Below are 72089 nucleotides of genomic sequence, written 5' to 3' on the forward strand. Positions count from 1 at the left end.
TGACAATATTGGTTCAAGAGTGGACCATGAGATTCCATTCCATTGTGTGTATAAACTTTGATTCCATCATATTTTTTCAAACATACAATGGATTACAATTCCTTTAAATTCCAATTCCTTAATTTATTAATAATACAATGGCTCATAACTTTTATTTGCAGGCTTCTCCTTTTATACGATTTAACAAGGAAGGAATTCTATTGGTTGTTTCAACCAGTGAGAATGGAATCAAAATTCTAGCAAATCAAGATGGGGTTAGGTTACTATGAACAGTGGATAATCGTGCTTTTGATGACTCCAGAGTCGCATCTGCATCTGCCATGAAGGTAAAAAGATTATACTCTTTTCCTTTTTTGCCCTTGGTTTTATAAATAATAACATATATGCTAAACACTCTTATAGGGACTGACTGCAATGATGCCAACATTTGGTTCTGTTGCCAGTCCTTGAAAAATGTAAGCATCTTTCACCATTTCAGTTTTCCATATCTCAAATGATTAAATCATTAAATGCACTTTTATGAAAAATTCTCCCATTTCATGAAACAAACAGGTTTTTAGATGAAGTATGCAACCACACTTTATTCTAGAATTAAAATATCCAACATGATAAACAAGACCATTACTATAATTTTTTTCTTAGTATTTAGGTTTTTGTTTAGTTATTTCCAACAAAAATGTTTCCATGATGAATCTTTTGTAGAGACAATGTATAAGAATTACTTAATTGAGCTAATTATGATGTGATCCTTTGTTTATTTGTTTTCAAAGGTCAAGTATTTCTATCACCCAATTAAAATTTCGTTCACCAATGGTGTAATTAAGGTATCAATATCATCACTCTTACTTATTTGTCTATATCATTTTCATGAAAATGTTTATGTTGCGTATTATATATTCATATGTCCAGTTGTGCTTTCTATATAGCAAATGTTAACCTTGGTCTTTGCATTTTTTGTTCATAGATTACAAACACCAATTTCTTTCAAACAACAGAAGATCTAGAGTTTAATTGGGTGATTGAAGGTGATGGATGTAAACTTGATTCTGGAACTCTCAGTCTACCAACATTAGAGTTTAATTGGGTGATTGAAGGTGATTTTGGTTCTTGAAACGAGACTCAAGATATAATATTTTGGCATGGCTAGAAGCTTTGGCGGAAACGAGACTCAAGCAAAAGTAAACAAACAGAGAGTTGTTGGCACATAGTAAGCTAGATGATGCAATTGTATATAAATGAGTTCATTTCTTTATAACATTTACTCACTTTTGGAATAATTATTTGTATTTGACATATTAGTGAAATGAATTATCTTTGTTATTTATGGTATTTTATTTTGTATTATGAGATTTTTAATGTATTATTTAATTTGAAAATTAGTAAATCTTTAAATAATATATTTTTGAAACATTTAAAATTATGATACACAAAAATGTGTGTCATCTTCATTTATGACATGGCCTTTCTTGACAAGGGCTTTCTTGATACGCATTGCGTGTCATTAACACGCGCGTCGTAAGGTTATGACACGCGAATGCGTGTCGTCTTCCTTTATGACAGGGCCTTCCTTGATACGCATTGTGTGTCGTAAATGAGCGTCGTAAATGCGCGTCGTCTATAGACGATGCGCAAAAGCACGTCGTCTCTCTTTATGACAGGGCCTTCCTTGACGCGTATTTGCGCGTCGTCTGAGCCTTTTACGACGCGCAATGAGCATCGTAAAAGGCTGTTTTTCTAGTAGTGATTGGTGTGTGGATTGTCTAAAAGAGTATTAGACATAAGCAAATGATTGCTGCAACGTTCATGAGTGCTTATGAATATGAATTTGAGCATTGGATTAAACCCACGCTCACTTGGATCACTCCATGAATTGTATCACGAGTGATTGGTGAGACGATAACATCTTATATTTTTGAAACCGAGATGTGTGAGTTGTATCTTGCAAATCGGTTGCACATTGATAATATGTAAACGCACCAATAACTTGGTGTCATAAAACATATTGTTGTGTGTGATTCGGTAAGTGAGTACAAGCGAGCATTGAATCAAAGTTTATCCGTTCCTTTTATTCAAAGTAGGATAAAAGCGATATCTTTGGGCCCCTTGATAATTTAGTGATGACAAACGTAAATGCTCGGCCGGGCTAGGGCTAATTGGATTTGTTCAATTAGTCAGTCGTCATAAATCGGAAGTCGAGATATAGTACAAATAGAATGATTTGAAATCATATCTCATACGATATCTAGAATGGAGGAATATATGATCCCTTATCTAAAGGACACACGTATCTGATAGGATCAGAGTTGACAGCGGCTTTGGAAAACTATGATTGCAGATCAGGATCTGAAGTCATACGCATAATAGTTATTAGACTTATCCAAGTGGGAGACTGTTGGATTAGTGTCTAAGTCCATAACTATTTTGGTATGTACTTGACCCGATGGTGCATGGTCCTTTTGGGTTGCCTTCACCAAAGCAACTTGATAGGATGAATTATGGAGAGAAAGGATTAAATATGATTTATTAATATATTATGAGAATAATATATTAAAGGAGAAATCATATTGTTTAATTAATATTAGTGAAAAATTAATTGGTAATTAGTTTTGTGACTAAAAGAGATTAATTAAACTTAAGGGACTGGAATTGTAATTATAAGATAATTGCAATTTGGGCTATGGATTGCCTTATATTAAGGGGTGGACAAATTCTATGGGGAAACCCATGAGAAATCGTCCAAGGCCTTAAGGAAAGGGGGTCCATGGGTTTCTTAGGGCTTAAGCATCCAAATTAGGGTTTCCTTGTTAGATAACCCTAATAGCCTAACTATATATACATCCCTTATGACCCAAAAACGTGGCTAAGCATCCTTCTAGGGTTTCACACGTTTTTGGGTAGCCTCCATCCTCTCTCCTCTTCATCCTCTTGCTCTTGGTGTTTGTGAACCATTAGAGGAGTGACATTTGTGACTCTAAGCTTTCTAAAGTCAATACAAGGAGGAGTTGAGATTGTTATTGCTACATAACAATCAAGGTATGATCTTAAACCTATTCTCATGTTACTATGATTACTTGAATGCTAGTATTAGGGTTTATAGTCTTGGATAACTTGCATGTACAATAGAGAAACCTAGATCCAAGCATTAGGGTTTGTATGAGCACATAGGATGTTTTATGACCGAAACCCATCAGTAAAGTCTCAGACTTTTCTTCCATACATGGCCCGTTTGGGCTTAAATGGTCCATATAACACCTTAAAGCTTGTGTGAGGGCTCCAATGGCATAAAGTTTGCACCTTTATGCCTTAACAACCCTTAATGATTCCAGTTCTAAAGGGATCCTTGCTTGGGACGTCCAAAACCCAAGGGTCAAGCTTCTTGGACCAAAACACCCCTTAAAGTGAAAAGAAAGAGATCTATCAAACCACTAGGCAAGGTTGAGACTTGCTTGCCAAAAATGGAGGGTATAAGGTGTTGCTTTTGGATCTACTACTCCTTTCTGAATCTCCAAGCTTCTCCTCTTCTTCACAAGCTTCAAATACCAAAAGTTCACTCACAAATGGCTCATAAACTCAACAAAGCTCTAGGGTTTCATGGAATTGGGTTTGGGACTTGGAGGCTGGAAATGAGGACATAAAGTGGGGATTAAGATGCTTAAATAGGGTACAAAACCCTAAATCTAGGGTTTCCCAAACCCAGACCAACTCGTCAAGTTGGTTCTCCCCAACTCGTAGAGTTGGTTTTTCAACCCGCACCCCAAAAACTTATTTCAATTCATCGAGTTGTCCCCCTAGGACTCGACGAGTAGACCTTCAAATTGCATAATATATTTCCTTAATTAGCCTTCTGGTTTATGGGTATTACAATTCTCCCGTACTTAAACTAGACTTCGTCCTTGAAGTCCGCTACAATCACCTATCCCTCAAACATCTCATGCGCGATGCCCGCAACTTTCCTCCTACCTGTCCTGGACCACTTGTGTTTCCCACCGCTACCGGCACTCACCATCCTAGAAGTACTACTATCATCTTGCACAATCAATGGCCTTCCCAAGGCAAATGAACCCAACCATCGAAACCCTCCAAACCTGATGAAAGGTCACCCTTACTGTCATACAGAGAACTACTTCTGTCTTTCCGAGATCTAAAATCTATAATGGTCTGTCTCCTTGACGGACCGCCTATGCTCCAAAAACTCCCATGCCAAAACCTCATCGAATAACCATTCAACCATACAACTTCTCACCCTGATTATCTCGATGCTACCATTAGAAACCAAATCCTTGTCCATAACCAGCTATCGAATACGTATACTTAACAGAAGGCTCAGATAATCCTTCGAGTAGAAGATTCATCCTCGAAATGGTTAGACTTAGATGAGAGCTGCACAACATAGTCAAATTAATTACTCGGAGACTATTCAATCCAACTGTAAGTGTCTTCTTTCTTCCAATCCACAAGCCACCTTACGCACAAAAACCTCATAATCACTACTGTTGCCCAAACATCACGCTGCCTCTTCTCTAACTTCCAAAGGAACCGGGACCTCCTAGTTCCAAACTTATCCGTCTACTCTCTAGAATAATGGATTCCACCCAGTTACTAAATCAATGAGCACCCTCTTATTCACTCCTAGAAAATTCCAAAGAACTTTGACTATCGAAACTGTACTATCCATCTTGCCACTTTAGGCTCTATAAACCCTAGAATCCCTGATTATGTATCTCGACCCCATGATCTCTGCCACGTCCCAACTTCCTTGCTATGAGTTCATGGACCTCGCCATGGGTCTCACCCAAACCGTACTACGGAGTGACCTTGCTCCCAGGTCTCACCTATCTAAGGCTACATAGATACAACTTCACCTCGAACCCTTTCTACCTATCTATTCCTGATTCTGATCACACTAACTAGGAGATACGAGACTCGCCCACACTCTGTTGACTAGGAGATATGGGCCCTGTCCACACTCCGCTAGCTAGGAGATACGGGCCTCGCACACACTATTCTGACTAAGAGATATGGAACCCTGCCAACACTCTGCTATCTGAATGCTAATGAATGTTGCGGCTAACCCACAATATTACAACATTTTCCACACTATCTGGCTGTTAGTGAATGCTACAGCTATCATGTGGTCTTACAATACTTTCCATGCTGATCATGCATAAGACCTAACATCTTGGCTGAATTTGCATTCTGACGGAAATTTCCTCAACCTGATTTCCAAATCCAACTATCGAACACCAAAATATGTGAACCCTACGTTGGCTAGTTTCCCAAACTCCCAACTCATATACCCCTCAAACCAATCAGCCACTTGGGTTGCCATCCGTCCTAATGAGAATGCGAACTCACCCTGAATCCACACTTCCTTCTATTCCCACACCCTTGGAGAACTCTCCTCCACTTTGGTTCAACTAACATCTTACCGCACACCCAAATGGAAAGATCCCCAATTCTTCACATCATCCAGTGATCAATCTTGTTGGCACCCAACGCTTACCACTGTTAGTGTTCCTAAAACTAACCGACACTAAAGCAATAAGACCCCTGAAGACTATCAGAACACTTCCGAGGTTCCAATCACACTTACTACAGTTACCATATCCTGAGAATCCACTTTATATGGAGACGTCCCCACACTACTACCCTAAGACCCATGGTATGCAGATAACATATAATCTGAACATAAACAGGAAGTATAATCCCAAGATACAACTATTCATATAGATGCGAGAAAATAGCAATAAAATCATAAATAAAAAACTGATAGAAAGGCAAAAGTTACGCACCTGCAACATCGGAAGTTGCTCGTGTCTCCTCTATAATCAACTAGAAAGCCCTCCTCCTCGCCACAGGCGCCTCTTCCTGACCCTGATGGCCATCTATGACCCTTAATTTCACAGGGGCAGGTGCTATCACCTGTCTTATTGCAGCCAAACTCAAACATTGGGACTTCTTGTGGCCCCACTGACTGTAATGGAAGTAGATCAGGTTTGATCCCTAGGTGGTAGTAGTAGTAGTAGTACAGTCCCTGCTATAATGAACAATCTGGCCGCACTTGAAGCAACCAGGATCACCACCACTACCACTCCTACACACACCCTCGTGTGTCCTGCCGCACTTACCACATCAGCTACCGTCTTGATGACCTCTCAATCTAGAATATGATGTCTTGGGCCTCTTTCCCGATCCCGTAGATGTATGCACCTTGTCTGGTTTCCTCTTCCTATCTGCCTCTAAGTCGATCTCCCTCTCCTTGGCTCAAGCGATTATATCCTCTAGCATCTTGCAGATGGACCGGCTCATAACTGGAGAGCCCTGCTCCTCGCCGACGGCGCCTCTGCCTGGCCCTGATGGCTATCTGTGATCCTCAATTTCCCAGGGGCAAGTGCTATCACCTGTCCTGTTGCAGCCAAACTTGAACATTGGGCTTTCTTGTGGCCCTGCTGACTACAATGGAAGCAGATCAGGTATGATCCCTGGGTGGTAGTAGTAGTACAATCCCTTCTATAATGAACGATCTATCCGCACTTAAAGCAACCAGAATCACCACCACAACCGCTCCTACATGCACCCTTGTGTGTCCTGCCACACTTACCATAGCGGCTACCGTCCTGATGACCTCTCGATCTAGAATCTGATGTCTTGGGCCTCTTGCCCGATCCCGCAGATGTCTGCACCTCATCTGGTTTCCTCTTCCTATCTGCCTCTAATTCAATCTCCCTCTCTTTGGCTCAAGCGATTATATCCTCCACCATCTTGCAGATGGACCGACTCACGAACTGTCTAATGTCGCTCCTCAGCATCTCGTGGTACCGATCCTTCTTCATCTCCTCGTCTACCACATACTATGGAACTAGAAGGGCTCTTTCTCTCTGAACTTGGTGGTGATCTCCGCCACTATCTATGTAGTCTACTGGAGGTCCTGGAACTCCCGTGCTAACTGTTTCACCTCAATAAGTGGTGCAAACTCGGCCCTAAATCTGGATGAGAAGTCACTCCATGTCATTGCATCAAAAACGAAATCATCTCTAATAGCATGTCCAACCTCCTCCCACCAATCATGCGCTCTGTCCTTCAGAAGATAGGAGGCGATTCAGAGCTTGTCCCCCTCGGGTCACTGGCTAGAACGAAAGGCATTGGCGATATCTGCTAGCAATGGGTTCCTTAGCCCTATAATAGTCTGGAGCTCCACAAGCTCTGAACTCCCTGAACGCCAATGTGTGCGCCCCCATCATGGCTGTCATCTCGGTGCGGAATGCACCCAATCTCTCGTCCAAAATTTCCATAATGCCCTCCTTGACCGTACCAAAGATCACAGGATTCTGGTCTAAAATATTTCATGTAATCTAAGCTGAAATAAACTCTTTCATCTGCTCATCAAGCTGCCCGGCTCCAGAGCCTGATCCTGATCCCTCACTGGCACCTGAACTGCCTACTGGTCTGCCACATAGCATCAGCATGCTATAACATATAATAACAACCATCATAATACTTATCATTATTGAGGGATCACACACACACTACAAGTTTCCCGGTTTTATCTCAGCCCTCCTCGACTCGAGTACAGATCTTCTGCTTTTAGTAGTACTGGCCCATACTACCTTCCACATCTATCCCTACTTTCCTTAAGGATTTCCTCGACTCCACCAAGTCCCTTCTCACTACTACTGCTCCCAACACTAATCTCATCCTAGGCTTGCCCTAGGGTAAACACCATCTCACTCTCTGCCATCTGCTACATAAGAAATCCCTGGTATCTCCCCTAACTAGCTCGTGAATACCATTACATATCACTAAGACTAGATAATTCTTTGAATGAGAGATACTACCCGACAACGATAAGACTCAAACGAGAGCTGCGAAATAGAGCTAGACCGAACCTTCTGAAATTATTTAGTCCTTGCAATATGTAACTTAACATATTTGCTTACTAGTTAGTAAAATGTAACTAGAGCTCCTAATAGCACAAAGCAAGCAGCATTCAAGCATTGAATACACATAATCAAGCATATCCTAATCAGGACATCAAATCACTGACTAAACTGTACTAGCATGCAAATCATAAAGCGGATACACATATAGCAGGCACATAAGGCATCCTTCCTAGATCCTTAGCTTTAATTTAGCATGTAGTTCTCATAAGCATATCAAAACATAAACTTTTATGGGTAATTTAGGAGTACTTACTAGAGCTCGGTTGATTACATGCACCACACCCTTTTCTCTTTTTTTCAAAGTTCATTTCCATTTTCAAAATTCTTTTCTCTATTCAAGATTCTTTTCTTTTTCTCAAAGATCTTTTTATAAAAATGATTTTCTTTTAAAAATTTTCATACCAAGTCCTTAGTTTGAGTTTAGACACACCCGAAAGTGTGCCTGAATCCCTCAAACCAAGGCTCTGATACCAACTTGTAACATCCCAAAAATATGATCCAAAAATTTCATTTTAAAATCATTAAGTAAACCATATTTTATCAATCATCACAATAAAGATCACAATTCATGTATCTCAAATCATCATAACAAAATACTGTATCAAAATCATATGTCAGAATATCATAGTAAAAACATCTCAGGCTAAGTCAATGGTGTGTGCACTACAGTCATCCCGAGCTCTTTCCCTTGCTACTAGAAATACCTGAAACCAAAACTGAAAACTCTAAGCATGAATATTAGCGAGTCTCCCCAAGCTACCATACACCATACACATAATCACATACATTGGGCCTAGCCTACTACAATGCGCTCTACCCGTATCGGACGAATCCGGCATCAGGCCCCACTCGGTATACATATCGGTTTCTATTAAGCTCTGTCAGTCTATTGGCCCCGCCCGCTATACACATACAAACAATAACATATAATCATGATAATATATAACAGACAAACACAACACTATAACTACAAGTCTCAAGTCTCTGCCTATCTTGGGCCCTACCTCTACTCTGCTAATAATGAGATATGGAACCCCATCCACACTTATCTAGTGATGAGATACGGGCCCCTGCCCACAGTCACCTCCCTACCAGGCACATACAAGTATCACAAAGACAACAAATATAACTAAACATGCATTCCTTCCTCGGGTACCACCCGACATCGAACCGTAGTTCGGAAACAAACGTAATAACCTTCCTCGGGCCTCTCCTGGCATCGGACCGAAATCCAGAAGCATATCAAATACATCGGGCTAACCCTGACATCAGATCTAAATTAGGTATACACTAACATCATAAATGGGTCGGCATTGGTGCCTTTGACTCGCTCCTAATGGAGAAAACTCACCTCACAAGCTTACTGCAGAATCCCGTGAATAAACCTCTCGTTGCTAGCTAGAAGATCCCCAAACTGCTAATCACTCGACTCCCTGAGCTATCATTACAAACATAATAATTAGTCAAGAACAGATAATCCTTCTTAGGGTAAAATGACCATTTTACCCCTGGTCAAAGTCAAAGTCAATGCCTGGTCGAATTTAAAGCCAACACCCCGAGTTGACTTAACTCGCCGAGTTCCTTCACTACTCATAGTCGTGTCTGAATGAGTCAACTCGTTGAGTCCCTCTTCAGACTCGTCGAGTTCTGCCCGGTATAAAAATCGGGACATCACGACTCAACTCGTTGAGTCCCTCTCTGGACTCGTCGAGTCCCTCTGTCTGTTTAGGCCATCTTATCAGATTAAGCCCCTATTCTCCAGATCAAGACTCCATACTTCTTCTATTCTCCAGATCAAGGGTAAAGTTTCCAACTTATCAGATTAAGCCGCTATTCTCCAGATCAAGGGTAAAGTTTCCAACTTTACCCGCTACTAATGGGTTTATCTAATACCCTGGCTCTTTAGGACATAGATCATTGTCAAATGGCATTATTACTAAAAAACAAAGCATGAAAACCGAGATCTAGGCCTTAAACATCATTTGAACACGTAAAGTCTCATACTTTTCTTCCATACATGGCCCTTTTGGGCTTAAAAGGCCAATATAACACCTTAAAGCTTGTGTGAGGGATCCAATGGCATAAATTTTGCACCTTTATGCCTTAACAACCCTTAATGATTCCAGATCTGAAGGGATCCTTGCTTGGGACATCCAAAACCCAAGGGTCAAGCTTCTTGGACCAAAACCCCCCTGAAAGTGAAAAGAAAGAGATATATCAAACCACTAGGCAAGGTTGAGACTTGCTTACCAAATAATGGAGGGGATAAGGTGTTGCTTCTGGATCTACTACTCTCTTCTGAATCTCCAAGCTTCTCCTCTTCTTCACAAGCTTCAAATACCCAAAGCTCACTAACAAATGGCTCAGAAACTCACACAAAGATCTAGGGTTTTGTGGATTAGGGTTTGGGACTTAGAGGCTGGAAATGGGGCCATAAAGTGGGGATTAAGATGCTTAAATAGGGTACAAGACCCCGAATCTAGGGTTTTCCCAAACCCAGACCAACTCGTCAAGTTGGTCCTCCCCAACTCGTCGAGTTGGTTTCTCAACCTGCGTCCCAAAAACTTATTTCAACTCATCGAGTTGTCCCCCTAGGACTCGCTGAGTAGACCTTCAATTTTCATTATATCTTTCCTTAATTAGCCTTTTGGTTTGCAGGTGTTACATTTCTCCAGCCTCAAGCCAACAAGACAGTGGACGATACTTCTATCCAGACAAAGCTTGGTAAGGTGCCATCTTGATGCTCGAATGGTAACTATTGTTGTAGGAAAACTCTACCAGGGGTAAGTGCTCATCATAGGTACCTTGGAACTCTAGGGTACATGCTTTTAGGATATCTTCCAGTGTTTGAATCATTATTTCGCTCTGATCATCAGACTGTGGATGGTAAGTTGTACTTAAACACAACTTCGTACCCATTTCCTCTTGTAGACTCCTTCAAAACCTTGATGTGAAATGAATATCACGATCTGATACAATCATTAGGGAACACCGTGAAGACTTACAACTTCCTTCACTTAAGCATTTGCAAGCTTATCTATCAACCATCTCTCATTGGCTGCTATAAAGTGTGAACTCTTAGTGAAACGATCAACAACTACCCAAATCATATCGTGACTGTTCTTCGTCCTGAGCGGTTTAGTTATAAAATCCATGGTATGTCTTCCTATTTACCCATGGTTATAGGTAAAGGTTCCAAACACCCATACGGTTTCTGGTGTTGTATATTAACTCTCGCACATGTTACACACTCAGCCACATACTTTGCAACATCGAGCTTCATCGTCGGCCACCAATAGTAGGGTTGCAGATCCTTATACATTTTAGTGCTTCCAGTGAGCTTCTTGTTGGGTTTTGAGCATTCTAACACTTCCTAAGTGTACATGCAACCCTAATAACCTTGGATCTATGTTTGTCTAATTATCATGCAAAGTTGAATGCCAAGGTTATATTCCTATCTAGCATACATGGGGAACAATTTTTAACTTGAATGAAAGATAGGATAACTTACCTTGTTGTTGCTTATGTTCCTTGAAACCTTGTGAGCCTAGCACCCCAAGTGTGATGCCTTAAATGCTTCACACAACACCAAATGCTCTTGGAAAGACTTTTGAGAGAATGCACACTTCTTGAAATCGACCTAGCCCTCTTGTTTCATATGTGTAGCCGATTTTGGTGGAGAATAGGATTCTTATATAGTGTTGACACATCTAGGGTTACACCATGTAAACCCTAATGTGTCATGACTCTTCATTTCCATGACCCATGGGTTTGTAACTCTCATGGAGCATCCATGGAGCATCCTATGGGTGGAACCCAACTTGATAATCCATGGAGCCTCTTAGCCCACTATACAAGATATGGATGATTTACATAATCAACCCATATATTTAATTAGTTATCTTTTGATCACTTAATTAATTCTTGATCAAACTAATCAAATAATATTATTAATATATTAGAACTTATAATATATTAATAATCTCCAAGTATTATTTCTCTCATTTAGTCTATCCAATTGCATGGTGCCATGCAACCCAAATGGACCATGCCGGGTCGGGTCAAGTATATACTAGAAATAGTTATGGACTTAGACACCTTATCCAACAGTCTCCCACTTGGATAAGTCTAATAACTATTACTGCAAGTATGACTTCAAGAACCGATCGGCAATCGTAGCTCTTTTCAAGGTTTCTCGGAACTGAGAAGATGATGGTACGCCATTTAAGATAAGTGATCATATAATCCTCTGTTCTAGATATCAGCCGGACAAATACATGGAACAATGTCTTACTTATTGTCCAGCAGTTTGTTTCCCGATTTCCGATTTGTTTGACAAAGAACTTAAGTGAACACATCAACTTAGTTCTGACCGGGCCCGGTACATAGGTCAAAACAAAATCATCGAGGGGCCCAGATATCAACTTCTAATCCAAGAAGGAACATATAAACTTCGACTCATATGTTTGTTCTACCACTCATTGAATTATACACAAAAGCACGTTTTATGACATCGAGTTACTAATGCGTTTTCGTACAATCAATGCATAACCAACTTGTAAGTAACAGATCATATCTCTAGGTTTGATGACTTATATGATATTACCGTCTCACGATCACTCGAGATAGAATTCCATGAAGTGATTCCACTGAGCGTGGGTTGTTTCCAATGCTCAGAACTTATGAGCACTCATGATTGTTGTAGCCTTGTCCAACACCGTAGACCTCTGCAACCAATCATGAGTGACAGTCTTGATTCATACCTACTTCCGACATATGACCGACTGTGGAGGTTTGAATAATATGTTATACCAAACAAGATTATTCTAGAAGTCAAAACATGCAAAAGAAATATAGTAAACGATCGACAAGAGATAGCAACACTTTACTCATAAATAAAACGCATTTTATTCATCATCTAATGTCAATTACACTTTGCAAATTTCGAGGTTATCTAACTACTAAATCTAATATCATCCTTCAGCCCTATGCTCCGAGCATGCTGGAGATGCTTAACCCGAGTCAGTCCCTTCGTGAGGGGATCTGCTGGGTTCTCATCCGATGATATCCTCTTTGCCACGAGGAGTCCTTCTTCTATTCGATGTCTGATAAAATGGTATTTTCTGTCGATGTGTCTGTATCTCCCGTGATCCCTTGGTTCCTTGGCTAAGGCAACAACGATTTCACTATCACAGAAAATTTCCATTAGCTCTTTAGTAGCTGGAACAACTCCAAGGTCTCCGATGAAGTTCTTTAGCCATATAGCCTCCTTTGCCGCCTCGCTTTCTGCAATATACTCTGATTCACAAGTTGAATCAACCACTGTCTCTTACTTGGAACTCTTCCAAGAAATTGCTCCTCCGTTTAAGGTAAAGACCCAACCCGAATGAGAGCGGAAATTATCCCTATCGGTCTGGAAGCTAGCATCACTATACCCTATAACTCTCAAGTCATCACTCCCACCGAGGGTAAGGACCCAATCCTTAGTTCTCCGTAGGTACTTGAGCATATTCTTTACCGCAGTCCAGTGTGCCTTGCCAGGGTTCCCCTGAAACCTGCTAACCATGCTTAGGGCAAAGGCTACATCAGGTCGAGTACACGTCATAGCATACATGATCGATCCTACAGCCGAAGCATAAGGTATTCGACTCATTTCTGCTATCTCAGCCTCAGTGCTAGGGCTTTGTGTCTTACTCAATCTGGCGTTACTTTGGATGGGTAACTCTCCTTTTTTGGAGTCTTGCATGCTGAATCTCTTCAGCACCTTATCCAAGTAGGTACTCTGACTAAGTCCAATTAGTCTTTTACTCCAATCTCTCAAGATCCTTATCCCTAGAATATAGGCAGCTTCTCCTAGGTCCTTCCTAGAGAAACACTTCCCAAGCCAGGACTTAACTTCCTGCAGGGTTGGGATGTCATTTCCTATGAGTAGTATGTCATCCACATACAATACCAAAAACCTAACTATACTCCCACTAGCCTTGACATACACACAAGATTCATCTTCACTCCTAGAAAAGCCAAATTCCTTGACCTTTTCATCAAAGAAAAGCTTCCATCTGCGAGGTGCTTGCTTTAATCCATAAATGGATTTCTCAAGCTTACACACTCCACTAGGGTACTCGTTGCTGACAAAATCTTCTGGCTGACTCATGTAAACATCTTCAGCCAACTTTCCATTAAGGAAAGCGGTTTTGAAATCCATTTGCCAAATTTCATAGTCATGAAATGCAACTATGGCTAACATAACCCTAATAGACTTAATCTTGGTTACTGGAGAAAAGGTCTCATCATAATCCACTCCAGGAATTTGAGAGAAGCCCTTTGCGACCAGTCGATCCTTATAAGTGTGTACATTACCATCCATGTCGGTCTTCTTCTTGAAGATCCATTTGCACCCTACAGTCTTACGACCTGGTACATTCTCAACCAAGTTCCAAACTTGATTGTCATACATGGATTGTATCTCGCTATCCATAGCCTCTTTCCGTTTAGCAGACTTGGGGCCTGCCATGGCTTCCTCGTAGCTGTTAGGGTCATCCAGACCTACTAGTGTCCCATCACTAATAAGTGTCTCACCTTCTGCAGAAATATGGAAACCATAGTAATGCTCAGGTGCACTCCTAACTCTCGTGGAACGCCTCAGAGGTACAGATTTGTCAATTGGCTCAACAGGATTTTCCTCCTCAAGTTGAGGGCTAGTGTTTGAAGTTCCTTCACCACTTGACTCTTGAATTTCTTCAAGATCAATTTGCCTCCCATTGTCTCCTTGGCTTATAAACTATCTTTCTCGAAAGACTCCTCTTCTTGCTACAAAGACCACATTATCACTAGGTCTGTAGAAGAGGTAACCAAAGGATTGTTGTGGGTAGTCGATGAAAATACACCTCTCGCTTCGAGGTTCGAGCTTATCATGAGTCTCGCATCTCACGAAAGCCTCGCAACCCCAAATCTTGATGTGGTCTAGTTTGGGTACTTTACCAGTCCACATCTCGTGAGGAGTTTTGGCAACTTTCTTTGTAGGGACTAGATTAAGGATGTGTGCGGCAGTCTCTAAGGCATACCCCCAGAATGAGATTGGTAGCGAAGCTCGACTCATCATGGAATGAACCATGTCTAACAAGGTTCGATTACGCCTCTCAGCCACACCATTCAACTGTGGTGTCCTGGGAGGTGTCAATTGTGAGACAATCCCTCATTCCCTTAGATAGTCGAGGAACTCTGAACTAAGATACTCACCACCTCGATCGGATCGAAGTATCTTAATGTTCCTGCCCAATTGATTCTCGACTTCCTGTTTAAATTCCTTAAACCTTTCGAAGGTTTCTGACTTATGCTTGATTAATTAAATATATCCATATCTACTGTAATCATTAGTAAACGTCAAATAATAATGATTAGCATCCCTTGTAGCATGTTTGAATGGTCCACACACATCCGTGTGTACAAGGTCCAACAAACCTTCACCCCTCTCACACGAGCCTGTGAAGGATGACTTTGTCATTTTTCCAAGTAAGCATGATTCACAACTATCATCTGACTTTAGGTCAAACGACTCCAAGACTCCATCCTTTTGGAGTTGGCCTATGCGTTTCTTGCTTATATGTCCAAGACGACAATGCCATAATGATGCTTTATCCAAGTTATTATTATTAGGAGAATCAATACACAAAACATTATTTCCTAAGTTATCTACAACAGATACAGCTTCATACACACCATCACAAGGTAATGCTTTAAAATAAAGAACATTATTAAAGAAAGCATTAATCGAACCAACTTCATTATCAAATGAAAAGGTGAAACCTTGTTTATACTATGCATGAAAGGAAATAATATTTCTTGCCATTTCTGGCGAATAACAACATTTAGTCAAATCTAAATTTAACCCACTACTTAGCGATAAAGTATAAACTCCAATCTTGGTGACAGGTGTAACTTTCCTATTCCCCATGATTAAGTTTATTCTTCTTTGCTCCACATTCTCACTTCTTCTTAGTCCCTGCAAGTCACAACAAATGTGAATACCACAACCGGTATCAAGGACCCAAGATTTAGAATGGGGTGAGTTATTAGAAATGATAGTGTAAATACCTGCATGGTTGGGTTTAACTTTCCCATCCTTCACATCTTGCTGGTATTTTGGGCAGTTCCGCTTCCAATGTGATTTTTCATGGCAATAGAAGCATTCAGCCTCTTTTGGGTCAGAAGAAGGAGTGACGAAACCTTTCTTGGTTCCACTTGAAGAAGAGCCATCAAGGGTCCTAACCTTGGTACCCTTCGAAGAACTCTTTCTCTTCTTCCCTCGACATTTCCCGATTGCCAAAACCGGAGTGGAGTTTGGAGTAGGACTGTTAACAACCGACTTCCCCTTAAGACCTGTTTCAGCGGTCTTGAGAAGTCCCTGAAGTTTGCTGAGTGTGACCTCTTCCTTATTCATGTGATATGTCATGCGGAATTGATCATAGCACGATGGTAAGGAGCGCAAAATGATATCTATTGCAAGCTCCTCATGGAAGTTCACATTAAGCTTCGGCAATTGATCCACATACCTTTGCATTTTCTGCATGTGGCTCGTAACGGATTCCCTGTCCTTCATCAACGTTGTTATCATGGAGCAGATGATTTCATACCTCTCTTGTCGTGCACTTTGATGGTATCTTTCCATCAGATCTTGGTGCATTTCATAAGGGTAGAAATCCTCATAGGACTTTTGGAGTTTATCCCTTTCATGTGCCTGAAGATCAGCGATCTCGTGAGGAGTTGCAGTGGTCTCATCAATCTCCTTAAGCTCCTTGTCAAGGACATATTCTTTGTCCTCGTAGCGGGTAATCATCCTGATGTTTCTGATCCGCTCATTGAAGCTGGATCCATCAAAAGTGACTTTCCCACACAAGTTCATAAGGATAAAGGAGCCATTTGGATTAGAGCCAGAAGCAGCATTGTTTGAAGACATCTGAAGGAAGAGGACAAGATTAGTTTAGATATTAAGAAAGTCCTTAATAATACACCCAAATGTAATATTAAGGCTAGGATCCAATCACAATATATTATAACTTAGAAGAGGTATGTCGTAATCCAAGCTATAACATATTTGAAAGGTAGGTGAATGACGATTCACCAATTTCCACCACGAAAACCGAAATATTAAATATTAGGTTTTTGATTGGTTCTTAGAAATTCCTAGATTCTTTGAGATTCAATGAACTTTTCAAATGCATGTTTCAATCTCGAGTGTGCCCTCCAAGTTTTGTGACTGGGATACCGAGGATCACAAAATGAGGTGTGAAGTAACCATGCAAATCACTTGGTACCCTTAAAGTTTATCACTCAATCGATGTGCCGGTAAACCACACACGCTCCACCGATACTATAATAAACCTTAAGTCACCCTTTTACCTACCTTGTTAAGTCCAAGTTAGTGTGCCGGTTAACCACACACGCTTCACCAACGACTTAAACAAAGTGTAAAGTGTAATTTCATGGATTAGCACCTTATTCACATTTTTCCTAAAGTAACTAAGATTGGGAATTTAATAAAACATTTAGTTACTTTATAATATTCATCATACTTTTAATGAGAATTTATAAGTCATTGTCCTACCCGTTCGGCTAACGACCCTCCACCAGTCAAGCAAGCGGTGGGTGAGAGTGGACACCCATTAAGTTGCCATTTTATAGGCAACAACCTTATACCCACCTTAGAGACCGGCTTCATGAATGAGGCGTACTAGCGGTAAGACGACTTTGTTCTTATACATATATATATATATATAAAATTATTAAATTATAATAATAGAAGTATAAGGGTTGAATTTTAACTTTTAAAATTCTAAGGGTTGGAACTAAAGTTTTAACAAGACTTTACTTGTTCCAAAACTTGACGGCAAGTTTTGTAAACTTTCAAAACTTTTCATTTCTTGTAACTTATGAGTTTAATAGAGTAATAAAAATGAAGACTCTTCATTTTTCTAACTCTTGTGTTCTTTTAATGGTTTTAATTCAAGTGACTTTTGGTTTTCCATAACTTGGGGACAAGTTATGGACTCCATTAAAACACATTATGATCAAGAATTAATCTACCACATAGGTTACAAATAATTCATATGATCATCTAAACATCATAAGAACAAGAACATGAATATAAACACTTTCATAAATCAAAACTACACTTAAAACTTTGTAATTTTGATAACTAGTTGTTGTAAATGAATTAGCAAAGACATTACACCATCTAAAACAAGTTTTCAAGTACCAAAACAGTTTAGGGTAATGTTTCTAGTCCATTTCCAGCAACTAAAGTCGAAAATCTGCACTCTGTGGCTCCTACTCGCCGAGTGCATGAACCTACTCGACGAGTAGGTTGAAGATACAAGTGAACTCGGTGAGTCCCCCCATGGACTCGGCGAATTCATCAGGCAGACAGCAAGTTTTTTGACTTTTTTCAACTTTTTAGCACAAATAACAAACAAACAAGCCTAGGCTCTGATACCACTGCTGGGTTTTGAGCATTCTAACACTTCCTAAGTGTACATGCAACCCTAATAACCTTGGATCTATGTTTGTCTAATTATCATGCAAAGTTGAATTCCAAGGTTATATTCCTATCTAGCATACATGGGGAACAATTTTTAACTTGAATGAAAGATAGAATAACTTACCTTGTTGTTGCTTATGTTCCTTGAAACCTTGTGAGCCTAGCACCCCAAGTGTGATGCCTCAAATGCTTCACACAACACCAAATGCTCTTGGAAAGACTTTTGAGAGAATGCACACTTCTTGAAATCGGCCTAGCCTTCTTGTTTCATATGTGTAACCGATTTTGGTGGAGAATAGGATTCTTATATAGTGTTGACACATCTAGGGTTACACCATGTAAACCCTAATGTGTCATGACTCTTCATTTCCATGACCCATGGGTTTGTAACTCCTATGGAGCATCCTATGGGTGGAACCCAACTTGATAATCCATGGAGCCTCTTAGCCCACTATACAAGATATGGATGATTTACATAATCATCCCATATATTTAATTAGTTATCTTTTGATCACTTAATTAATTCTAAATTAATTCTTGATCAAACTAATCAAATAGTATTATTAATATATTAGAACTTATAATATATTAATAATCTCCAAGTGTTATTTCTCTCATTTAGTATATCCAATTGCATGGTGCCATGCAACCCAAATGGACCATGCCGGGTCGGGTCAAGTACATACCAGAAATAGTTATGGACTTAGACACCTTATCCAACACTTCTTCCATTAGCAGATCTCTTACTCCACCCATCTTGGGAACCCATATTCTATCTTGGAATACCTTTAATCCTTGATTATCCGTACCGAATGCCAACGTTTTGCCTAAACGTTCTTCCTTTCAGTTATTCTTCTCTAAAGCTTCATCCCGAGCTTTCTTGATGCTTTCCATAGTCGTTGAGACAACTTCTATTGATTTCTTTGATTATCTTTCAGTTAAATCTTCTTGCTTAATTCAGATGCTACATTGAACTTGGTTCTATAAACCATGTAACATACTTATCTTAGTTGGACTCAATTTGATATGACCACTAGGGTCGGAATAACAATCACCTTCTTAGTTATTACCAAAACGATGTTAATGACAGATATGAACAAAATGGAATCAATTACTAGCTTCTTGGTAACCTTGTGACCTTCCCTGATCCAAGTGTGAGTCATGTGCTTTTGCTAGTATAGGCCTCTACTACCATTCACCTACTCATACTCGTCCCAAGTATTGTTTCGTGGTTTTCCAAGTCACCATGCAAGAAAATCACATAACAACTCGACGCACCAAATAACAAAACCAAGGCTTATATTACTTCTTGAAATGATTACATAGATGTTAAAGTTCAACCTATACTATGCCTTTAATAGTCTACACCTCCTGATACTATTCGCACGGCTACTTCATAACTTGATCTTTGAATATGATTCCTCATTCATGGTTCCTTGCATTGTCATATGCTTCGTCAAGGATCATATGGAATGCCTTTGCCTTCACCTTTGGTGGTGCATTTTGCTTTGTAGCACCTTCCCTCTTTGGGCAGTCTTGCTTAAAGTGCCCTTCTTCATTACATCCCTAACACACCCTTTTGTTGAATGTACACTCATTGGCGTAATGCCCGGACTTCCCACACTTGAAACATGTCACCTTCTCGCCACATTTTCCTGAGTGTTTCTTCTTGCACTTATCGCACCATCTTACTTCACCTCCTCCTCCTTCCCAAACTTGAAACATGTCACCTTCTCACCACATTTTCCTGAGTGTTTCTTCTTGCACTTATCGCACCATCTTACTTCACCTCTCCTCCTTCAAACTTCTTCGAACCAGACTTTGAGAATTTTCTTTTCTCGTTGGACCTTGAGGATCCATCGACTTCCTTTTCTCACCCACTTCGGTTCTCTACAGACCTATTTCTCTTAACTGGGTCTCAACATTCTTGGCTGCTCTAATGGTTGCCTTCAACGTGCTTGCTATTTTGACTATCGGGCCAAATTCTGATGGAAATCTATTAGCAAACTTCTCTATCATGGAGAGTTCAGTCGGCACCAAGTATGGAAATAACTTCATCTTCTCAGTGAATGCATTAGCATAGTCATCAATGCTCATTCTCCCCTTCTTCAAGTTCTGGAACCCATTGTTTACATCTATTAGATCTATTTCGGAGCAGTACTGCATTTGCAACTGCTCCATGAATGCTTCCTAAGATATCTTCAAAGCTTCTCCTCATGGCATTATATCCGCCAATAACTTCCACCACCTTAAAACTCCGGTCTTCAGTTGTTTGACCGCAAAGACGGTTTTCTGCTTGTCGCTACAGTTGCAGCTTTCAAATACCATCCAGTCCATAATCTCTACCAAATTTGGGCTTCCGTAAAGACTTGGTGATCTGGCACCCAAGAAGTTCTTATACATACGTCCATCTCAATTATTCTACTCTCTGGGTCATTCCTTCTTGCCACTAGGGGTTCAACTTGACTGACAGTGCAACTGTAATTCCTTTCCTCTGACTATCCGTCATTTAGTTCTGATTATTCAATAGGTATCAAAGGTTCATCCCTGTTGTTCAGCAACAATTTCCTCATTTCTTCCTTATGTTCATCCATCGTAGCCCGAATCATGACTTGTACTCCAACCATCGTGACTGACTCAGGTGCAGCTTCTACTATTGGCACTTGCTCAATCACTTGGGGTTGAGGTCGCTGATTCTTGTTTTCATTCGCGTGTCTAGCTCCGCTTTGGGTTCCCACTATGTTGATCTATACACCAAAGTAGGTGAAATTAGATGTTTACTTACGATTGGTGTTTAAATCCTCCTTATCACTCTGAAACGTTACATGCTAGTTCTAATATCGTAATCGAATGCTTAGAATCCTAAACATGTAAAGTTTCCAGATCTGGTCAGCAACAGACCATAGATCCGAACAAATAATAGCATATACGACAAACATAAAGCATTTAACACATAAAAGCATTTTAGGCATCTTTCCTAAAATAAACTAGTGCTCATGTCTAACATGTAGCAGACACTCATCTTACAATCATCGCTTAGCATTCAAAGTTTAAGTCTAGAAATACTACAAACTCCTAGTTCGCTTAAACTAATGCTCTGATACCAACTGTGACATCCCCATTTTCACGGACAGAAAAGTCCGATTTGTTTATGCTTCATTTTTTTAAAATAAGAGTCTACTTTTAAAGAAAAGTGCTGCAGAATTTTGTTCCCAGAAAAACATGATAAATATGTTATCAAAGCATTTCTGAAGAAATATTTTTTATTTATTTTAAATGTTTGGGATGTCAACATCAATACAGAAACATAAGCATAAACAAAACTTACATTCATTTACACTCGTGATCTACATCTGTTTAATCTCTTAGTGTAGTGTAGCTTTATATCGACACGTGTGATACAACTAAACTGAGTGGGTCAGGTTGGGAAACCTGGTGAGTACATACGGTTTTCAACCCACAATAATATAGTTATTATTTTTAAACATCATACAATACACCCAATTACCCATTCCCGTTATCTTCTTTACTCTTAAGGATCTACCCTAAGAATCATCTATCATTCACTTTTTCATTCCTAAGGAATAGGCACAAGTTCATCTTTGCTTATGGCGCAACTGTCAATGTTATCTATTAGGCGCAACTGCCAATATTATCATTTAGGCGCAACTACCAGGATTAGGATGTTCTCTAGTAGGTGCAACTACCGATATTATCCTTTTGTGCAGCTGCTAGGATGTTTAGAGTACATCGTAGTTCAAAAACATCTACAAGTTATGGCGCAACTACCAATATTCATCTATATAATCTTTCATCCCTCATCATTTATCTACCCATGTTCTACCCAACGTATTTGTAGATATAAAATATATCTATAGTTTTAGATCTGAAGAAAAGGTTCAAATCTGAAAACAAAATACATATACGATTTAGATCTGAAGAAAAGGTTCAAATCTGAAAACAAAATACATATACGGTCTAGATCTGAAGAAAAGGTTCAGATATGAAAACAAAATACATATACGATTTAGATCTGAAAAAAATACATATACAGTTTAGATCTGAAAACAAAGAAGTTTAAATCTTTCATCTCGCACAGATCTCAAGTAAATATGCATACATAGCATGTACTTTATATAAAATATTTCTTATCTATGTGTAAGATGAAAGTAACTATGCACTCACTTGATAAGGTGGTGATTCCAACTTCGACAATGCTTTGTTTCAACGAAACCGGGAGGTTTCCTTGAAAATTTTGAATCGAAAAACTCTTTTTCTTGGAGCATTTGGGCGCTCCAGGACTTGCCTCTAGCACTTAGGAAGTATAAGGGAATGGAAGAGAGATTTTGGGGGTAACAAGAGAGAAAGAATGGTTTTTGTGTGAGTTTTGGGGGTGATCTACGCCTCTATTTATAGGATGTATGGGTCCTCTGACGTTGTGAGACTTAGCTCTCACATCGTGAGCTTTGCGTAGGCCCCAAGGCTTCGCCTGGTGCTGACATGTGAAACCGGACATAGGTATAAACACCAATTTTAAAAAATCATAACTTTCACATACGAGCTTTATTTTGATGTTCTTTATATCCACGCGTAGGTATTGACAAGATCTACAACTTTCCTTTTGACTCCATCGGCTAATTCTTAACCGATTTTAAATTTAACAATATGAGAAGATTACGTTGTTAAACGACCGTGTAAAATTTATATCTTCTACATACGGACTCCGTTTTCGATTGTTTTTTATCGTTGAGTTCCTATTAATGAAATCTTCAATTCTCATTTAGGTTGTGTCAGCTAAAATCGATCGATCTAAAATTCGAATTCCGGGCTGTGCACAACTATGCTAAATCATAGAAAATTCATAACTTCCTCATGCGAAGTCAAATTTGGATGTTCTTTTTATGCATGCTCTCGGTTTAAATTATGCTACAAGTTTCATTTAGATCACTAAAGATAAAAAGTAATTTGTCAAAAATTCACTTTTTATGTTACGCGATGTCGTGTCGGTTTAGCCGTAAAACTTCGGCAGGTCATAACTTCTTCGTTTTAACTCGGATTTCGGCGTTCTTTATATCTTCGGAATCCTTGTGACGAACACTACAACTTTCTTCATAGATATCGGGTTTATCTAACATTTTATTTTTGATGCTTATTTTCTTTCTTAATTGATTATATCATTATAAACAACTATAAGGCACATAAATTAACATAATTCACATAATACTCAAATAATTCCTTTTTATTACTGCAAAATAAGTTACATTTGTTGACCCTAACTATTCAATCATCATACTAATGTTTAGCCTAGAAACGCGGGCGTTATAGTATATAACTTATTTAATAAGTAAACTATTATACCTAGGATATATACTATATATTGAAGATAAGTATGAGTCAGGATGACTGTTTTATACTATGTTTTATACTTTTTCCAACTTGGGAAAAAGTACTATTTTACATGGAGTCAAAACTTGTGGACTCACCAACTTTATGTTGACGTATTTTCAAAATGTGTGTGTTTTCAGAAACTTGATAATCTAAATATTTCTCGAACGGGAGAAGTTTTACTATTATCCTTCCTGTTGGTATGGAACATATAAGACGCATGCAATAGTCAGATACTATGTAATAAATACTAGGAAACAATAATAATGTAAATGTCGATCATCAATAAAAGGTATGTAGTTTATAAAATTCTTTAGCATTGTTCAATGTAATGTATATAATTGTGATACAAATATGAAGTTACACCGCCCAGTGTTTCCGCCGCAAGTTGGGGGTGTGACACAAGGCCTACCATGGCTTCCTTGTAGTTAGAAGGTTCATCTAATTTTACTAGTGTACTATCACTGATAAACGTATCACCATCTATAGTAATATGGAAACCATAGAACTCATGTAGCATTCTAACTCCACTGGAATGCCTAAGAGGTAATGATTCGTCAACTGTTTCAACTTGAATTTTTTCCTCAGGTTAAACCCTAACATCTTCATAGGTTCCTTCATTGTTTGACTCTTGAATCTCTTCAATATCAATGGTACTCCCACTATCCTCTTTGCATATGAGATCTCTCTCGCGAAAGACGCCCCTTCGTGCTACAAAGACCACGTTCTCACTAGGTCTGTAGAAAAAATATCCAAAAGACTTATGTGGATACCCGACGAAAATACATCTCTCCCATCGAGTTTCAAGATTGTCGTGAGTCTCTCGTCTAATGAAAGTTTGACACCCCCAAACCTTGATATGTGCTAACGAAGGAATCTTTCATGTCCACTTATCGTGAGGTGTTTTGGCAACCTTCTTAGTTGGGAAAATAGTAAGAATGTAGTTGGTAGTCTCTAAGGCATGCCTCTAGAATGAGATTGGAAGAGAAGCTCTACTCATCATGGAACGAACCATGTCCAACAAGGTTCGATTATGCCTATCAGTGCCACCATTAAATTGTGGTTTCCTGGGAGGTGTAATTGTCAAACTATTCCACATTCCTTGAGGTAGTCGTGGAACTCGATACTAAGATACTCACCACCTCAATCAGATCTAAGCATCTTTATCTTCCTTCCCAATTGATTCTTGACTTCTTGCTTGAACTATTTGAACTTTTCAAAGGCTTCTGACTTATGCTTGATTAGGTAGATATAGCCATATCTGCTTAATCATCAGTAAAAGTCACATGGAATCGATTTGCATCCATTATGGTGGATCTGAAGGGTCCACACACATCTGTGTGTATGAGATCCAACAATCCTTGACATCTTTCACAAGAACCAGTGAAAGGTGATTTTGTCATCTTACCCAATTGACAAGATTTGCATGTATCATCTGACCTTAATTTAAATGATTCCAAAACTCCACCATTTTGGAGTTGGGTAATGTGTTTCTTGTTAACGTATCCAAGATGACAATGCCACACAAATGATTTTTCTATACCATTAGACGAATCAATTTGAAAAACACTATTACCTAAATCGTCTAGAATCGTCACAGTTTCATACACACCATCACAATGTACAGCTTCATAATAAAAACCACCATTTTTATAAAATGAAATAGAACCATTCTCATCATTGAAAGAATATCTAAATCCGTGCTTAAATAAATCATGTAATGAAATAATGTTTCTTGTCATTTCTGATGAGTTGCAACAATTTATTAAATCTAATCCTAACCCACTACTAAGCACTAAGCCACAAACTCCAATATTAGTGACAAGTGACGATCGCCTATTCCCCATGAATCCTTCCATGCTCCACATCCTCACTTCTTTTCAGCCCTTGCAAATCAGAACAAATGTGAAATACACATCTTGTATCAAGGACCCAAGAACGAGAATATGTTGAGTTATTAGATAAGATAATGTAAATACCTGCCGCGGTTGGCTTCACCTTGCCATCCTTTACATCCTGTAAGTATTTCGGGCAGCTTCATTGAAAGACCCAAACTTTCGTATGTCTGAAAGACCCAAACTTTCATACTTCACAATATTATTACTCCAAAACATGTTACTTGCATATTCATAAAAGGAATATTTTATATTGATAAAGAGGTTACAACCTATTGGATACAAACCGACTATTACAAAGTATTATGTACTACATAACTACCCAGGATATTGTAATTTATACAAACATAAACTGAAGTACGAAAGTATTATTACAAACTATTCTAATTCTTTCAACAATATATGATTATACTGGTTACTTATCACCTGCAATGGTTAAACATTGATAGGGTAAGCGGTGATGCTTTCTGAGTTCAATAATAGATACAATATAATGTTATGTCATATATATACTTCAATATAGCAGAAGCAAAGAGAATCAAGGGGCAACAAAGGCATATGAATCATGTGTTAAGCTTTCCATATCAAACAATGACTTGATTCAAAGGTATACAATCAATGAGACATAACAATTTCCATACTTGATATACATCAATAAAACTTCGGCCCAAATGGCACAGAAGACATAAGATTTCTGATTAATATCTTGGTAGATTTCAAGCTTATAGCCATGTCTAACCATTTGCCAATGCTATAGAATAGAAGTCATTCTCTTACGGAGACATGTTCTACATGGCCAGAGGCTACGTACCAGTACCAATGTGAATCTAAGTCCTTTCACTGATCACATGGTCAATGGTATTACTTTTGGTATAAAAATAGCGAATAAAATAACACAGGAAAATAACCTGGAATAATAATACTGAAAAGCACATAGCATATATAACACATAACATACAATTGTTCCTATATATTGAACTCACCTTGAAATAGCCGAAGGTTAAAATAGTAATTTATGCAACATTTCATTACAATAATAGAGTTTTGTCGTTGAAAACCGGAAGATTTATTGAAAAAATGGGCTTTTTGCTATATTAAAGTGAAAGCGTCCTCTATTGTAATATCTCTATGTTAAAAATGGTATCTTCAATATTCAAACCGGATGCTCCTATTTATACTACAATTTTGATTACTATGTTAAAGCTTACTCACCTCACAAACTAACACCTATGTGTCCATGAATGCACTGACTTCTCAATTTAATGACACATATTATGCTGACTATTTATTTTTCCTCCCTATTAAGCAATCCTTTATAATTTTGACAACAAATAGAAATGTACGCACATTTTGCATCCATCCTGCATATATTAATTACGTGTGTATATATTAATTGAACAATTTACATTTCTTAAATCTTTTACATATATTACCCCTCAACAATAAAAATGTGTTCGATTTTAAACCTTAACTATATATATTAATATATGAATTGTTTTTATTGAGATAACAAATCCATTTTGTTAAATACATGCAATATAATTATTATAAAATTCTGAATTTATATAAAATCTGAATATGTGATATTTGCAAAATATAATAGATATTATTTTATGACGTACCAAAATATAATACTCCATAACTAATGTTGTAAAATAAATGTAGTCAATACGCGTGTTACAGTTGTACTAGTATTGACGAGACATTCGATTTTCGTTTAGGTTATATCGGCTAAATATCGTTCGATCTTTATTTCGAGTTTCTAGCTGTCTACTGCTAGTTCGAAATTTAGAAAAACCATAACTTCGTCCTACGAAGTCATATTTAAAATTTCTTTAAATGAAAGTTCATTATTTTCATGAGTTCTACAACTTTCATTTAGATCACTAAGGCTAAAAAAGTAGTTTATCGAAAACTAAATTTTTACACGACATAGTGTTTGTCGGATTTGTCACGGATCTTCGATTGGTCATAACTTGTTCGTTATAACTCGAATTTCGACGAGGTTTTCTACTAAATGTTTCTAACGAGATTCTCTACAACCCTCAATAAAAAAAATTACTTATTTCAAATTTTATATTTTCGCTAAATTTCACTATTTGGCTTTTAATTAGAATCTCATAAGACTTCTAATACTTTATGGGTGATTCTAAACATAGTTTTACTTCATTTATAGTAAAAACTATCTGTTAGAATTCAATACTCAAATTCACATAGTATTTCACAATCTTATTCATTATAAAACACAATTTCAAAACGTGTATGTTACATTCATTTCCAATGCCCCTTGTCATTATAGTAGAAGTAAGTGACCTCTTTTGGGTTCGAGCAAGGGGAGCATCAGAACTGGATTTTCCTTTGGGTCCTTTACTTGACGACCCAGCTTGGGACTTTCCCTTCCTGTTTTGCTTAGGAAGACCTTTCCTTTTTTTTCCGTTTCCCTTGACCAATGGCCAGAACTGGAGCACTAGCAGGAGTGGAGGCAATACTTTTTCCCTTCATTCCTGCTTCATATGTTCGCAGGAGGTTGTGAAATTGAGACAAAGTAGTTTCATTGTTTTTCAAATGATAGGTCAATATGAACTGATCATAACAACTAGGCAAAGATTTCAACACCATGTCGATTTCCAACTCTTCATCAAAATTCACATTTAACTTGATGAGCATGTCCACGTATTGTTGCATTCTCTGAATGTGGCTACTAACAGACTCTCCCTCCTTCATCTTGCTAGCAATGAGGGACTTTACCACCTCGTACTTTTCCTGATGAGCTCGCTTAGGGTATCTCTCCATAAGGTCCTTATTCATCTCATATAGCCAGTAATCCTCATAGTATCTCTACAATTTAGGAGTCATTGTGGCCACCATGATGCAAGCAACTTTTGTCACATCATTATAGTGTTTTTTGTAGGCGACCATGTAATGCCTATGTTTCTGGGCTTGTCATTAATATTGATATAATAGTCTAGGTTAACCTTTGTAACCCGTTTTGAAATAATAGAAGTGTATTATTTGAGTATTATGTGTTTTGTGCTTAACTGTGTGACTTAATTGAATTAAGAATAAAAAATAAGCATCAAAATGAAATGTTAGATAAGCTCTATATCTATGGATAATGTTGTAGTAGTTGAAATGAGGTTTTCGAATATATAAAGAATGCCAAAATCTGAGTTATAACAAAGAAGTTATGACTTGTCGAAGTTTCGCGACAGAACCGGCGATGCTGAATGACGTAAAAAGTGAAATTTACATTAGAGTGATATCTAGCCTTAGTGATCTAAACGAAAGTCGTATGGTTCATTAAACCGAGAGCGTGCATAAAAATAACGCCCAAATCTGACTTTGTATGAGGGAGTTATGATTTTTCCGAAGTTTCGACTTAGCAGTATGCAGCCCGAATCCTCGATTTGAGATCGAGTGATTTTTAGCCGAAACAATCTAACACTAATGATCATTTTTTCTTATTCATCGTGAACATTTAAGTATATTTAATTCCTTACGATCGGTCATGTTTTGTCGAACAACCCAGTTGGTTATTTGGTAAAGCTATTACAGAAACTTTAAATGACATCTCTCTCTCTCTCTCTCATGTTATATCATTCTTTATATGATAAGGGAATATAACAAAATAAATGAGCATGATACCATTCCCTCCAACCTAATCATACAGGGAAAATGACTTATATGGGTAAGTATGTTTCAAAATCGTTCAAAAAATACCATTCAAGTTTGATGTGTCTAAAAAACACAATCCAAGTAAATCATTTGTACAAAAAACACCAACGAAGTACATTCTTTTTTCAAATTTGACATTTGTTAACCGGCAATTATCGGTAAAAAAAAAAAGTAAAGGAAAAAAACAATAGGAAAATGACTCAAAGAGGTAACGATGTTTCAAAATCGTTCAAAAAACACCATCCAAGTTTGGTATGTTCAAAAAACACCATCCAAGTAAACTTTTTGTACAAAAAACACCAACAAACTATATGTTTTGTTCAAATATTACCCACCAGTAACTGGTTCTTACAGGTTAAATGATAACTTAGCTTAACTATTATGACATGACATAATAATGATTGACAAAACAATAAATGATATATTCCACCTTTAAAAACCGATTTAGGGTTTCTTCACGAACGAATGACTTCTTCTTCTCCTATGAAAGCTTCATTTGTTTTGGTTGAAAGAAAAAATCATATTACAATTACCATCGATGAGATATAACCCATTTCTTCAAATCATCATATTTGGATCATGAATGTTTCAACTATATGAAAACTTTTGAATCACAAAATCTTCAAATCCTTCTTACATGTAAGATTTTATGTAACACAAAAGACACAAAATATTGACCTTTTTATGAAGTTTGGGTTTATGTTAGAAAGGTTTATGGCAAGGGAGAGTTGATAGTATTCTAGAGCTTATTGTTTCCTTCATGTGGATATAAACAACGAAATTGGACTTAGAATGAAGAAGTTATGGCCTTCGGAAGATTGGCGGTTCTTGAGCCTAGTCGAGTTTAATGGGCGTACGTAGGAGTACGCCGGGAGTACTTGCATAAAATCCATATCACAGAGGCTTCAGCATATGTTAAGCGTATGAATAGGCTTGTTTAAGTTAGGTATCGAGCCCACCTGATTGTAGCAGGTCATTTTTTGGGCTTAAGGCCATGTTGGGGGTTCTTGGGCCATATTAGGCCTTAGATGCCTTGTAGTTAGGCTTAGATGCCTTTTTGGGCTTTTTATGGATTTAGGCCTTAGGGAGAGGGAGGCCTATTGAGGCAGGGGTAAAGGAGCCTTTTTTGCCTTAAGTTAAGAGTTAGGGTTTTGGACTTAAGTTCGAGATCATCACTTTAGAAGAAGGAGAGCAATTATAGGAGAAGAAGAAGTCATTCGTTCATGAAGAAACCCTAAATCGGTTTTTAAAGGAGGAATATATCATTTATTGTTTTGTCAATCATTTTTATGCTATGTCATAATAGTTAAGCCAAGTTATCATTTAACCTGTAAGAACCAGTTACCGGTGGGTAATATTTGAACAAAACATATAGTTTGTTGGTGTTTTTTGTACAAAAAGTTTACTTGGATGGTGTTTTTGAACGATTTTAAAACACGGTTGCCTCTTTGAGTCATTTCTTATTGTTTTTTTTCCTTTACTTATTTTTTACCGGTAATTACCAGTTACCAAAGATCAACTTTGAAAAAAGAATATACTTCGTTGATGTTTTTTATACAAATAATTTACTTGGATAATGTTTTTTGAACATATCAAACTTGAATGATATTTTTTGAACGATTTTAAAAGATAACTACCCATATAAATCATTTTCCCTAATCATACATATTAGAAACTTGCAAGTAACAAATACTAGAAAGATGTGTGACAAGTCATAAGAGTCAAGACGATAATAAAAAATTTATTAATATTTTTTTAATCTTTTATTTAAAATGTCATATTTTAATGTTTTACAAAAGTTGTTTGATCTTTTGTTGATACACGTTCTCGTCAATTCATCAGGACAATGACCAACAAAAAGATACTTTTTTATCTTTTATTCAAAATACTTTTTTTTAACAAATAATTTTTTTTAATATTTTTATTTATCTTCCTACAATAGTAAATAGTAATAGTAATAATAGTAAATAGTAGTAGTAATAAGTATCAAAAATATTATTAATTTTATTAAATTTGATATCTGTCACAATTGAAAATTTAATTTTTTTTAATACATTTTCTTTTTATTTTCCTTTCTAGAAAGATTTATTTTCTATTTATCTTCCTAAAGTATTAAATGATAACAATTGTTATATAATACTATCAATTTCATTAATATTAAATCTGATATTTGTTACTATTTAATATGATAAAAAATGATAAAAAAAAAAAAAATCTTTTTTTTCAAACATGTGGACTTCAATAAAAATAAAAAGCCTGAAAATGACGTTTGAGATTTCTTATACCTATATTGGGATTTGGGAAGATACATAAAATGATTAAAATCTATCCTTTTCTAAACGTCATGATGTATTAAATAAAATCATAAATACCGTCTTTGAAAAAAAAAAATGTGTTCGTCATCAGATTAAAGACGTCTTTGGTGCTCTAGTCCTTTCTCTTGCTTACTGTAATTTTGGCCTATAGTTTCTTGTTATTGTGCTTTTTTTTTTCTAATATGTTATATGCCCGGTTTAAAAAAAAAAAAATCAGATTAAAGACGTCAATATAAAATAAAAAAATATTGCATGAAATTATTTTATGTTTAAATTGTTTAAATTTTGAATAATTAAAAAGTAAGACTATTTTGAACGGAACGAGAAGGGAACAATGGGGCCAAATGGCCAATATACGAGTGAATTACCGACAACCGGCGGGTCCGGTTTTATAAATCAAATTATTTAAACCCGGTTTAATTTTATTTTTCCATATTTGATGACCGGGTCCTACCTCACTCTCTATTCTCCTAACTTCAACTACCACCAGCTCTTCCGTTAATCGTTTTATCTCCACCGCCATTACAAAATTACAATTATACCCTCCTACAACTTTCACACACCACCCTTTTCTCGTAACCACCGTCAAATTCTCTCCCTCTGCTACCTCAACCACCTTCTCAATGATTTCCTCCGGCGACGCCGTAGAAAGAAACCGTTCTCCGACCTCTCGATCATCTAACAGCCGAGACAGGTTGTAGCCGGACGAGTAGGAGATTATATCAAATGCGTTCATTACCTTCAGAGTGTCGCCGGTCGAGGTGGATGTGGCGGAATCGCAATCATCGTCGTCGTCTTTCAGTTCGAGATGATCGCAATGAAATTCGACCTCTTTGTAACCGATTTTAAACCAAGGATCGTTGATTATTTCATCCACGGTGATTCTCGTTTGTGGGTTCGTGTCAAGGAGACGTGATATAAGCCGTTTCAGATCTGGCGACGTCCACCTGGGAACACGAAATTCACCGTTGTAAATTTTCCTATACATCACCATGAGATTCGGATCGTTGAACGGAAGATAACCTGCGTTGAGGACGAACAAGATGATGCCGCAGGACCAGATATCCACCTTTGCACCATCGTAACCTTTCTTCAACAAAATCTCCGGTGCCACGTAAGCAGGGGTCCCGCAAAGCGTGTGGAGGAGTCCGTCGGGTCGGATCTGCTCCGTCAGAGCTGATAATCCAAAATCGGTTACTTTCAAGTTCCAATTCTCATCCAAGAGGAGATTTTCCGGCTTCAAATCTCGGTGGAAGACGCCGCGTGAGTGGCAGTAACCAACGGCTGAGATGAGTTGCTGGAAATATCGACGGCTGAGATGCTCGCTAAAACGTGATTTGGCAACTTTGGCAAATAACTCGCCTCCTTTTGCGAATTCCAATACAAAGTAGATTTTCTTCTTGTTGGCAAGCACTTCGAGAAGGCGCACGATATTAGGGTGGCGCAGCCGGCGCATAATAGAGATCTCGCGTTTGACGTTGGCAGCAAGGCCTCCTTTCAGAATCGTCTGCTTGTTGATGGCTTTAATTGCCACACTCTTCTCCGTTTGCACATCACGCGCGTGATACACCTTAGCAAAGGCTCCATATCCAAGAAGACGACCGACCTCGTATTTTCCGAACAGGGTTTTCTCCGCCGTTGACGGCAATCCGTCGCCGGCATCTTCTATAGCCGGCATCAGGTACAATTCAACATCAAAAACGCGATTTTAGCAGGTTTGTTCCCTCTGTGATTTGATTGATATGTATGATAGAGTAAAGCAGATTCTGGCAGGAAATTGTGATTGTTCTGAGCTGGAGGAAAGGTGGGGAATCATGGAGAGAGAGAGAGAGAGAGAAATATGAATAAGTTTGGTTGTATTTAGTATTTAAGTTTAGTATTTGTTAAATTTTCTTTTTTGGCAAAATATTACTCCCCAACTTCCAGCTTCCATTGGGATTTATACTATCAATGATTTGAATACCTTTTCCATAAAAATGAACAAAAGAAATACCGAATAGGAATAAACAATTTGTAAAATCTATATAAAGGCTTAGATTTAATAATTAATAAAACACGTATCATTCATATACGGGTTTGATTAAGATATATTGGTAGTTTTGCGCATTACAATAATGTATTCCCTTTCCTATACTTTTAAAAATACGGAGGATATTTTAATAAACAAAAGTATCGTGAAATACGTTGAATCTTTATATTCAAAAAACATGTGATCTCTTGTATTATTAGTGCACGTAACTGAAATCGATTGAATCAATGTTGGTTCAACTACGTCACCATACCGAGTTTGGATAATACATTAATGGACAATTCAACTCCATCGCATTTTCAACCAAAAAAAAAAAAAAAAAAAAAAGTAGATTACACAAATCATCCTTTTGGTTGATCTAGAAAAAAAAGTAAATTACACAAATGATCCATTTGTTATGATCCCATCGGTTGCTTTCTCTTTAGGCGGAATGATATAATAAAAGTTGAATGTAACATACACATTCTAAAATCGTGTTTTTAATAAATAAAATTGTGAAATATTATGTAAAATTGAGTGTTGAGTTCTAACAAATTATTTTTACTAGAAATGAAGTAAAAATATGTTTAGAATCACTCAGAAAATATTTGAAATCTTATGAAATTCCAATTAAAAGCCAAATAGTGAAATTTAGCAAAAATATGAAATTTTAAATAAAATTTTATTATTTGATGTTGTAGAGAATCTCGTTAGAAATTTGTAGGCGAAAATCTCGTCAAAATCCGTGTTATAACGAAGAAGTTATGACCAACCGAAGATCCGCGACAAAACCGGCGCGGCGCCGAATGACGTAAAAAGTGAGTTTTTGATAAACTATTTTTTAGCCTTAGTAATCTAAATGAAAGTCGTAGTATTCGTTAAACCGAGAGATTCGATAAAAAGAACGCTAAAATCTGACTTCGTATGAGGAAGTTATGATTTTTCGAAGTTTCAACTTAGCAGTAAACAGCTAAAAACTCGAATTTTAGATCGAGCGATATTTTACCGATACATCCTAAACGAGAATTGAAGGTCTCGTCATATGTAGTACAACGGTAAAAAGTCTGACGAAAACGAATGTCGGATGAAGAACTTATGAATTTTTAACGGATTTTCCTGTCCCGGTCTATTAAAAATAATAATATTAAAATTAAAGTCAAAATTAGCCGAAGAAGTCTAAACAAAATTTGTAGAGCGTGATTTTAGCTACGCGTGCATATAAAGAACGTCAAAAACAGAGCTCGTATGCGAAAGTTATGGATTTTAGAAGTTCGGGGCACAAAAATCGAAAATTTTCGCATGAATAGTGCCCGGACACGTCACTCGCACGAAGCAGCAATGTCACCGGAGACGTGGCTGAACCGAGAAGCTTCACGTGTTGCGAGCTGATTGGACCGAGGTGCGAGCCAATCCGGATCCGACATGCGCTTCGCCTCCGAGCTGCTTCGCTGCTTGCTTCCGACGCGTGTTCTGCCCTGATTCGCCGAAGCTGAGGTCCAGCAGGAGCGAGACACGCCTCGCCTATCAGCCTCGCAGCCGAACCTCGCATCCGAGCCTCTTTCTCTCGCCACCTGCTTCGCTCCGCTGCTGCCACCGAGCTTCGCCTCTTAGCCGACATCCGAACCTCGGCCCTATATAAAGGGGCCTGCGAACCCTCCCACCTAAAATGAGAAAATTTCCATTTTTCACCCCTAAATCCATATATTCACTATTTTGACATTTCCCGAAGCCCCGGTATCATTTTTAAAGCCCGAAACACGTCCCGAGAAGCCCGAAAATTTTATCTTTTCGGTTTTGAAGCCCTACCTTCGCAGAGCCCGGTTTTCAAACAAACTCCCGATTTTCAACATAGAAAGGCATATTTAAAGCCGAAGTGCTGTCCAAATTACTATTTTAACCCCCGGTTAACTTAAGGTGAGTTCAATATATAGGAACAATTGTATGTTATGTGTTATATGTGCTATGTGCTTTTCAGTATTATCATTCTGAGTTATTTTCTCGTATTATTCGCTATGTTTATAGCAATTGTAATACCTTTGACCATGTGATCAGTGAAAGGACTTAGATTCACATTGGTACTGGTACGTAGCCTCTGGCCATGTAGAGCATGTCTCCGTAAGAGAATGACTTCTATTCTATGGTATTGGCAAATGGTTAGACAGGATTATAAGCTTGAAATCTAACAAGATGTTAATCAGAAATTGCATGTCTTCTATGCCAATTGGGCCAAAGCTTTATTGATGTATATCAAGAATTGAAAAGAATATCTTTAAATAATGTCTTTGATTGATATGAACGCTTGTTACATGATCTCACATACATCTTGTTGTTCCTCTTTGCCTTGCCACATTGAAGTATATATATGGCATAACATTATATTGTATCTATTTTTGAACTCACTAAGCGTCACCGCTTACCCTATCAATGTTTAACAATTGCAGGTGATAAATAAATAGTATGTTTACATACTATTGAAAGATGTAGAATAGTTTGTAATAGTACTTTTGTACTACTTTTTATGTTTGTATAAATTACAATATCCTTGGTAGTTATGTAATATATATAACACTTTGTAATAGAAGGTTTGTATCCAATAGTTTGTAAATCCTTTATATCAATGTAAAATATTGCTTTTATGAATATGCAAATAACATGTTTTGGAGTAATGATAATGTGAAATATGAAAGTTTGGGTCTTTCAAAAATACGAAAGTTAGGGTCTTTCATTGAATTTTCTTCACTGTCACTTAGGCAATACGTCATCTTTTACCATAAAAATATGATTTCATGCCACACCAAAGAGTGGTACCACACTTGATTTATTTATTTTTTTTCATTTTAATTAAATAAAGGGTTTAGTTCATTTTTTGTCACTTAACTTTTGATTTTGTTCTCATTTGGTCACTTAACTATTTTTAAGTTTTAAAAGGTCATCAAACTTTTGGATTTGTGTTCATTTAGTCACTTAACTTTTGATTTGATCACATTTAGTTACCTAACATTTAAAATTGTACTCATTTAATCACTAAACTTTTAAAAATTTTCAAAAGTTTAGTGACTGAATGAGCACAATTTTAAAAGTTAGGTTACTAAATAAGCACAAATCTAAAAGTTAAGTGACTAAATGAGCACACAGTCAAAAGTTTGATAACCTTTTAAAACTTAAAAATAGTTAAGTGACCAAATCAGCACAAAACCAAAAATTAAGTGATCAAAAATGATCTAAACCCTTAAATAAAAACTATATTTTTAATAAAAAAACATTCACTTCATTACTTCAATATAAAAATATCATTACATTCCATTGCTTAAAAAATCCTAAATACTTCGGAAAAAAAACACTAGAAATTTTAAACCTACAAACTTAAAAAAAAAAAACATATATCAAACGATTAAAAATAAAACACAACATGAAGTCGTCATCTGAAAACTCGTCTTTTGGGTCATTATCAAGATCCAAATTGAGGTTAATATGTTGAATCTCATAAATATGTTTCACCAAGTCCATACGAAGATTGTGAAATGTTTCATTACAATAAACCTCTGTTCTTTTTCAATGTACTCGTTGCCCCCAATTTCTATTGTGTGTGTCGCGGAAATGGTTTCATCTTCATCATACTCACATATCGTTCTTCCTTTGTTTTTTGTAATCATATTATACAGTATTATACATACATACATGATTTCATGCATTTATTCCTCGCTGAAAAAAAATTGTTGGTTTTTCCAATATAAACCAACGTTTCTTGAGAGTTCCAAAAACCCACTCGGCATCCTTCCTAGCTCTTTCTTGAGCTTTCTTGAATTTTTTCCGACGAGTATCATTCGGACACGTAAATGATTTAACAAAAACTGCATACCCAGGATAGATCAACTAGATAATAACCATATTTATATGGTGTTCTACACAATTGGAAAGAAGAATCCAGTGCAGATCCGTCGTATATGTTGTTAAATATAGGTGAACGATTAATGTGATTAGGGGATCCATGAGAACCAAAAAAAGCATGCCAAATCCACTGATCCAGTGATGCCACCGCTTCAATTATAACCGTTGGATGTGTTGGATTAGTGTCTAAGTCCATAACTATTTTGGTATGTACTTGACCCGATGGTGCATGGTCCTTTTGGGTTGCCTTCACCAAAGCAACTTGATAGGATGAATTATGGAGAGTAAGGATTAAATATGATTTATTAATATATTATGGGAATAATATATTAAAGGAGAAATCATATTGTTTAATTAATATTAGTCAATAATTAATTGGTAATTAGTTTTGTGACTAAAAGAGATTAATTAAACTTAAGGGACTGGAATTGTAATTATAGGATAATTGCAATTTGGGCCATGGATTGCCTTGTATCAAGGGTTGGACGAATTCTATGGGGAAGCCCATAAGGAAATCGTCCAAGGGCTTGATTAAAAGGAGTCTATGGGTTGCTTAGGGCTTAAGCATCCAAATTAGGGTTTCCTTGTTAGATAACCATAATAGCCCAACTATATAAAGACCCCTTAAGGCTCAAAAACGTGGCTAATGTTCTTGTAAGGGTTTACACACGTTTTGGCAGCCTCCAACCTCTCTCCTCTTCATCCTCTTGCTTATGGTGTTTGTGAACCATTAGAGGAGTGACACTTGTGACTCTAAGCATTCCAAAGTCAATACAAGGAGATTTGGGATTGTTATTGCTACATAACAATCAAGGTATGATCTTAAACCTAATTACATATTAATATGATTACTTGTATGCTAGAATTAGGGTTTATAGTCTTTGATTCAAAGCATGTACAATGGAGAAACCTAGATCCAAGCATTAGGGTTTGTATGAGCACATAGGATGTCTTATGACCAAAACCCATCAGTGGTATCAGAGACTAGCTTGGTTTCAATTGTATTGATGCATTGTATAACTGAAAAATTCGATTTTTTGGATTGTGGAGGCTGGACTCGCCGAGTCCATGCAGACTCGACGAGTCAACTCGTCAGATAATGCTTATCTCGGGATTTCTTGCTGTTTTTGCATATGGATAGTTACCTTATCATGTTAGATCAATATAAATCCGATTTTATGATATATATGACTATATTCTTGATCTAATTAAAGATAATTATCAATTAACAAGATAATTGTTTCCTTATAAGATAATTGATTAATTATTTTGAGTAAATTGATAAATTGTTTTGCAAGAAATCATTAAACAAATCAAATATGGATAATTATGTAACTAAATGTTAGTTTAGATTATTTATTATTTGATCCTTGTAGTTGTGAAAAGTTTCATATTTTCCCCTTTAGGTTTTATAGTTTAAATTTGAACCCAAAAGTTTTGAAGTTTTGAAATTTAAATAGTTAAAACCCTAATGTTTTGAAATGTTTCAAAACTTGCAATCAAGTTTTGGGATCTAAAAGTTGATTAAAAGTTTAATTAAGAATGTTAAATTCTAAAACTCTAGTAATGTTTTGAAAAGTTCAAATCACACCCTTATGGTTTTATTAATTAATTAAGGAGTATAATTAAAAGAGATTTAATAAATCCATAAAGGTTTAGGTTAACCTTTTAATTGAATTAAAAGTGTAATTGTTAAAGTTAACCATATAGTATTTTAAAAGTCTAAAATACACCCTATACTATATATAACATTAAAAGTCTAACATTATATATATGTATGAGTAAAAGTCAGTCTTACCGTTAGTAGGCCTCATTCACGAAGCTGGTCTATAAGGGGTGTTTAAGGAAATTGCCTATAAAATGGCGATTGAATGGGTATCCACTCTTACCCACCGCACTCTTGACTAGTGGAGGGTCGTTAGCCGAACGGGTAGGATAGGACGAAACCTTCCATTATAAGTATAATGAAATACCAAGTAACTAAATGTTTTTTCAAATTCCCAATCTTAGTTACTTAGGCAAAAGTGAATCGATGCAATTCCATGAAATTACACTTTGTGCCCTTGCGAAGACGTTAGTGGAGCGTGTGTGGTTTACCGGCACACTAAATGGTTCTAAGCAAAGGTAGCAAAGGGTGACTCAATGTTTGTCATAGTTCGGTGGAGCGTGTGTGGTTTACCGGCACATCGAATAGGTGATTGTAACATGTGAGGGCACCATGTAGTTTGCATGGTTATTCACACCCGCTTTGTGATCCTCGGCATCCTAGTCACAAACAAGAGGGGCATATCGAGATTTAAACATGCCATTGAAATGTTCAATGAATCTCAAAGGATCTAGGAGTTTTCATAGATTTAAAACTTAAACTTCTTTTTCGTTTTTCATGGTGGAAACTAGTGAATCGTCATTCACTTACCTTCAAATGTTCTGCGATTTGGGTTACGACATCCCTCTCCCGAGTTGTAGGATATTGTGTTGGGTCCTAGCCTTGGAATTTCATTTGGGTGATTTACCAAGGACTCAATCAAATAACTAACTTGAATTCGTTTTTCTCCCGATGTCAAAGTTCGACAACTATGGTCTTCTCAAATCCCGTGGAACAAGTATTCCACATGAAGATGATATTCCACGATTCGATCGAGGAACAAGAAATCATGCTTCACTTCCTCCTCCTCCTCCTCCAATTATTCTCCCTAACCCACAAGATTGTAAAATTGAAAGGTTCAATATCACTCAAGCCCTTTTGGCAAGTAAACGTAAAAAGGGAAAGTCCGTGTGTGCACACGTCTTAGGGATGAAGTCACACATTGATAGATTAAGAATGATGGGATCCGTTGTCGGTGAAGCGATGGCTGTTGATTGGGTTCTTCAGTCAGTTCCCAACTCATATAGTAAGTTCGTAAGAGAATACTATATGATGAGCTATGGCGTGACCCTTATAGATCTCACCTATATGCTTGTTGCTGCTGAATCAGCAATGGTTTGGCGCAATAGAAAAGCAAAGTTGATTGGTGAATCTGCCTTCGAGACCTCTATGGATATAGACAATGGCAATGAAAGACATGCAATGATCGAAAAGTTTGATCATAAGAGAAAGACGATGTCTGAAGTAGTTCCATGTGTTGTTCCAAAAGAGTCAATTTGCTTTTATTGCCAAGAGAAGGGGCACTGGAGACGAAGTTGCCCTATTTACCTAAGAGATCTAAGAGATGGGAGAGTCAAAAGTATGACTACGCTTTAGGTAAGAATCCACTATCTAACTTCGTTAAGTTCCTATTCATTGATTCTTAATACATGATGTGATAAGATTGCATTTGAATGTTTTGAAGGATCGGTGAAAAGAAAGGAAGCTTGATAAGAGAGCAAGATGAATCTAATCACGAGAGATGGATCTTGATCGCATGGACTTGAAGATTGGATTTTGAGCTTAGATACTTATGATAGAGTTGTTAGAAATTTTCCTTTTACATAGTTTTCAATAGATTTTGCATTGTAAGGACAAATTTTTTTCCGCTGCTTTTATAAATAAAATAAATTTTGTTTGACTTATTTATTTGTTTACTTCCTTGCAATGAAATCATTATGAAAATTGATGTTTGCATATTTCTACAACAAATGGATATGATTCTTAGTTATGTTATTTATGGAAATGTCGAGAATTTACCAAATAGGGAGAGTTTCTCATCGCCCAAATTTCAACTGGACTGAAATTTGGAATCACGCAACTTGGTTGCATGATGAATGAGAAATTTCATATTTGGAAATTAGACAAATTCGTTGACAAAAGTGTCAAGTGAAGGACTAGGAGATCGAGTACACAAAGTTGTGTGTTGATCAAGTTCACCATAAGAGTAACAAAGATATTCATCATGATTTACTAAAGGCTTAGTAAATATGATTACACTTACAAGATTAAGTGTAATTTTGAATTGACTAAAGGGTTTAGATCAATAGCAAAACGAATAAGAAGAATCAAGTAGGCAGAAAGATAAGAGTTTCTCCATTCTAAGAAGAAGGGAGAGTAGCTTTTATGCTTTATGATAGGTCTTAATGATTAGGAACCATATCTCAATTGATCCTCTAAGTGAGTCTTAGTACAATTGTATGTTTAAGAAGAAGAATCAATGATTGAAGAAATGGTTAAATCAAGAAGTCTATCATACTTCGTTTCAATAACAAGTCTTAAAGTTAAGATTGTGACATGTGAGTGAAAAGTATTAAAGGTTTATAACGTTCATCAAATGTGGAAAGTTGTGATGTCTTGGATAAGACAAAAAGACCAACTAGGACCAATTTGTGAAGTGTTTTGATAAAAACTACACTAACTCTCGAATATTTGTTTGTCAAGAAATGTTTATTGACAAAAGAATCTTATATGTCAAGGAGTCAGTGGGAGTCTTAATGGTCTTGAAAGGTTTCAAGAACAAATCAAATAAACCTTATTGATCATCACTAGCACACGAGTTGAGGTTTACAACCTATCGTGAAGACATTATTTTGTTTCTGTGCCAATCCAATCGAGTTAATTATGCATGTGAGTCCTATGAGTTCTCATTTGAATGCATAAAAGGCAAGGACCTTGATCAATGGAAAGTACATTGATAGGAAAAGGGTGAGATGCTTAACTACTTGGAAGACGTGGTGGGTAGCTGTGCTACCATAAGGCAAGAAATCAAGATTAAAAAAGGCTCGGTCCATATGAGTTTGAATTTGTCGTAAACTTTGGTTTTAACAAATTCACATGGATAGGAACAAATACACCATTTAAATCGAAGTGTCATAAGATTTCCTCCTTCATGAAAATGATTGTGAGGAAATGCTTTCACTAAGAAAGATTTTAAGAAGATAGTGATTGTAAAATTGCATTCTCGAATTCGATCATGGTTACGGTATCCCTTTCCATAATTTGATTTGTGAGGTTTGGCAATTAGTCTTAATTGTTGAGACACACATATGAACTATCTAAAGGAAAAGGTGTATAAGTTCAAGAAGCCTTGATAAAAGATTATCAAAGCACTAAGTATTAGAAACATGAACTTAAGAAATTCAATAAGTATTGTTTTTCTGAAAGTTAAGATGTTTATGAATACATGTCGAAGCTAGTGGGAGCATAAGTGTTATGTTTTATAATAATCATCGTGATAGTGGGAGCATAAATGTTATGATTGTATGATTATTAAGGCAAGTATTGCAGAGTTGGCAATATTAATTATAGAAAACAAGAGTCATACTTTGCAAAGTTGTAAGAGTTGAAAGGTTGTTTTGCTATAATTAAGGGAGAGAATATTATGCTTCATTTCAAATCTAAAGGATTAGGTTGTGGAATGTTAATAAATTTAGTCAAAGGTACATAGTGTGTTCTTAAAATTTCGATTATGATTACGCCATTCCTCTTCACAATTCGAATTTTGAGAACATAGAAAATAAAACATTGTGCGTCGGTCCCATACGCTTCGAGTATAGGATAGATTGAAAATGCTTTAATGTTTTAACATTCTAAAATTTTCCAAATGTCTAGCGCATTTAGAGGGAAAAGGGACTAGAATCGGTTTTGACTAAAATAATTAAACAACTATCAAAGGACAATCCAAAGTTCGACGAGGATCGGTCGCTTGTGAGTAGTTGGAAGTATAGTATTGGAAATTATGGAAATGTTTCCATATCGGATGGACAATATCGACATCATTACGAATAGAAAAGATTCTATTAAGAAATTAGTTGTCATATGGAAAATATGGAAGCGTGTCCATATTGGGAAGTAAATATTGAAAATCTATGACTAGATTAGAAACCTTTATGCAAAAGGATGTTCAAAGGAATGTACTTTGAGTGAGAGACATCATATCTAAGGAATTGTCTTGTAACAATCTCCGATAGAGGACGTTGTAATATCATCGGTAATAGTCTTTGAGACTTTGGTGCAGTGACATTACAAAAGGATTGTTGCATAAAGTGTTAGAATCTAGTATATTCTATAAGTAACAAAGAATTTGATATTCTTACACTTAAGAAAATGGATTTGGAGTTGTAAAATGAGAATGATTGGAAATGTGTTCAATTTGTCTATTTCACAAAAGTAAGAACCATAGGTAAACATTGTGTGCATGCTAGGAGCATGGGACAAGTGTTAGAATTCAAGTAAGAAGTTGATTACCCGAAACGACAAATAATGAGTAATCGATATGGTGATAAATAAAATGTGTTTTGTTTATACTCAAAGGTTTGAGTCCATATGGGATTAGTATTATTCTTGTGTTTCACCTTGCATGTTTTGACTTCCAGAATAATTGAGTTTATTAAGAATAATCGAATTATTCAAACGGGCCACAGTCGTTCATATGTTGGAAGTAGATATGAATGAAGACTGTCATGAATTGGTGTGTGGATTGTCTAGAAAAGTATTAGACATAAGCAAATGTTTGTTGCAACGTTCATGAGTGCTTATGAATATGATTTGAGCATTGGATTAAACCCACGCTCACTTGGATCACTCCATGAATTGTATTACGAGTGATTAGTGAGACGATAACATCTTATATTCTTGAAACCGAGATGTGTGAGTTGTATCTTACTAATCCGTTGCACATTGATAATATGTAAACGCACTAGTAACTTGGTGTTATAAAACATATTGTTGTGTGTGATTTGGTTAGTGAGTGCAAGCAAACATTGTATCAAAGTTTATCCGTTCCTTTTATCCAAGGTAGGATAGAAGCGATATCTTTGGGCCCTCGATGGTTTAGTGATGACATACGTAAATGCTCGGCCAGGCTAGGGCTAATTTGATTTGTTCAGTTAGTCTGTCGTCATAAATCGAAAATCGAGATATAGTACAAAGAGAATGATTTGAAATCATATCTCATACGATATCTAGAATGGAGGAATATATGATCCCTTATCTAAGGACACGCGTATCTGATATGATCAGAGTTGACAGCGGCTTTGGAAAGCTACGATTGCAGATCAGGATTTGAAGCCATACGCAGAATAGTTGTTAGACTTATCCAAGTGGGAGACTGTTGGATTAGTATCTAAGTCCATAACTATTTTGGTATGTACTTGACCCGATGGTGCATGGTCCTTTTGGGTTGCCTTCACCAAAGCAACTTGATAGGATGAATTATGGAGAGTAAGGATTAAATATGATTTATTAATATATTATGGGAATAATATATTAAAGGAGAAATCATATTGTTTAATTAATATTAGTCAATAATTAATTGGTAATTAGTTTTGTGACTAAAAGAGATTAATTAAACTTAAGGGACTGGAATTGTAATTATAGGATAATTGCAATTTGGGCCATGGATTGCCTTGTATCAAGGGTTGGACGAATTCTATGGGGAAGCCCATAAGGAAATCGTCCAAGGGCTTGATTAAAAGGAGTCTATGGGTTGCTTAGGGCTTAAGCATCCAAATTAGGGTTTCCTTGTTAGATAACCCTAATAGCCCAACTATATAAAGACCCCTTAAGGCTAAAAAACATGGCCAATGTTCTTGTAAGGGTTTACACATGTTTTGGCAGCCTCCAACCTCTCTCCTCTTCATCCTCTTGCTTATGGTGTTTGTGAACCATTAGAGGAGTGACACTTGTGACTCTAAGCATTCCAAAGTCAATACAAGGAGATTTGGGATTGTTATTGCTACATAACAATCAAGGTATGATCTTAAACCTAATTACATATTAATGTGATTACTTGTATGCTAGAATTAGGGTTTATAGTCTTTGATTCAAAGCATGTACAATAGAGAAACCTAGATCCAAGCATTAGGGTTTGTATGAGCACATAGGATGTCTTATGACCAAAACCCATCAGGATGCCCATGACCACCTCGGGTAAATTGACCATGGTATGAGGTAGGACAGTTTTCCCATGCTCAATGTAGATAATCTAAACTTCCTAACATTCCAGGAAAGCCATGTACGCTAGCATGATGAGATTGGAATTTCAATATGTCATTACGTGTAGGCTTACGTAAATATTTTGGACCATAAAACTGAATAATAGATTTGCAAAATATTGTAGACTATCTCATGCAGTCCTAGTTGACATCCTAAAACTCTCGTCTAACGCATCAAGAGGGATGTCATATGAGGCTTCAACTACCTCGATGCGTACGTATCACATGACCCCGCTGCATCAGCACTGCATCCATACTCGTGATCGAAGCATCACAATAGACCACGAAATCGTCGATCCCCTAAGGCAAGGTCAGAATCAGTGCCTCGCACAACTGCTGTCCGAGAGTATCAAAAGCTACCTGCTGCCCAGACCCCTAGTGAAATGTCACCAACTTCTTGGTCAGTCGGGTCAAGGGAACGTCAATCTTGGAGAAATCCTAGATGAATCTCCAATAATAACCTGCTAGACTATGAAAACTCTGAATCTCAGATGGAGAACTCAGAACCTCCCACTGCATCACGACCTCTATCAGTTGGGTTTTGAGCATTCTAACACTCCTAAGTTTACATGCAACCCTAAATACCTTGGATCTATTTTTTCTCTAATATACATGCAAATATGAACTTTCCAAGGTATTCATCCTAACTAGAATAATAACATTGATTCATATGAATATATCAAGTTAGAATTACATACCTCTTTGATGTATAATGTCTTCATGAAGCTTGAGTGCCTAGTGCCCCAAGTGTGACACTTCAAATGGTTCACACAACACCAAATGCACATGGAATGACTTGAGAGAAATGGAACACTCCTTGAAATCGTCTATCCATCATATTCACACACTAGTGTACGATTTCTTGAGCCATGGGATTCTTTTATATGGTGGCTATTAGGCTTACACCATGTAACTCATAACTTTACCCATTCCTTATGCTCCATGGATTTTAACCTCCATGGAGTATCCATGGGTCACCCCATGGACTTAGTCCAACATAAGGAATCTTGGATCACAAGCCCACATATAAAAGAATGAATGATTTACACAATCAACCCATGTATTGAATTAGTCTCCTTTTGATCACTTAATTAATTCCAAATTAATTCTTGATCAATACTAATTAAATAACCTTATTAATATATTAGAACTTATAATATATTAACCAATCTTAAGTGTTATTTCTCTCATTATAGTCTATCCAAATGCATGATGCCATGCAACCCAAATGGACCATGCCGGGTCCGGTCAAGTCTTACCAACTATAGTTATGGACTTAGACATTAATCCAACAGTCTCCCACTTGGATAAGTCTAAAACTATTATTGCGTATGACTTCAAGAACCGACTGACAATCGTAGCTCTCAAAAGCTTCTGTCGAACTCTGACCTTGTCGATGAACTCTGACCTTTGTCAATGACTTGTCCATTAGATAAGGGATCATATATTCCTCCATTCTAGATATCATATGGACTGAGACATGGATTATAAATCATTCTCTCTGTCCACTTGTTGTTTCCCAATTTCCGATTCATGATAACTGACTGATTGAACAAATCAAAACAGTCCTGGCTTGGCCAAGCACTCACATGTATCATCATTAAATCATCGAGGGGCCCACAGATATCGCTTTTATCCCGAAGGTAAAAGGAATGGATAAACTTCGATTCATATGGCTTGTTCTACTACTTGTTGAATCATACACAAAGGCACGTTTTATAACATCGAGTTACCGAATGCATTTTCGTGAAATCAATGTACAACCAACTCATAGTAATAACTCATATCTCTAGGTTTGAAGAATATAAGATATTATTGTCTCATGATCACTCGTGATAAAATCCATGAAGTGATTCCAATGAGCGCGGGTTGAATCCAATACTCAGAACTTATGAGCATTCATGAGTGTTGTAGCACAACTTTGTCCACCAACTTGGACCTTTACAAGCCAACCCATGACAGTCTTGATTCATACCTACTTCCAACATATGACCGACTGTGGATGGTTTGAATAATTTAGTCATTCTGGAAGGATACTTTGTTTATTCTAGAAGTCAAAACATGCAAAATGAAACACAAGAATAATTGAATCTAATATGGTATCAAAACCTATGAACATAAATAAAACACCTTTTATTTATCACCATATGATTACACATTATTCATTGCATACTGTTTCATCAATCAACTTTATTCTTGAATTAAAACAATAGTTGTCCCATGCTCTGAGCATATACACTATGTTTTTCTAAACACTAGTCATGCCATAAACAAAGTATGCACACTATGTTTGTCTATGATCTTTACATTGTGAAATAAACCAATCGAACCATGATTCTAATTTCTCACTCCCGAATTCTTCCGGAAAATGCAGGAATTCGAATTCATGCCATTTTACCGAAATCTGTTAGATTCTAAGCTTATATGCAATGATTCTCTTGTAATGATTATGCACAAAGTTACAAAGACTTGACAACAAACATTACAGAGCATTCCAAAGGAGATCAACTCCTTGGAAACATCCTTCTTGCATTAAGTTTCCTAATCTTACACAGATTTATTGAACAACTTCCACCAATGGGATCATTTCCACATTCCCCTTTTGACTATCACTTCTGAACAAGAGTTGCCTCTTTTCAGAATATGTCAATATGGTCCTTCCAACAATTAACACTATACATCCAACTGTCCTAAGTAACCAATCTTTGGTAAACCTTAGATTGTCCTCGATAATTGCTTAATCGTTTTAGTCATATCCAGTTCTAGACCTTTTCCCTTCTTAATGCCCCAGGCATTTGGAAAATTTTAGAAAGAGTGAATATAGCACATGTAATCGATCCTATATCCGAAGCATATGGGACACGATTCATGATGTCTACATAAAGGCTAAACCAGTCTTTTGCTATAATATTTCCATTTCTATTTGCCAAGTTCTCATAATCCAGATTATGAAAAGGGATGTCGTAATCATAATTGAATTTTAGAACGCAAATAATGAACCCATATATAGAATTTTTCTTATGTTGAGCCATTCCAACATAACATTCATATATATATATATATATATATATATATATATATATATATATATATATATATATATATATATATACTTGACTAAATTTGATTAAAATCACACGATCTAAGCTTATAGATTTGAGATGAAGTATAATTTCCTCTCCTTTAATTATAGAAAAACAACTTTTCCCAATTGAAACCTTTTGTTTTCTATAATTAACATTGCTAACTTGCAACCTTATCATAATTATCATGCTCCCACTAACATGATGATTATTAGCATAACACTTATGCTCCCATTAGCTTTGACATGTACTCAGAAATCAGCTGAACTTCTAGAAAAACAATACTTTATTGACTTTCTTACCAAAATTTAGATTTCTGATACTAGATTGCTTTGATAAAACTTTATCAATATCATACACCTTATCTTAGATAGCTCACAGGTGTGACTAAACAATTTTTAAGAACTATGAAAAGGGATGTCGTAATCATAGTCTCGATTGTTTAGACCTTTGCCACTTCTCACAAGTTCATGTTAGTGTGCCGGTTAACCACACACGCTCCACTAACGACTTTGAGAATGCACATATCACAATTGCTATTTAGCTAAAATCTACTTAGTGAAAGTGTTTCCTCACCATCATTTTCATGAATCGGAGAGAAAGCTTATGACACTTAGATTTAATGGTGTGTATGTTCTTATCCATGTGAATTGTCAAAACCATAGTCATAATACAAGGATAATGAAAAAATCCAAACTCATATGGACTGAACTCAATCTTAATTTCTTGTCATTTGGTAGCTCAAGGGCGTGCCATTGCTTCCAAGTTGTTGTGCAACCAATTGAGAACTCTAAGAACTCATATTCAAAGCCAACTTTAACTGGAATGGGCATAAAATATGTCAACATGATAGTTTATAAACCTCAAGTCGTGTGCTAGTGAAGAACTTCAGGTTTCATTCTTGATTAGTTCTTGAGACTTTCAAGACCTTTAAAACTCTCACTATCCTCTTGACATATAAGACTCCCTTGTCAAACATCCAAGAGATAGTGTGGATTCTAATTAAGACTAACACTTCACACAATTAGCCTTAGTTGGTATTTGTTTTGTCCAAAACATCACAACTTACCAATTTCAAATGTACAAGAGTAGAAAACTTTTACTCTTTTGACTAGTGTTTTAAACCTTTCTTTAAGATATTTCACTCAACTTACAGTCTTGGAGTATGACTCTAAGACTTGTTTTAGAATGAAGTATGACTCACCTTCTTAATTTGACCACTTCAACAATTCATAGCTCCTCTTCTTAGCTATCATAATGCACTTAGAGGATGAATTGCGATAAGCTCTCTTAATCATTAAGATGATCATATGACATGATACTAAAGTACTCTCCCATCTTTTCAAATTTGAGAAACTTTTATCCTTCTGCCTAATTTGATTCTTCTTATTCGCTCTGCCATACATTGGAACCTTTTCCAATGTCTCAGAATTACACTTAAGCTTGTAAGTATAACCATATTTACTTAGCTTTAGTAAATTGTGACGAATAATCTTAATGATCTTTTGTGGTGGACTTGACCAGTGCATAAGAATGTGTACTCGATATCTTAGTCCTTCACTTGACTCTCATATACATGTGAACAAGGAACTAGTCTTAATTTTTCCAAAGATGAAAAATTCTCATTCATCATTCTATACAACTTGCATGATTCCAAGTTTCGGTCCAATTGAAACTTGGGTGATGCAGATCTTTCCTTATTTGGTAAATTTAGACATTACCACAAATGAAAGAATCAATTTCATATTTCCACTCTTGCTATTAATGGAATCATATAAGCAACAATTTCTTTCCCTCAAATGCCATTGTAAGGATATTTTAAAATAAATAAAATCATCATTTTTCCTTTTATTTTAAAACTTTGCGGAAAACTATCCTTACAATGCAAAAGAGCATGAAAACTTTGTTGTTATCTATTCCTAAGCAATATATCATAACTCCTAAGAAGAAGCTCAAGAATTCAATCTTCAAACTATGCGATAGAAATCCATCTATGCGATCAGATTCAGCATGTTCTTTCTTTAAGTTTGTTCACTTTTCTTTGATTCTTATAAACATCAACATGTGACCCAGTCACATCATGTATCAAGAATCTCAGTATAGAAACTTAGCAGAGTTAGATAGTGGATTTTACCTGAAGTAGGATCAAACTTATTGACTTTAACATCCTTATGTAAAATTGGCAGCTTCGCAACTAATGCCCCTTCCTTTGGCAATATAAACATATGGACCCTTTGGTAATAATACCGGTACTATCACATACTTAGCTTTGCTCTTTACCATTTGGTCAACAGATTTGACTATAGTCGATCCATTTCCATTGGGAAGAGAATGCTTTTTCTAGATTTCCAGTGTCATCATTGTCAATGTCCATAAAGTTTTACGAAGTTGATCTTAGCAAATAGATAAGATCATTAAGGGTCTTGTCATAGTCTGTTTCATAGGAGTCCCAAAGGAACTTACTATGTGACTTAGAAAGTGATTGGACATCCAACTTTCTCAAGACTTTGACACACAACTCTCCCGGCTTGTCAGTATGTGACTTCATCTCCAAGATGTGAGCACACCTAGACCTTGCCTTGCCAATAGGGCTTGAGTGACCTTGAACTTGTGGGATAGGGAGAATAATTGGAGGAGGTGGAGGAAGTGAAGTTCCAAGAGATTTGGGAGGATCATAGATGTCTGAACTAGACATCTTAAGGGAGATATTCAAGATAGTTGATTTAAAGTCCTTAATATAACACCCAATATGAAATATTAAGGCTAGAACCCAACACAATACTTTTATAACTTGGAAGAGGGATGCCGTAATCCACGCTTTAAAATATTTGAAGGTAGGCGAATGACGATTCACCAATTTCCACCATGAAAACGAAATAATTTACTTAGGTTTTACTTGGATTTGAAACTCCTAGATCTTTTGAGATTGAAACATGCCATTGAACAGTTCAATGAATCTCAAAAGAATCATTGAAAGTTTGGTAAATTGGTTTATTTCAATCTCGAGTGTGCCCTTCAGGTTTTGTGACTGGGATGACGAGGATCACAAAACAAGGTGTAAAGTAACCATGCAAATATATTTGGTACCCTTAATATTTACCCCTTAATCGATGTGCCGGTTAATCACACACACTCCACCGGTACTATGATAAACATTACGTTACCATTTGCTTACCTTGTTAAGTCCAGTTTAGTGTGCTGGTTAACCACACACGCTCCACTAACGGCTTAAACAAAGTGCAAAGTGTAATTTCATGGATTAGAACATTATTCACATTTTTCCTAAGTAACTAAGATTGGGAATTTATAAATGTTTAGTTACTTAGTATTTATCATTAATACTTTTAATGAAGGCAGAATTCTAGTCCTTGTCCTACCCGTTCGGCTAACGACCCTCCATCGGTCAAGGAAGCGGTGGGTGAGAGTGGACACCCATTAAACTGCCATTTTATAGATAGTAACCTTATACTCCCCTTATAGACCGACTTCGTGAATGAGCCCTACTAACGGTAAGACTGACTTTACTCTTATACATATATATATATATATATATATATATATATATATATATATATATATACACATATATATATATTATTAACTTATAATATTATAAAGTATAAGGGTTGAATTTTAACTTTTAAAATTCTAAGGGCTTAACTTGGAATTAAAGTATTCATAAGTGAAAACTTTTCAAATTCCAAAACTTGAGGGAAAGTTTTGAAACTATTAAAAACTATTCAATTCCATAACTTATGTGTTTAAAGTAGTTTTAATCCAAAAACTCTTCAAGTTCCATAACTTGAGGAAAAGTTATGGAAGACTTTAAACTATTAAAAGAATGTGACTTTTCTTTATTCATAACCTATGGAAATATTTATAAGTTTTATGAATCTTAAATGTGACTTTTCATATAACTTGAGGACAAGTTACAAAAACACATTTTAGAATCAACTCTTAGATTAATTTGGATTGAAAACAACAATTTCACATAACTTTTCTATTAATCTAAACAACTCATAAGAACAAGATAATTCAAATCAAACTTTTTAATGTAATTAGCCTAATCCTTAAACTAGTACAAAACATGAATCTATTGATAATTATCTTTGAAATTGGATTAGCATGAACATTACCACACCAAAAATAGGTTTACGAGTCCAAAATAGCTTTTGGTAATGTTCCTAGTCTAATTCCAGCCAAAAAAACACGAAAGTAAGATGTCAGGGGCCAAAACTCGTCGAGTTCTATATAAAACTCGTCGATTTCATGCAAAAAACCATGAACTCATTGAGTTTATTGAAGAAACTCGTCGAGTTTTCTGTCTGGACAGCTTCTTGGCTTCGAAAAATATATTTGCATCAAGTATAAAAGAAAGCAAGCCTAGGCTCTGATACCACTGTTGGGTTTTGAGAATTCTAACACTCCTAAGTGTACATGCAACCCTAAATACCTTGGATCTATGTTTTCTCTAATATACATGCAAATATGAACTTTCCAAGGTATTCATCCTAACTAGAATAATAACATTGATTCATATGAATATATCAAGTTAGAATTACATACCTCTTTGATGTATAATGTCTTCATGAAGCTTGAGTGCCTAGTGCCCCAAGTGTGACACTTCAAATGGTTCACACAACACCAAATGCACATGGAATGACTTGAGAGAAATGGAACACTCCTTGAAATCGTCTATCCATCATATTCACACACTAGTGTACGATTTCTTGAGCCATGGGATTCTTTTATATGGTGGCTATTAGGCTTACACCATGTAACTCATAACTTTACCCATTCCTTATGCTCCATGGATTTTAACCTCCATGGATTATCCATGGGTCACCCCATGGACTTAGTCCAACATAAGGAATCTTGGATCACAAGCCCACATATATAAGAATGAATGATTCACACAATCAACCCATATATTTAATTAGTCTCCTTTTGATCACTTAATTAATTCCAAATTAATTATTGATCAATACTAATTAAATAACCTTATTAATATATTAGAACTTATAATATATTAACCAACCTTAAGTGTTATTTCTCTCATTATAGTCTATCCAAATGCATGATGCCATGCAACCCAAATGGACCATGCCAGGTCGGGTTAAGTCTTACCAATTATAGTTATGGACTTAGACATTAATCCAACACTATCTTGGCCGGATCGACCAAAATACCCTTTTGGTTGACAAGGTGCCCTAGAAACCGCACCTCGCGCAACAAAACTCACACTCGGATAACTTTGCAAAAAGTCTCTCCCTCTTCAGTGTCTCCAGCACCTCCCTCAGATGCTCTTCATGTTGCTCCTGAGTTTTGGAATAAACCAAGATATCATCGATGAAGACTATCACAAACCAGTCCAATATCGGTCTGCACACATGATTCATGAGTTCCATGAACGCGCCAGGAGCATTGGTGAGCCCAAACGACATCACCACAAACTTATAGTGACCATAACAAGTCTGAAAGGCTGTCTTCTGCACATCGTCGTCCTTGACTCACATATGGTGATAACCGATCGCGGATCAATCTTGGAGAACCAAGATGCTACCTGAAGTTGGTCAAATAAGTCATCAATCCTTGGGAGGGGATAACTGTTCTTCATTATTACCTTATTCAACTCCCGGTAATCTATACACATCCGATGTGATCCATCCTTCTTCTTCACAAATAGGATTGGGGCTCCCTAAGGCGAACTGCACAGCCTGATAAATCCCTTGTCTAACAGCTCCTACAGCTGTGTAGACAACTCCTATATCTCAAGAGGAGCCAACCGATATGGTGCCTTGGCTATCGGAGCTGCATCGGGAACTAGGTCAATCTTGAACTCTACCTGCCTCTCCGGAAGTACCCCAGGAAAATCATGTGGGAACACGTTCGAGTACTTCCATACGATCGGTACATCATGTACTGTCGCCTTACCCTTATCTTGGGTATCCATAACATAGGTGACAAAACCTATGCAACCGTGATGTAGGCAACGTCTCGCCCTCGCTGCTGAACACAAAGGCGGTACATACTTCGGTCTCTCGCCCCGAGTCACCAAACCTCCCCCACTTGGAGTCCGAACCCGTACTAGTTGTTGCTCGCAGTCAATCACTGCCCCATTGGGGATCAACCAGTCCATACCCACAATAACCTTATTCCCTCGTAGGGGAATAGGGACTAAATACACAAAAAACTGCTCATCGAACAACTGCAGTGTACATCCCTAATGAACCCTCACAACTCATACCACCTATCATTCGCGATCTCTACATCATGAGGAAAGTCTAGCTCCCCTGGAGCTCCAACAAGTCTCTTGCTAAGCGAGAGTGATACTGTGACAACCCGGAATTTCTATTTATACAAACCCTATATTTCAATCTATTCAAACTTACTTCTGCTAACTTTTAGCACTTTTGGTGTCCGTTTGAGCATTCTGGGCTTTAATACATCAAAGGAATAAGTGAATGAATGTGTCAGTTGAACTCATAACCTTTTAAACAAGCCTTAAACCATCAAAAGAGGAGTTCATGGCCAGGAACTTGGGTTTACGGCCGTAAAATCCAAGTGGTCGTGAAACCCTTGTATATATATGACTTTTGGTCATTTTCCATTCATTCTTCACCTTCTAAGCTGGAGAAATCGGTTTTCTCTCCCAAGGATCTTCAAGTTCTCTTCCAATCTTCACAAATGTAAGCAAACCCTTCCATCATGCATTGATTACATCACTTCTACTTGATTCATCTTTGAATCCTCCCATAATTCCATCTTTTAAACTTAGATCTTCAAGATACTCAAGAACACCAAGAACACTTGTGTGTTTTGGGCCGAAAACTCCCTTTCTTAGCCTTCAAACTGTAAGTCCTTAACCCCTTTACATGTTTATAAGTTAGTATTATGAGTTAGGGCTTGAAAACAGCGAAAATCAAGCAACCAAGGGAGTTTACGGCCAAGGCAATCTCCCTTGGCCGTAAACTCTAATAAAAGGTACATTATTGCCCTACATTCCTTCCTAAGGCTTGGAACATGGCCTAGAACACCTTCCCTTTGAGCTAAGGACCTTAAAAATCGATTTGGTACAAGACACCATGGGTTTACGGCCGTAAACCCATAAGGGCTGCAAACCCTAGTGTCACACCCCAAAACTAAGAACGGGGGAAACGTTATAGGGCGGAGGACGTCGTGTAAAGTATCACAACAGTGCAAAGTAGTAAAAAAGCAACAACATTATCTATTGCATTAATAGTAGAATTTTAGTACATGTGTGTTCTTTCATAGAATAAAACACCATAACAAATAATCAAAATAAAAGACGAATCTTGACTGCTCCGTCTTCTTAAAACCCGGTCATCGTACCTATCTACTGGTGACCTGAGACTACAAGTTATTTTGAAAGTGTAGATCAGCATTTAAGCTGGTAAGTTCATAAGTATTTAATGTCAATGTTTGTATAAATTTCAATGAAATTGTTTGTAGATGTTTGAAAACTCCTAGAAAATCCCCTATTTCCTACTAGTATAAAAGTAGCCTTCTACCAAGACCCGACTGTTTTGAATGTTTACCTCTAAAAATCCAATATTTGTTCATAAGTGTGTGGTAGTTTAAAAGTTCCAAAACTGTAATGCAATAGTGTTTTTCATGCCTAGAATAGTAGATTTATGTATGTATTAAATCGATAAGGCATTTGATAATCTCGTAAATCAACGTGTTCTTAATACTCCATGTGAGTTTTATAACCATGCTATTGACCCAGACTGCCTGTAACAACGTTCTTCAGGCGTTGGAATGTTATGACAGTTGTCACCCCAGACCTGTCGGTCTAACTGTAGCTAACAGTTTAGGTGCAAGATTGTCAATCCCGTATAGATCTATACACAAGTATCACGCTCTCCCTACAAGAGATTATGGTATATAATACAGGACTTTAACGGCATACTTGAAAGTACGTGAAGTTGAATGTCTCACAAAACTTAGTATCAAATAGATTTACGTATGAAAAGTCCATTTGTTCCTGCATATGAAAATATTTCCTTGATATAGTACTTATAGTATGTAAAATCTCATGATTTCCTTGTAAACTATACCTATTATAGTTTTTCCAAAAGTGTATTTCGTTTGTATGGTAAACCCTAGTGTAGTGTCGACTTTGTACGTAAAGTATAACATTTGTAATAACATTATTGAACATTTATACTCGAAATATAAATAAAGTGTTTGCTATTTATATAACAACATGTTTCATTTCAAAATGGACAAAGAGTTATCGTGATATGTTGCATGAGAACGTTTTCGTATGATAGTTATAAATCACATATGATTGATTATATAACAAAAAGTATAGCAGAAAGGTTGATGTTTTTCATACGAGAATAATTGTGTGTTTACTTGTATCCCCCCCCCCCCCCCCCCTAAAAGTTTATGAAAGTATTTACAAAGCATTTAAAAACGTAGTTGTAGGGCTATGAACTCACTTGATAGATTGAAGAAGGTGAGTTGAAGAAGACGAGACTCAACCCAGGTAGTACTTCAACTGAAAAGAAGTCAATTTCTCAGAAATCTTAGGACTTCAGGACTTGCATCATGTGCTAGGGTTGTTATCAGGGCTTCGGGGTGGTCTTGGGATGCTTAACACAGAGTAGAAGTGGGAGAGAGGATAGAAATGAGCAGCCAAACTCGGAAGGCTTCAATATCTATATATAGGATAAAAATCGAAGTTCACGTCGTGATTTTTACCAATTCACGTCGTAAGTTTGTCCCGATTCGATCATGGCATGCGTCATCTGTCAAGTGGCTCTGAAATGGTCAATCAGACAGTTCACGTCGTGAACTTTAGTGTTCACGTCGTGAACTCTAATAAGTCTGACTCAGCATTGAAACTCGTGCCTCGAACTTCAAAAATTCATATCTTTCGCATACGAGATCTGTTTTCGATGTTCTTTATTTTCACACGTAGGTGAGATTATGCTCTACAACTATCGTTTAGATTCCGTCGGCTAGTTTTGATTTTATTTTTAATGTAGGACAGGAAAAGTCTGTTAAAAATCCATAACTTCTTCATCCGGTGTCCGTCTTCGTCAGAATTTATACTGTTGTAATACCATTGATGAGATCTTCAATTCTCATTTAGGTCATGTTGGCAAAAGTCACTCGATCTCGATTTCGAGTTTTTAGTTGTCTACTACTATGTCCGAAACTTCGAAAAATCATAATTTCCTCATATAAAGTCAGATTTGGGTGTTCTTTTTATGTATGTTTATGGTTTTGGGATATCTACAACTTTCATTTGGATACCTAAGGTTGAAAAGTATTTTATTGAAATTTCTCGTTTTATGCTTAACAGTGTTTTACCGGTATTGTTGCGTATCTTCGATCGGTCATAACTTCTTCGTTATAACTCGGATTTTAGTGTTCTTTATATTTTTGGAAACCTAGTTACAATCTTTATCACTTTATTTATCCCAATAGAGACTTTTGAACATTTTATTTTTTACGCTATTTTCATTATATCAAAAGAGATTACAATTCTTGACTTTTTAGGTCATTACATTGATTCGAAATATCGGGTTGTCACACGTAGGCCGTAAACTCATGGAGAGTTTACTCTTGGACCGTAAACTCCAATGCACACCCCTACAACCCTTAGATGCAACCCTATGATCTTATAACACTTGAATCAAAGTGTTTTCCATGGTCTAGGGTGTCTTTACTTGTTTAATTAGTGTTATAATCACTAATAATATATATATATATATATATATATGTGTGTGTGTGTGTGTGTGTGTGTCTTTATATGTTAAATAGGATCAGTGTGTGTGTTCAAGTCTTCACTTGACACCGAGCACCTTATCCAACACTTTCATCCAAACCACTCACTACAAGTGAGTTCATACCCGTTAATCAACCTTTTAAATGATTTTAAATGCTTTTATTGGGGGGGGGGGGAATACAAGTTGAATATCATAGTTATTATATCAATCAAATGTGATTAATAATTATCAATCGATGGATTTGCTATACTTTCAAATTGTTTTACCAAACAAATGACTTCAAACTGCTTATCAAACTATTTTACATGTTAAACTCTTTACCAAACTCTCTTTTATATATCAAACCGTTCCTTTTACAGTTTTCAAACTTATATATTGTTAAAACCATGTCTAATACATATATAGTTATATAAATAAGGTTTGAAAGACTTAGGACTGATAACTCACTTTACTTCCTGTTCCTTGTTTGGTTGTGGACCTAGAGTACATGGTTATTTGTCCGGGTGTCGTTTGATCCTTAGTTATATATTATGTATATATGTGTAGATATAAAGACTTTTATCTCAGTTCAATACATTCAATTATACAAACGATTTTACTAGTAACTATAATAGGTATAGTTAGGGATATACTATTCATTACTTCTAGTTCAATGAAGCATACAAAGAGTCAGTTCATTCATGAGTCAATATTGCTATTATGAGAAACTATACAATGATACTATGATGAGAAACTATACAACGATAATATTATGAGAAACTATACAACGATACTATTATGAGAAACTATACAACTATACTATGATGAGAAGCAATACATTCACTACACTAGTACATACATTACATATACAAGTATACTATAACATAAATGTGAACCACTGTTTTGGGGCATGTCTTCACTGCCATGGCCCGATTTGTTGCCAGAATCTCCTGGAGGGAGAGCGTGAGTTTGCGTATAGATCTATACTGGATTGACTATCCTACACCTTGCTGCTAGCTACAGTGGGACCTGCAGGTCTACGGGTTCCAAATGTTATTACTTCCGACATCTTTCATCGTCGTGTTTATAGTTGATAGTATGGTACAATCAATCACATAATACCTTGATAAAAATCTGGTTTAAGGTAGTTAGTACAACGGTAGTTATTATAATACAACACTACAGTACTATATTAATTTCCCCTTTGCATTCACTTTGTGATCATTTCACATAAACGATAATGTATAAACTGTATTTTTATAATGATAGTTATACTTGGGAAAATTATACACTTTTACAAGAAACAAACATACAGAACATCCGTGCCTTGGTAGAAGGCTACTTTTAGTAGAAAATATAGGATTTTCTAGGAGTTACAAACATTTATAAACATTCACATATTTTTACTACGAACGATTACAAACTCATACTTCAAACACTGTTACAAACATTTTGATGCAAACAATGACACTAAAATACTTATGAACTCACCAGCATTAATGTTGATAAACTCTTTCAAAATAACTTGTATTCTCAGGTCATCAGTAGACAGGTACCGATGCCAGCCTTTGAGAAGATGGAGCACGTTCAAGACTCATCTTTTATTTTGATTTACTATACAGAACACACTTGTATTAAATTATATTATTAATGCAATGGATGATGTTGTTTGCTTTTTTACTATTATACTGTGTTGTGATACTGTACATGACGTCCACCACCCCAAACGTTTCCACCGCTCCGGTTTTGGGGTGTGACAGATTGGTATCAGAGCATTGTTTATAGTGAATTGAGTATATCAACCCATAAAAGGTATACAAACTATAAACACAATGGGATTAAAATACTCTGACCAAGAGTTTATACTTTTAAATAGTAAAATACTTAACTACGTATACATACATGCATTCATACTAAAATCAGTGTCACTAGAATAGAACAAAAGTATTACGATTGTTGAGCAACACAATTAGGCTTAGAGACATATAGTTAAATCTGGGTGGATATAGCCTGATCAACTATATTTTCCAAAGAGTGACTAGCATGTGCCTAAGAATGGTTGTGGTATTGCAACAAGTCTAAAAACTTACCAACACTACCTCAATGATAACATTAGAACAAAACATGAACTTAAAATAATATAGGGGTATTTTGTGTTACTATATTTACTAATCTGAGAACTAAAAAGGTCTTTACTAGTAGGTCATTAATTGCTAAGTGGATACACTAAGGTTATATGAGATTAAGGTGTCATAGACTCAGAATTTGTAGTCTTTGTTTTACTTCCTGTTCCTTGTTTGGTTGTGGATTTGGAGTTAGGTTAATTATTCGAAGGTCTATCCTGCTTTGATTTCATATAACTGGTATGCACTATGCAATTATTGAAGTATCTGGTAAGGATCGTCTTATAATTATCCTAAGTAGTACGTCTATTTATATTAGATTCTTATATCCCTTTTCTCGCATAGATATCATGGCTGGATTCCATCTCTATGACGGCCCGTACTTCCCAAATGAAGGAAATGTTGGATGGCTTGAAGACGAGCCAGAAGATGAGCATCCAATCCATTTGGATGATCACCATGCAGAAGGCTTTTCTGATGGTTCCGACTCCGAGCCAGAAGTCAACAACCTACCCCCTGTGGCTCCGGTCCCGAATCCTAACCCCCGTCAGGCTTTTTAAGGCATGTCACCTGCATGGGTGAAATGCTTGGAAACATGGAGCGAAGAGCAAAATCAATCCATGCCATTCAATGGAGACCGAAGTTTTTATGAGCTGAGTGAAAGAGGATCAGCAGACAGAGTCTTGCCAATCCTGGTCCGAAGGGTTGCCCGAAACGAAATCTAGGGCAAGACAGCTCTCCATCGCATCACGGTAGTTGATGCAAATGCAAGAATGCATACCCTTCACACCATTCATCTTGAAAATGCTCGAGAGAGGTCTGCGATGGACCAAGAGGCCCTGCTACAAGCACTAGTTGAGATTTGGGCTAAAGTCATGGAACTACGGGTTCACTAGAGAGTTTATGAGCGAAACCTTCTCGACATGGTTCGCCCAAGGAATTTCTGCCACCGTTATAAGATTTCTAGCACATCTTTTCTTTTGATTAAGGAATAACCTTTCTTATCTGCGCTTTATGAAGCACTTGTCTGTAAAATATTCCTGTCTTTCAGTACACTAGCTAGACTACTAAACTGTCAACATTTTCCCTCATATGGTATGATGTAAGACCTACTGTTAGGTCATTTTTCCCGAACTCATTTACATCAGTAATACCAATAATATTGGCAGTTTCTAACCTATTGGAAGGTTTGTACCCTTGTGTTTTCAAACTTTATTGTTGTGTCTCTATTCAAATCATACACTGATTCTAATGTTTAGGCTATGGAGAATTAGTCCATGGATCACTCTCATCATGCTTTACGATTGATTCTTACTATCATCATCATCTCTGTAAACTTTCAGTAAAAGATGGCACCTCGCAAACGTCCTACCAAAGGCAGACCGACAAATCAAACACCACCATGACCTCCTCCACTAATCGATACGACAACTCTTAATGCTGTAGTAGTTGCGGTAGTGGCAACATCCATGGATCAATATCACTCTACTGGTGCCAGCGGAGGTGGAACACTTGTTAACTCTACTCAAGGTGAATTCCTCATGTGCTCGAGAGAGTGCTCCTACAAGGACTTCACCAACTGCAAGCCAAATTCCTTTAGAGGGACTGGCAGAGTCATTACCTTCTCGTAATGGTTCGTAAAGATGGAGTCGATCTTCAAGATCTGCTCCTATCTAGCAGGGAGCAATGTCACATTTGCTGCTTGCACCTTCGAAGAAAAAGCCCTAACATGGTGGAATAGCCATGTCACGTCACTAACTCTCATAGTGGCAAATGATATGGGCTGGGAAACCTTAAAAGACCTCATTATTGAGGAATACTGCCCGAGGGGTGAAATCTAGAAGCTAGAATAGGAGCTATTTGAGCCTAACCATGAAGGGCTCCGACATAGTTTCCTAAACCGCCAGATTCAGCGAACTGGTGGCTCTATGTCCCAACATGATTCCACGAAGGGGAAGAAGATAGAGAGGTATATCTAGGGGTTTTTGCCTCCAGTTCATGGGAATGTATGAGCTTCAAACCCCACTACTTTCGATAGTGCCAAGCGATTGGCACAACGGTTCATTGAACATGGGGTCCGTACCCCGTCAACAACAACAACAACAACCCTAGCCATCTCAGAACCATCTAAAGCCACTGACATCAAGCAGAAATTATGGGATGACAAGAAGAAGCAGAAAGCTGCTAAAAAGCAAAAAGTCGTGGCAGTTCATGCTGTGATAGTACCTGCCACTGCTGCTCCCTCCGATAAGTTTGTACGTTGGAAGTTTGCCAAAGTGCAACAAATGTTACTTGCACCACAATTGTCCCTGTCGGGAAATGCAGTGCTCTAACTGTAACAAGAAAGGACACACTATCCGTTTCTGCAAATCTCCGACAAGGTTGATCACCCAATTCCCCGGTGCTGGTGTGGGCCAAGCATGCTACGGTTGTGGCGAAGTGGGCCACTACAAAAGGAACTGCCTGAAGGCAGGGAATGCCGGTGGAGTGGGAAGAGTTTTGGCTATAGGCCACGAGGAAGCGTTGCCGACCCTACAGTGATCGCTGGTACGTTTCTCCTCGATAACTCTTATGCATGCATATTGTTTGATAGTGGATCGGAGAGAAGCTTCGTGAATCATAAATTTGTACACCTACTTAAACAACAACCATGCACACTTAATGAACCATTCACTGTAGAAATGGCTAACGGGAAAACTGAGAGTACTAGCAATATATACATAGGACGTACCCTAACTCTAGATAGCCATACCTTCTTAATCGACCTCATGCCGGTCTCAATTAAAATTTTCAACATCATAATCGGCATGGATTAGTTGAGTCTTCATCGCGCCGACATCATGTGCTACGAGAAAGCTGTTCGTATTAATCTTCCGTCTAACGAAACTCTTATTATTTACGGCAACAAACCTGACACGAGTCTTCGTATCATCTCTAGTATTCAAGCACAGAATTACTTACGTAAGGAATATCGTGCATTCCTTGCTCACGTTGTTGATACGAGCCTAGAAATGAAAGAACTAAAGAACATCCCAGTAGTGAGCAACTTTCCCAACATCTTTCCAGAAGAACTACCCGGATTACCTCCACAACGACAAGTCGAGTTCCGAATCGCTTAGTCCCAGGAGCTACCCCAATAGCTAAATCGCCCTACCGATTAGCACCAGCTGAGATGCAGGAACTATCCGGTCAACTTAACGAATTGCTCTGTAAGGGATTTATTAGACCTAGTTTCTCACCATGGGGAGTACTGGTGTTGTTTGTTAAGAAGAAAGACGGATCGTTCCATATGTGCATCGACTACAGAGAACTCAACAAACTTACAATCAAAAATCGTTACCCTCTGCCTCGCATAGACGATTTGTTTGACCAACTACAAGGGGCGAATTACTTTTCCAAGATTGATATAAGATTCGGATATCACCAGTTACGAGTGCTTGAGGAGGATGTCCCAAAGATAGCCTTCCGAACTCGTTACGGACACTACGAGTTCGTGGTGATGCCATTCGGATTGACCAATGCGCCCGCAGATAGGTTCGCTTCCGAATCGAACGATTGTGGGAGAAGAAAGAGTGCAATCCTAGATTTCCATTCCCGATTTCTAAACGTTTCGCTCTGAATCAATAGACCACAAGCCAAATACAAATCTCCAAGTAACCACGAAACCAAGAACAAGTTCGTTGCGAATCACAACCAACAAATGTTCGTAGGTAGCTTAATTTTGACTTTCGATTGACTGTTGTTGTTCCCGTTAGACTCCAGTTTTGAATCTGATTTTGATATTTTCATTTGACCCATCGAGTTTGAATCGAAACTAGCCATCTATTTCATCTCAATCGATAAACAACCAAAGCATCATACCAATCGATAAACGGGTCAAACACACCGATTTAATAATGATTTTCCAATTCTTCATCTGTTCATCATTAGTTCTTCACTATTGAAACGAGAATAAGTAGATAGACTTTATTTAAAAAAAAGAATCAATTGATAAAATCAAGATTGATCTCGATAATGCTATACATCACAAAGATCGACTCCAGAACAGATGAGCAACATATTTAACAAGAATAGATAAGAATTGTTGATTGCAGTTCACAATTACTAAGAACAAGATAATGAAGCCAAACAATCACTAATGAATGGAACCAGGAAACAGGAATTGATGATTTACAAAAGTGTACAATCCATCATCTCATACAATTCGTCAAGACGCATAACATAGAACAAGACGCAATCATAGATTCACAATTAAATTAGGGCCAAAGAAAAGAGAACTGAATCGATAATTACATGCAGAACATGAATAGTGACAGACTAGATTATCGGGCTAGATAAAAAAAAAGGTTTGAACAGATCCAATTGGATTAAAAAAAAATAGATAAAATCAATTGGTTTTGGATTAAGCAAACGATCTGATCCAATATGAAAAGGAAAATGAATCAGATTAAAAAATACCAGATGAACATTGGATGAATAGCATAAATCTCCATGAACAGTAACTTGAACATAATTATGATTCCATACCGCCAAAACCCCAATAATCTTCAATAACTCGTGCATAAAATTGTCAAATCAAGAACCGATACTTCAAAAATCAATAGATCTTCAAAGACCCGCTCTGATACCACTTGTTGGGAATAAAATCCTAATTGTGATTTGATGAACAAGATGCGGAAAATAAGAACAAACACAAATATGAAGATTATGTCAACTGATCACTTGATTTATTCAATTATGATGAACAGATTACACTTTGAGGAATAAGAAACTAACTCTACAAGAAACCTCACAATGTGGAGGCTACATTTTACTTCTCTCTTAACCCTAATTATGAGTAATACATGACTATATATATATATATATATATATATATATATATATATATATATATATATATATATATATATATATATATATATATATATATCATCTTCATTTTAGTAAATCATCATGAACATTGAACTCAAAAACATCTCCATAAAATAATAAAACCTAGAAAACCCAAATGCTTTGGTACATGGAAAATAATTGTTTTGATGATTTTTTTATATGAAAGTCTAGTTTTATAATTGATTGGAAGTATTAAATGCTTTAAGATCTTATTAATTGTTTTGAGTTTTTTATATTATAAATTTACATATAAATTAGGATATCTTTTTAATTAGCATGATCATATTATGTTCTTGGCTTTACATAAAATAAAATTGGTGTTCATGCATAGACCTAGAAAGAATAACAGGTAGAAATCATAAAGAATGTGACATAGCAATTGTTGTTTGCCCGGACCATGATGTTCTGTGATAGGATACAAAAGACTACCATGGTAGCACTAGGGATGTTAAAAAGTTTCGTGGGGCCACGTTCTCGTGGGGTCCAGTCCCGTATATGGGTATTTGTTTAAAAAATAGGCGGGTAGTCCCATCCCAAAATCTCCATAGGGGCCTGTTAAGAAATTATATATATATATATATATATATATATATATATATATATATATATATATATATATATATTAGTTATATAAATATAATAAACAATAGCATGGTTTTGACCTGCCAAAATCAACAAAAAAAAAAATGTTTTTTAAGTTACTTGTAACATGTAAATTTATGTTATAAAAAATATTTTTTTTACCCCAAAATGACTTCTTTTAGCCCAAACAAATTCTTTTACCTCAAAGAAGGTAGCGCAAATCAATCAAGGGGTGGGGACAGGGGTAATAATGGGAATTTAGGGGTCGGGCAGGGTGGAAAAGCTAGACATTTTAGAGGCAGGGTCGGGGGATGCAAACTATATCATGTTTCCCCCCGTTGACATCCCTATGTAGTAGCTTCCCTTCATGAGGTAAAAGTTTTGTAGCATGATGTCAATGTCAAGTGAATATGGTTTACCTACCTTTATACATAACTGGAGCATCATTTTATGTGAGGAAACTCTAAGTATAAAAACATGATGCCGGTAAATAACGGGTAAGAGAAATTAGCTACATGTTGGGAGGGTCCTAACTTAAGAAGTGTAATACTCTTGGAGGAACTAATAATAAATTTTGTATTATTTTCATTATATGAACATATAATTTGAAATTAAAAGTAATGAAATTGGGAAAGCTTTGTAAATAATTATTTGATTCTAAACCCATGTAACTCTCTTAACTTTTCAGTCTTACATATTTTATTCCTATGTATCTCAAGTTCAAGCTCTAAGATTTAAAGGATTTTGAAAGGATTACTTGAAATGTTTTTAGTTGGTAGAAGGAGTCAAGTCTTATGAATTGTAATGATATTTTGTAAATCTTAAATTTCTAGTTATTGTTTACTTTGGTATTAATGTTGTAACACCCAAGTTGTGTATTTGCAAAGATGGTTTTTTTTGGACCACATTTTGTAAAACATGAAATGTTTTAAACCATAGCTTATAAATGTGTTAAAAAAAATGATATTACAAGTTGGTATCGGAGTCATAGTTTAAGCAAATTAGGATGGATCATCCATTCTTAGGTTTAAACTTGACAATTAGAAATGTTATAACTCCAAAGGATTGAAATGTGATTATGTGTATAGAATCTTATGTGCTACTTGAAATCTAAAAATTGAATGCCTAAGGAATTAACATGATAAATGATTTGATTTTATGTGTATGGATTAAAATAGAAATCGGCATATTATCATGAATACTGAATTAGAAACATTTTATAGCAATGACATTGATGTAACAAAACTCATTTCATAAACTATTCATATTTGGTTCATAAACCTCTTCAAATACATGAATGTTTTGTGAGAAAATTTATTAAGATACTACTAATATTACTACATGTATAAATTAGCATAAAATAAAAAGTCATTAGTAAATGCATTTAATTTTTGGAACATGAAAAATCATTTAGCTAAAACATATTCAACTATCCATCATTTGACACTCATAACTTATAACATATTAATGTGTATATTTGATAATGTAAACTTGAAATTGATGGGTTTTATAGGCTACAATAAAACATAAAAACAATGCATTGGAATTCATAAAACAATTTATGGGCACATGCAACCTAGAGATCTATAGCATTTTCTTATTATAGCAATATCCTAACAAAATCTGATCCATTCTACTTTTAAGAAACTACAAATCAGATTAGTGGCATACATTTTAGCATAATCACATATAGTTATTCATTCTATCTTTAATGACTCATGGAAAGCTAACTCCAAAAGTGTAAACGCATCTAATGACTTACACCTAAAACCCTAAAACACTAGAAATCAAGAGGAAAGAGGATGAGACTTATGAAATTCGTTCTCCGCCTTGTAAGAGGTGAAATCCATCAAATTTTGATGCCAATGAGCCTTTTTTTATAGCTAGGGGATCTCCAGGCTAACCTTGATTTGAATAATTAATATTAGATTTAAATTATTCAAGATAGTTATCCTTATCAGCTATCAGGACAAATCTATAACCTTTTTAGAGCCCTTAAAATCGTCCATACCATGGAGGGTTCTAGAATTACTTTTTTTGTTCAATTATTAAACAATTACACTTCAGCCATCGCACTTTTATTTAATTCTAATTAATCTCGAGTTAATTCTAGATTAATTCTGATTAATAATTAATTAATTCCAACCGTTTCTTATTAATATATTAATCATATAATAAATTAACAAATCAATTTATCTCTCCCTTAAAGGCATTTTTAGCGATTTCTAGTTATTAAAGGCAATCCAAAAAGTACTTCTCTTTTATTTCATAAAGTTATACCAATTTAGTTATGACCTTGGACACATGTTCTAATAGTCTTCCACTTGGACAAGTCATCAATTAAAATTTCTAATATAGACTTTGAATATCCAACAAAGTGTGATTTCCACAACCAATTCTGAACTCTTGTATAATCAAACATTGGCCCTTAGGTAAGTGTCATTTATTCCTTCGTTCTAAAAGATATCATATAGACACGAGACATGGAAACAAATCAATTTCATAGTCCAAGATTATGTTTCTTAGAGTCTGATTTATGATGAGTAAATTTAGACTACAAATTAAACACATCAATTTAGTCTGGAAAAGGCCTTGCACATGAATTTCAACATCAAATCACCAAGGGGCCCAAAGATATCGTTTTTCCTATTAAGGCAAAAGGGTCGAATAAACTTTGAGTGCATAATCATAACCTTTACTCATCATGCCATATATGGAACTAAATTTTATAACATCCATTAATAGATATGTTTATGTAATACCGATGTACAACATATTTGTAAACAACAACTAATGCAATTGTGCTTGAAGAATAGAAAATATTATCATCTTAGAATTACTTGTGATTGAATCAATGAAGTAATCTTTAAGATATTAGTTTTATCCAATATTTAAAAACCCTATTTAAGCACTCATGAGTATATCAGAAATATCCATTTTATGTCCAATCATAATGGTCAATTTACTAATACTCCATGACAATCTTAATTCAGTACTGACTCCCAAGAGTACAAATGATTATGGATTTTCGAGTAAATTAACTACTCAATAAGAAACACGCCAAAATGAAACACAATAATAAACTAATTATTATATTGTATCATACTCCTGAATATAAATAAGTCCCCATTATTTTATCATGATAACAATACATATTTATTGATTATATAAATTTTTCATGGTAATCGACTTAACAACTAAACTTTTATCATTTCTCATGCATATTCCCTTAGCGTGCAAATCATGGTTTCCTTTGATCATTACTACCGTGAACAACTTTTCGAACAAATATTCACTTACAACAAGATCTCCATCCTCAACTTTATCTTGGATGTAGTGGAGTTTCCTCCTATGCATTGACCTTCTGTGATCTCAAGGATCATTATTCAATGCAATTACACCTTCACAAAATATTTCTAATGGTAAGTTGTTACTCAAAACAACTCCAAGATCAACTATGAAGTTCTCTAGTCCAAGTAAGCTCCTCAGATAATTCACTAGCACTAATGTAATCTAACTCATATTATTGAGTCTACCACCATCTCCTACATGAAACCTTTCATGTTATTGCACTAAAATTCAAGACAAATATCTATTTGGACTATGACTTATATTCATCTCTAAAATTTATGTCACTATAGATCTTCTCAATTATGTTCTCTATTGTATACAAGCAACTAGTACTTTAGTATCTTTCAATACCTAAGAATGTTCTTGATAGTTGTCTATCAATTCATTCGAGCAAATTTCTAATACAATCTTAAAGCATCTGAGACATCAGAACAAGTAGTATACATGATCGATCCTATATCCAAAGCATATGGGACTTTACTCATCCTATTATTTTCATGAATAGAACAAAAACTTTGAGATTCACTCAAGTCCTTGCTATGATGCATATGAACAATCCTTTTCCTGGAGTTTTCCATGTTGAAACTTTTCAACACATTATCAATATATGTGCTTTGAATAAACCCTATTTAAATTTTTTAATTTATACTTTTAGATCTGAAGTCCAAGTATCAATCTCGCTTCCCCTAATTTCAACATAGTGAAACAATTCTTGAGCTTTTGCACTCTACAACTTAGGATAATGTTTTCTATGGGCAGTATTGTCATCAATATGCAATACCATGAAAACAATGACACTCCTATTGGATTTAACATGTACTCAGGACTCATATGGACTTCTAGAAAGATAATACTCTTTAATGCTTCTCACAGATGCACAGATTCTTGCTACGCGATGCTTGTTCAAGTCCTTAAATAGACTTCTCAAGCTTACACACTTTATTTGGATACTTTGTATGTTAAAATATTTACAGGTTGTCTCATACATCCTTTGAATATTTCTAAGGAAAGTCGTTTAAAAATCCATTTTCTCATATCTTATAATCAAAGAAGGCAACAATGACAACAAATACCCAAATATACTTTTTCTTAGCTACTAGTGAGAATGCTTCCTCATAATCAATTTCTTGAGTTTGAGCAAAACCCTTCTACCATACTATCTTTGAATGTGTGTACTTTCATATCTATGTTAGTCTTCATATTGAAGATCTAATTGCAACCCACTGTCATAAGAATAGGCTTCAGATCAACCAATTTCAAACTTGGTTATCCTTCATGGACTGAATTTCACTATCCTTAGACCTTTCTCATTGGCAGCCTCGGGGACCATCATTTCTTCCTAGTAGTTATTTATCCAAATTGATCAGTGTCTTATAACTAACCATTGTGTCACCTTCCACGATTAGATGAACTTCATAAAACTCGAGAGGTGCTCTAACTTTACTAAATCTGTGAAGAGCTAAGGCAATGTCATTTGAATTAACTCTAATTTCAACCTCAAGTTGAGAGCTAATACCAACTATAGGTTTAATGTCGATCATATCTCGAATTTCTTCAAGGTTAATATGGCTCACACTAACTTCTTGATATGCATATGTTCTTTCTCTCAAGGAACAATCCTTTTGAGATATAAGCACCATATTCTTATGGGTATTTAAAACAAATATCAAAAGTCTTTAGTGAATACTTGACAATGTAACACTTCCCAGATCTCGATTCAATTTGGTCTTTGGTTTCTCATCTACGAAAGACCTCACAACACCAAACCTAAATGTGAGGGAACTTTCCAAGTTCAAATTTCATGAGGTGTCTGCAAACCTACTTAGTAGGTTACATGTTACAAATATACTCTACTATTTCAAGTTTATATTCCCAAAAAATGTAATTGGTAGCAAAGCACGATTAATTATAAATCGAACCACATAGCATATGGTTCTTCTTTTTGCAACACCATTACATTATGGTGTCCTTGGAGAAGCTAAGTATGGAAATCATTCCACAATATCTAAGATGATCGTGAAACTCGATACTAAGGCTTCTCCTTTCCATTCGGATTGGAAACCCTTTTATCTTCCCGCCCAATTGATTCCCTACTTTATTCTGATACTCTTTGAAACTTTTCAAAGTGTCATACTTATGATTAATCATATAACTATAATCACATCTACTGAAAGTAACATTAAATATGACATTGTACTGATTACCGTACCTTGTGGCAGATCTGAAGGGTCCACACACATTAGTGTGTACAAGATCCAACAATCCTTCAACTCCATCACATGTCCATCTGATTGGTGATTTATTCATCTTGCCAAAAAATAATACTTGCATACATCATCCAACCCATATTCGAATGGATCCAAGTTTGGTCCAATTAGAGCTTGATGATGCAATTATTTCTTATGTTGCCAAGGCAATTATGCCACAAACATGTTCTTATCTAAACTATTAGAGGAAACACTATTTAAGTTAACATTGCTATTATTAGAAACATGAACTACAATTTTATGAATGTCAATTGAAGGAAGATGTTTCAAATATAAAACCATCATCTTTATAAACTAGAATATTACCATTTCATTATCAAAATGAAAATTGAAATTCACGTTTATACAACACATAAAACTAAATTAGGTTTCTAGAAATTTTTGAAGAGTAATAGCAAATAAATCGAACTTTCTTAACATCACTACGATGCATAAGCTCCAAATCTATAATCATTAAGACATTTGACACTCATCCCTTCCAATGATTAGGTTTAGCTCTCGA

General features: G+C 36.3%; 2 protein-coding genes across 2 annotated transcripts; both read right to left on the bottom strand.

Annotated features, from left to right (window-relative positions):
* Nucleotides 1-28166: 28166 nt before the first annotated feature.
* LOC145046631 (uncharacterized) lies at nt 28167-28565 on the bottom strand. Its single transcript, XM_078994914.1, has one exon. The coding sequence runs from the start codon at nt 28563-28565 to the stop codon at nt 28167-28169; it is 399 nt and encodes a 132-aa protein (XP_078851040.1).
* A 3510-nt stretch (nt 28566-32075) lies between these two features.
* On the bottom strand, nt 32076-33662 carry LOC145047703 (CBL-interacting serine/threonine-protein kinase 14-like). The gene has a single exon (XM_078996042.1). It carries the CDS (start codon nt 33423-33425, stop codon nt 32112-32114), a length of 1314 nt encoding a protein of 437 aa, XP_078852168.1. The 5' UTR covers nt 33426-33662; the 3' UTR covers nt 32076-32111.
* Between the last annotated feature and the right edge of the window lie 38427 nt (nt 33663-72089).

This window comes from Lactuca saligna, chromosome 5 (assembly GCF_052625555.1).
Source record: "Lactuca saligna cultivar CGN05327 chromosome 5, ASM5262555v1, whole genome shotgun sequence".
Classification (NCBI taxonomy): Eukaryota; Viridiplantae; Streptophyta; class Magnoliopsida; order Asterales; family Asteraceae; genus Lactuca; species Lactuca saligna.

What these genes read in the sequence shown, in the direction of transcription:
- LOC145046631 (XM_078994914.1), bottom strand. Translation starts at nt 28,565, where the DNA reads ATGAATAAGGACCTTATGGAGAGATACCCTAAGCGAGCTCATCAGGAA.
- LOC145047703 (XM_078996042.1), bottom strand. Translation starts at nt 33,425, where the DNA reads ATGCCGGCTATAGAAGATGCCGGCGACGGATTGCCGTCAACGGCGGAG.